The sequence below is a fragment of the Olea europaea genome, chromosome 17 (assembly GCF_002742605.1).
Source record: "Olea europaea var. sylvestris chromosome 17, O_europaea_v1, whole genome shotgun sequence".
In the NCBI taxonomy this organism is placed as follows: domain Eukaryota; kingdom Viridiplantae; phylum Streptophyta; class Magnoliopsida; order Lamiales; family Oleaceae; genus Olea; species Olea europaea.
Genome location: NC_036253.1, coordinates 12,740,501 through 12,812,589, shown reverse-complemented (window position 1 = coordinate 12,812,589; position 72,089 = coordinate 12,740,501). Strand labels below are relative to the sequence as shown.

At 34.4% G+C, this 72,089-nt stretch overlaps 2 protein-coding genes and 1 pseudogene across 7 annotated transcripts in view; 2 read left to right on the top strand and 1 right to left on the bottom strand.

Annotated features, from left to right (window-relative positions):
* Positions 1-2,191, bottom strand: part of LOC111366380 (probable glycosyltransferase At5g03795) — a 4,204-nt gene extending 2,013 nt beyond the window's left edge. Inside the window, exons 1-4 of one of the 3 annotated variants that reach the window (XM_022987159.1) lie at positions 2,083-2,191; positions 1,883-2,000; positions 649-1,682; positions 441-571 (exon numbers count right to left, since the gene is read on the bottom strand). In XM_022987159.1, the coding sequence (XP_022842927.1) occupies positions 441-571; positions 649-1,536 (1,019 nt within the window). In that variant the 5' untranslated portion in view covers positions 1,537-1,682; positions 1,883-2,000; positions 2,083-2,191. Of the gene's footprint in view, positions 1-440; positions 572-648; positions 1,683-1,882 lie in introns of all 3 variants that reach the window. The other 2 variants (XM_022987157.1, XM_022987158.1) reach the window with 2 other exon arrangements.
* Positions 2,192-28,635: 26,444 nt separating this feature from the next.
* LOC111365639 lies at positions 28,636-33,066 on the top strand (annotated as a pseudogene).
* Positions 33,067-44,477: 11,411 nt separating this feature from the next.
* Positions 44,478-46,805, top strand: LOC111365818 (protein SPEAR3-like). 4 transcript variants are annotated; one of them, XM_022986331.1, is made up of 5 exons: positions 44,478-44,705; positions 44,845-44,943; positions 45,562-45,629; positions 45,732-45,816; positions 46,545-46,805. In XM_022986331.1, the coding sequence occupies exons 1-5, from the start codon at positions 44,496-44,498 to the stop codon at positions 46,659-46,661; spliced, it is 579 nt and encodes a 192-aa protein (XP_022842099.1). In that variant the 5' UTR covers positions 44,478-44,495; the 3' UTR covers positions 46,662-46,805. The 4 variants fall into 4 exon arrangements, with proteins under 4 accessions (XP_022842099.1, XP_022842101.1, XP_022842098.1 ...); XM_022986333.1 differs by having other exon boundaries at positions 45,728-45,816; XM_022986330.1 differs by having other exon boundaries at positions 45,544-45,629.
* Positions 46,806-72,089: the final 25,284 nt, after the last annotated feature.

Sequence of the window (72,089 nt, the reverse complement as noted above, 5' to 3'; positions counted from 1 at the left end):
ATTTTCTTTGTTACGGAAAACAGAAGATAAGCCATTTTCCAAATTTTAAAACTTCAATTAGTCTCTCTCTGTTGGGGGTCTAAAAATTATTTGAGAATTATTTCAATTTCCTAGATTCTATAGTGTTGGTTTTGAGGACAAGGCTAGTTTATATTATTCTCTGTTTTAAAAGCTGTTTGTGCATGACTGAAGGTGCCTTGCTCATGGACTGAAAATAACATACTATTGTAAATGCGACAAAGCCCGTTTAAAAAATTAGAAAGACTTCTGATAGATAATATTGTCTTGCTGCATTAATTTCCGTTCCAGGGTAAATTTTTCAGTGAGATACAAGTCAGACACAACTTAGGCAAAGAGCATAAAACCAAGATATCTAAAATCAGAAAACATGGATTCTGAAATTGAACTATTATTCACTCTTTGAATTGAGTTTGGTTAACCTTTTGAACATGGATATATTTCGAAAGACAGGAGCATAAAGATCTCGACCATTCTTCAAAACAGGTGCATTCTCAATCTGTAACTTCGCACGCAGAATTTCCTGGTCACATTCAGAAGACCACCTAGGTCTCTGCAATCCAATTGTAAAAAGCCACATTACACATGAAAACAAAACAAATAGTTATCTTTTTATCAAGAATAACCTACCATTGCACGTGAACGTGCTCGATGCCGAACTAATAGACGTTGCATCTCATCTATCAGCATTACTGTTTTTGGTGGCATCTCACACCTCATCTTCTTCTTAACAGGCTTACTCTCAAGTAAAGATCCATTACTGGGGACAGAAAATTTATTTTGCAGCATCGAATTGTCCTTGCCATCAGATAATTTTTTTGTTTTAGAAGATACAGCAGGGGCAAAATCAGTAGATGTTCTTTCTCGAGATCCTGAGTTTGTCTCAACAACTGATTTAATCAACAAATCCGCAGCTTGTGAAACAACCAAAGGTAACGAAGTAGGAGTACCAACAGTGCTACTTTCATCCTGCATGGTCCTTGTATTGGCATCTGAAAAAATGATTGACATATTTTCCTTAGAACCATGTTCCTGGCTTTCCTCATGTTGCATCTTGAACCCCTCCTCCATATCTCGATTTAGTTGAAATGGATTATCATTATCTAATGTTTCATCCTCAACAAAATCAAAATCAAAATCATTATCCATGGCCTCACTATCTGAGGCAATATTAATTCTTCTTTCTTCATATTTTACCATTGATCCCTCGTTATCCTCTGCCTCTGCAGCCGAGTGGTAACTCTTTGAATATTTCAATCCACCTACTAATAGAGATGCATTATTTGCATTCGAGATACCAATATTGTAAGCATTTTCAGGCATCACAGTCTTGAAAGAAGATTGATTGGATGATTTGCTGGCCTTCTCACCACTGGGCAATAGCGACATAAGGGCACTGCCATAAGGAAGCATCAAAGACTGGCAGAATAAATGGGTTAAAGCCACCAAACCCACCAAGAACAACCATTTCCTTTTCTCAATTTGAAGCAGCGTTTGAATTTTGACCGAATAATCCATGGCAAAAACGAAATCCCAACTTACTGACTCATGGGGAAATTAAATGACCAAGCTCCAATCACACAGCTACATTGAATTATAAACTTTGTTATCAGGATTCAAAGCATGAATCACCTCTACTCAGCTCCCAGTAGCTCCCAACCGAACTCCAGCATAAACAAAATAAATGACAAATATAACTCCAAAAGGTGCAAGTAAAACAATTTTTTAAGCAAAAACTCACAAGCCCTCAACTGAAGATGCAAAAATCGAAGTCATACTCTCTTGAACATGTGAATTGCTGTAATACTGTAATATATGCATATATAGACAAAATTAAGGGGGAAAAATAGAGATAGAAGCTTACTCAGTAAAATCAAGAGAAATAGAGATTTGGTGAAGCAAAAATGCATCAAACCCACAGATAAAATTGTAGCAAATGTCGACGGTGAAAAGCTTGTAGCTAGAGATCAGCTACTAGAACACTACACAGAATTACCCAATAAACATAAATTATCATCAAAAGAGTGTTTTGAGTTTGATTTGCTTGATTCAATAAATGCTTACACAAAAATCAATAATTTATTATAAAGGTCTGTTTTCATAATTTAGGTTTCCGAATCATCTGCCAAGTAGATTTCTTTAAATGATATTAAAATTGAAAAATATGCTTCCTCTTATTTAATCACCGTCTTTGTCTGAGCTCCAAGACACGACTTACGTAATTATTGAATGATCTTTACGTGTATTATAAATAATTCAATATTTTAACAGTTGTGTTTGGTGTACATGATGTCCATTTTTATATAGTTATTTACAAAAATATCCACAATTTTGTCAATATCCCTTTTCCAATTATGTTACTCCTGTTAGCATATTCTATTTCCACACTAGAATTCAAATTTTTCCATATCATTATAAATGCCAATCAACATAATACAAATGTCAATCAACATTAAATGCCTAAGTCGGGTAGATGCGGATCAAGTCACGGGTTGATCAGTAAAAATGACATAGATAGACCCGGCCCGCTTTGTTTAAAGACAAATTAAAAAAAAAAATCAAATTTCTCCTCAAATCGCCGACACGAACCCAAACCTATCTTCCATTTCTCTCTCACGCCTACAGTACTCTAATCTCATCGTCGTCTCTTATTTTCTCCTCAAATCCCCGACATCGACCGACACCCACAGCGTGGGTTCCTTAAGTCTGGTATGTTTTAGTTAATCTCTTAGTTCTTTTGCTTGATGAAATTTGCTCATGTTTTAATTCTAATAATTATGCATATAAAATTTATTATTTGTTGTAATTTGGTTTCTTTGGCTTCAACTAAATGGAGAAAAGTGAGATCTGATAAATTATATAGGTAAAAATCATTATGGGTTTTGTTTTATTTGTCTTTTTCCTGAGGTTTGGATTCTTGAACATTCGAATTGCTTGTGTTTTTTCAAGTCATATTCTATCGTCTTTTAGTATTTTGATTGCGAAGAATCATGAGGGCAGAATCACCCCCTTCGTGATTCTCATTAGTATATCATTTTTTTTTACAGTTTTACAAAGAATTTTTCCTTTGAATATGCTATTAATTGATTTGAAAAGTTGGGTCTATTTTGTTATATAATTAGTTGAAAAATGTTTGCTACTTTTAACCATTGCTTTGTATTAGCTTCTTGTTCCCTGGACTCTTAATGATTTGTTTTTCTAGTACTCAATTACTGAAGCAAGTGAGCTATGAAGGCCTAAATGTTATCGTACTAGTATCTACTTTTTGTTATAAAGATCTTTTTCTTTTTCTTTTTTTCTTTTTTTTTTTTTGTAAACTTGTTATGAAGTTTATGATAAACTACTCAATGTTGTTTGATATGATAATTAATGTTGTTTTACTATACCTTTTCTAACGAGCATGGTAGTGTCAATAACTTTTTTATAACTTTAATTATCACTACATTTGCCCCCAAAATTTAAGAATCTTGGCACTGCCCCTGACTATACTCATGTATCATGTGTTGAAAATGAGGAAATTATTCATGGTTGTTTGTGAGGAAACATTTTTCGGTGTTGGTCTTATGGTTTTGAGTATGTATTGAAGATTGGATATGGTAGTGGTCTGTTTTCCGAATATCTTGTTTTCAATAACCACTAATTTATTTTATTCTGTTTGTATGGGCTGCAAATATCTTGGATTTCTGGATATGGAAATTTTTTCACTGAATGGCTAGTTTTAGAATTGTACATTTGTCCCTGTTTTGATGTTTGTTAGTACGGTCTATCATTATACCATTGCATCTTAGTTTTGTGAAGAGATTGTTTGTTTTCTGGATATGCCTACTTTAATTAACTGCATATGGTCTGTTATTGTCTCTTTTCAGTCAGCCTTCTTTGTAAATTTAATCTTTTTCTTTTGTTAAATCTAGACTATGAATTTGATTTGTGTGTGAACGCACTTGTAACTTTCTTGATTGTTCTTGAGTTCTCTAAGATTCATTAGGCTTTATGGGTAACTTTCTTTATTAAAAGTAAATCTTTTGATTATTGATAGAAATAGTACTATTTTAAGGTATTAGCAATTTCTTTTTGACAAAGTGCATGATGAATAGATTAATATATTAGTAAGGAGGAAATGTAGTATTGTGCATATTATATATACCTTTTGTAAAAACATTTTTCTAATCTCTACATAAAGAGAAGAAATAAGACCAGCAACATCGTAGGTAGCAAATAGTTGTGTTCGAGAAGTCTTAGTTTAACATGCTTTTAATTAAGTTATAAACTGAACCCTACATTATCATCGTTTACAATGCTAACCTTCGAGAAGTCTTAGTTTAACATGCTTTTAATTATTTTGTATGTATAATAGCTAATGTTATTCCAAATTCTTTGTGTTGGCAGATATCTGGTTATCTACCTATAGTTATAAATTTGGGCTGAATGATGTATGTATATGAAGTTCATATATGTATAAGTTGATTGATTTCTTGATGTGGATACATAATGGTTAGTTTTAATCTTTTTTCAAGTGTGTTCATAGGTCTAGGATTGACCATCTTGTTCCAAGACTTAAAAAGCCCCCTTCAGATTGGGAATTTTCATCCTATTGCAACTTGATAACTTTATAATATGAATTTATAAATAATCTAGATTTAGAAATCCTCATCGGCAAGTAGAGAATGTAAAATAGAATACCTAAAATCCTCTTACTGGAGTCCAATTAGGCTTTTTTGTACTGCACTTTTCAAATTTTTAGCATAAATGTTGAAGTTTACCACTTTGTAACTTTTCACTTGTCGCCCTTCTTTACTTTGGATATCACACAATTACTTATTATTTCCTATCTTATGTTGATATGTCTCCTAGATTCTGCAGGATGTGTTCAATCTACTTCCAAATTTGAATGCGTTTGAACTAATTAAAGTTCTTGCAGGTAAATTAGCTAGTAGTCAATTGTTATTTCCATTTTTTTTTCTCTTTTTTGACAACTGCATTATGCATTAGGATTCATGAGGCCTAAATGTTATTATGCCTAGGCACCAACTATCATTAAAATGAAAGTTGAAAGCATTTTCTTCAAATATATAGTGTTCTTTTTTCTTAAATTTGAATTCCAATTGCTTGATTTGAATAAATTGAAGCATCAAGTAGGTAGTAGCATGTACTTATTGAAGCCTCAGAGTGGAAAGTTAAAAGCATTTTGTTCATCTATTTTTTTCATGAAATCACTGATATAAATGTTGTTTTCATTTGTTTTGATTTGTAGATGAGTATGACACACCGATATAAAATTTCGGAGGAGGAACGTGTTTTGGCCCATGTGTCGCAAGTGAGCAACACAAAATACATAGTAGTTGTCCTCAACAAATTGGATTCGCAACAAAAACGTCAGTTGGAGGAGAGTTGTATAGGACATGTTGCAAGGTTATCGGAGCCGAAAATATCCGCACAATTAATTCATGAAATGGTAAACAGATCGGTGGTTTGCCGAAAGCGGTTTGAGGCTTGGTTCAAGGTAAACCAAAGGTTCGCACGATTTAGATTGCCAGAGTTCACATTAATCACCTACTTGAACTGCGGTCCAGAGCCTAAAGGTACCTAAGTTGACAAAATCCTAGAGAAAACTCGTTTACAGGACAGAATGTTTGCTAATATGAATCGGATAACTTGTAGCAACTTGGAGAAAGTTTTCTTGAAATGTGCCAACCGTAATGATCGTTACAAGCTTGGGTTTGCACTAATTATTGAAGGGGTATTTAATTTAAGAGACCGAAATGTAGGAATACATCCGACAACTCTCTCCATCGTTGACAACTTTGATTTCTTCAATGGCTACCCATAGGGGACGGTATGTTTTCAACTTCTTATCAAATCACTGCTACGTAGATGGGGAAGAAAGGCGGACATGACAAAAGTGAACGATTGTGATAGGATGACTTACACATTGTACGAATTTCCTCTTGCCCTCCAGGTATACATCTATTTTGGTTCATTTCAGTTCTTTTCATCACACATTGTTATTTACCTCCGAATATGATTATTATTGTTATAAATGTCATGCAGGTTTGGGCGTACGAGGTAATCCCAGAGTTGGGAGCTCTATTCTCGAGTAAGATTTGTGACGATGTTCCGATGATGTTGCGGTGGTCTGGCACGAAAAATCCTCATTCCCGAACATATTCAAATTTTTTTGAGAAGACAGATGTGAGTGATTTACATACATAATTGCCTTACACTTTCGTAATATATAATATTTAATTTCGCTCATTTTTCCTTTCCCTGTAGGTGCACTTGTGGGTAACACTGCCGGCAACTGCTACAGAAGAATTGTAACCGTACTTCGTTGATCTAGTTCCATTAGAAGATGTAGCTGACCCCGTTCTAAATAGTCTTGTTGCTCAATCAATAGAAATACAAGCTTGTCTAGTTGAAGATGATGTTATACGGAATGATGACAATAACCATTGACCAAATAAATCTCAGAGAGATGACAAAGGTGGACTTCATCATTGAGGTTTGCATCATGTTGAAGGTAGAGAAGAAGAGCATGGGGATCCGATCATCGAAAGGCATGTGTCTTTAGATGAGATAAGAGCTCTCTTGAACGAACAACGGGAGGCATTTGAGAGCAAGATGGGCAATTTGAGGGAGGAGATGAACACAAGATTCGCTAGTCTCCAAAATGATCTGGGAGGTCATGTGTGTGGTTTGAGAAATCATGTCACTGATGAGATAAATATGCTCTGACGAAGGTTTGATGAAGTTACAATAGAAATTGGGCAACACAATGTTGCTGATGAGTATGATGGATTTGGTCATAACGATCGCGATAGAGATGAGCCCTAACCACGTGATATTTTTACTCCCAATATTTTTGCGGATGACAGGATGTCGGAGAGGCTATCGAAGCAGTTGTTTGCAATATTCCTAATGTGTCCATAACGTCGAAAGGTGGGTTTGGAGTTCTTAGGTCAGTTTACGTCGCTTGTGATATTGTGGAGAAGGCACCAACCATTGTACCTACAGCTGATGCGTCCATTGCTAGTCCACCTACACGCAGACCTCGATCGTTCAAGTTTGGGTAAGAGGGATGCGTAGTTTGTGTATTTTGATTGACGATAGATAATGGTGATTGGATATGAACTTTATGTTGATTCAAATTAACTGGTTTGCATATTTTGATTTGATGTTTTGATGCGCAATATGTATTGTGGTTTATATGGTGGTATTTGGTCATGTATTTTGGTACACTTGCAATATGAAATATCAAGCTTTAGGTTGATTCAAATTTAGTGGTTTGTATTCTTTTGATTTATATGGTGGTATGCAATAAGAACATGGGTTGATTCGAATTTAGTGGTTTATGTGAAATTTCAAGCTTCACAGCTATTTAATGTCAAGAACTACATATGAAATGTCAGGAAATCGTTGAAATATAGAGATATCTCTTGTTTTTGTCTAAGTGGCGTTCTAGACAACTGTAATGTTAAGCGTCGAGATTAACAGTAGTTTAATGTCGAGAACGACGTTCCAAATGTTGAGAACGGCATCAAATGTCTAGATAAAGTCAATCCAACCAATTTTAATAAATAGTTAATTGCAACCAATATACGACCAAACAAATTGGACTATTTACTGCAAAAGTTATAATTACTATAGTAGTTCAGATGTTAATTAATATTGGTGTGCCAAGCACAAGTATATTCTCAACCATAATAATGTGAAACAACAATAAATACATAATGACATGGTTGAAAAAAAAAATGGGTTGGTGAGATATCTTCTCATGCATTCAACAGACAAGTCAACCTCCACTACAAAAGACAGAACTTTGCTTCAATATGCACACATGGCTATTTCAACAAATTCATAGCACTACCTAGTTCTTTCCATAGACTCGAACTCGGATGAAGAAAGCAATGCCTTCATTCCATATGTTCGTCAACCTTTGAACTGCCATCGTAGGGTTTGCTTTAAACCCATTCTTTTTTCGAATCTAATAGATGAAATTGAGCCAATTCAAGATCATCATGAAATCCAACCGAAAGCACATCGTGTATTGTTGGATGACAATGTCGGAGTTGTTCCCACTGAAAATGAAGATGTGATCGTCATAAGCTCCGACAAGGAGTATGACAGTGATATGTCCTATTTGTCCGTGGTGGAGGATATGTAGAAGATGCGATCTTCGTAAGTGAAATATTTAAATACATATCTAGCGCTGTAAAATCTATATAGGTGATGGATATTTTTGGGGTGATCACCATTTTGTATAGTAGTTGTCTACGATATGCATTGGAGTTATGACTTTCTTTTGTTGTGATTACCATTTCGTTTGCTCCAGTGACTTAGGAGAACGAGTCATTCATGACTTGCTTTTGTATCCATTACCACATTGTGTTTATAATGATTAAAAAAATTCCAATGATGAATTAGATATAAGGTTGATCACATATATGATGGACAAAATGATATCGTAATGAAATGCTCATAAGAATATATGTGACGCCATTTTCCTTGTTTTTAGCTATTTACAATACCCGGGTTTTCTTGTTTGTACTTAGTGAAATGCCCATACGAATTTTCCTATTTGTGCGCTATAAAATTTTGGATGACAAGGGTGATATAAGAGAAAAATCACCAAAAAGGGAATGAATCTGTATAAAGAATTGAGAATGTATTACGAGCCTAAATTTAGAATAAGCAATTGCAAATAAGTGCTATGAAGAAAGAACGAAGAAAGAAACGGGAAGTAAAAGTCAAAAATATATTCAAAACATGTCTTTATCAACTAAGATAGAAAGCAAGTAATGCACAAAAGTATATTCAAAATATTGGTAATCCATTTTATCAGAGCATTTAACGATCGGAATACACAATGTCATTCAATTATACATGTCACATAAAGGTGTCGGATTCCTACATGTTTGCCTATTATGTCCAGAACCCCCCACATCGGCCACATTTTCGTGTCAAAATCGACCTTTCAGTTCTTGACTGTTGACGTTGGGTAGGAGGTCAACCTGGTGCTTTACGTATATTTGAGGGCAGAACTTCGATGAAATGAATGGACTGAGGAACAACTCAATCTAACTCTCGCCCAACGGGGTGAAGAACTTCGTTGTACACAACTCGCTAACATTCTATGGTGTAGTAAGGAGAGCACAGGTTGTACAATGATTTTCATTTTGCGCAAGCAGCTTGGGATGCATGTGAATATGGGATTTGTCACATCTGAAACTCTCGATATGAACATGTGTTACCTATAAGGATGACAGTCAGAGTTCGGTAGCTACACCTACCTTGAAAATGAGTTCATCCAAATTTCATACTTATAAGGTTGCACTGGCGTCAACGATTTTCTCAATTCATCATTAATTTTTGGTAACACAGTCGTACTACATTTGGTGGATGCGCTTCTTCTCTTGTAAAATCATAGTTGCATCAATGACGTAATATTTTCGACCAACGAGGTTATAGGAAAACTTCGTTGTCACCTTAGAACTGAATTTAGTGACTCCACAATGTTATTTGCCATAACGTTGTACCGATTACCAACAAAATTCGTCAATGACCAGGTGGATATACTGGCACGTTCCAAGTAAGATGTCATTGACGGCCGAATGGTTCTTATCTATGTCATGAACTGATCAAATTTCGATAGGCGGTACGCTAACGCTGCGTGCTTGAACAAGAATATAACATTGCTACTGCTATACTTAGCAATGAGATTTTTCTCGATATGCCAGATGCAAGCACCGTGATAAGAAAGCAGGAACAACCTCGTAATTGCCCGCTTAATACTCTTCTTCCTGTTCGAGACGAACACTAGTTGATTTGAGTCATCAACGACTTCTTTCAACTTTGTGAATAACCAATACCACGATGCATTTGTTTTTCTATCGACGACACCCCAACCAAGAGGATATATTTGCAGGTTAGCATCTTGCGTTGCAGCTACTAGTAATGTTCCCTTACACTGGCCCTTCAAATGACTTCTATCAACACAAATTATTGGTCTCATGTATTCTCGAAAATCACGTACACTTGTCCCGAACATTAAGAAGAAGAACAAGAACCTGTTATTGGAGTCAAGTTCAATGTGTGCAATGGTTCGTGGGTTTTTCTAGGCTAACATGTGACAGTATGATGGCAATTTCTGAAAACTTTCTTTGGGTATACCACAAAGAAATCGAAGTCCCTTCTCTTTACCCCTCTACGCTTTGTTGTAGATAATCCGTACACCAAACTCATGTTCCATAACCCTAATAATACCCGCAGGAATGTATGGTTGGTTTGCGTCGTCCAACCTTCACATTATGTGATATCCAATTAGTGCATTCGTTGCATGAATTTGTGCATTTCGTCGAATGTCTAGAAAACATGTGTGCTTGGGTGTGTACTCTCGAATCTTAAAAATCTCAAAAGTTTTGATCTTCGAAGCTCGCACTAGCTAATGTCATGTAGTATCGACACAACACATAGTAAGAGATCTAGGATTCGACTTTTTAATCTTGAAATGAAACTTCTCTTTCAAGGCCTTAAGTTGAAGCCATGTGTATAACTGCTGTTTGCTAAAGAAAATTTGATTCTCTGCAATGTCCTCTTCATCAATCGGCTGAATTGTATTTCGAATATACAAATTCCCTTAAACTAAACCTTCATCCGTATTATCAATCATTTGTAGCTCTTGTATTTTGCACATACCGACTTTATCGCGTCCACACAATGCATCTTCTACTGGTGAGAAAGGCTTAACTCCGACATGTGTTTCGTGCTCTCCAACATCATATTCATTTGAAATTACACACAACGTTGCTTCTCTGTGAACAGAAATATACCATTGCAAATCCTCATCGTCGGCTACATCAGCAAAGGGTATATTCATGTTTGAAACTGTAAATTTCAATTGAATTCGAAACTTCATTCTGTCAACATTCAGCTTCTCGAAAAATTTATGTACAAGCTCTTCATATGTAATATCATATCGAACAACAATTGATGTTGGTCGATTCCCTAACCACTTCTACCCGTCTTCCATGTTGACGAATCTACCACCATACGAGACAACAAATCTCTTAACATCTCTCATATCTGCACCAACAAAAGCTGAAAACGAAGATGCTACCTGCATATACATGAAATTTCCCCAACTTCGTCAAATTTTTTATGTTATTGTCGACATTTAACAGTATCAAGAATGATAGTATAAATATCATTCTCGATGTTTATGAATGTCGAGAATGAAATGACGGGATTCCATACATTTATCATCTTCTTCAACTTCAACCACCATTTTTGCAAAGAATTTGTTCCACCATTAATGATATTTTAAATACAGAAGTTATTATCTAACTAAGTTATTTAAGATGAATGGTACAACAAATATCTACTCCTTGTTTGGATAATTTAATCCATTGAAGTGAAAAAATACCTTATCAAAAAATGAGATCTGAACATATATAACAAGTATTAAATACAACTTATCAAAAAAAAAAATGAAAGTTCGAAGAAATATACCTTCGACCGAAAAATGAGGAGAGCCTAATTAACTTCAAATTTCGACGGCAGTAAATTTCTCCAAATGAAATAAAATGATTCCTTTGGAGTTCGAATCATATACTGCTTTGTATGTGTTAATGGAATTTCTACTTCTTCTTCATTTGTTCTAAAATAATTGATTAAAATCTAATTAAAAATGTAAGCAAGTGGAGTCACCTAGATAATAGCAACATTAATGTGGCTTCTCGTGAAAGCTATTGGCTTTTCTTGAAAATTGTGGCAAATTGATATAAAATTAATTAATCTTTTCATGAGGGTAAAGTAGACAATTTGATATCAAATTTGGACATTTTTGCAAGAATTATCAAGATATGACACTTTTCAACTCACACAACTAAAATTGGACATTCTTGAAAATTCCTCTCAAAGGAAGTAATTTAGTTGCACATTTCAATATGATTACTTTGTTACGACTTTATTTTAGCAATTACTTGTCTTTAGCATCCATTCTTTATGGTTAATGTAACGATTTCGTGCATGGCCAGCTTCTACAATGCGACAAGTAGTGATGATATCGACGTAGACCTCGTGTTGCATATCAAACATGATTTATGTAATAAGTGTTAGAAGGCACAAACATCAATAAATGAATTGTCGTTTTAAGTTTTATGCAAAGAATTTCAGTGAAACTTCTCCTACACAAATTCTGGACAATAAAGAAAATAATTAATGAATTGTCATTTTAAGTTTTATGCAAAGAATTTCAGTGAAATTTCTCCCACACAAGTTCTTGACATGAAAGAAAATAATTAATTCCTCCTCTCCCCGAGTAAAATTGTGGTTTTCATTTAAGAGGTTCAGTCAAAGCAAAGATTTATTTAAAAAGCCTATAAATTATTTTTTTTTTCTTTTATAGTTAGATAGCCTAAAGATACAAAGAAAAGGAAAATACTATTTGTAAATTACTATGGCCCAGTTTGATTGCTTCCATGGAAAATAACCAAGATTTTCCAACTTTTGTGGTGTTTGGTAGGAAAAATTTTCCATGGAAAACCTTTTCCACTTTCCTTGGCCACGTAGATAATTTCCAACTTTTTGATGAATTTGAATTCCTGTAGCGATTTTTTTCCTTCTTTTTTTTTTTGGAAATGAAAACAAATTTTAAGAATCATTGTAAAAAAATATTTCCCTTTAATTGACTATTTTCATATAAAATAATGTCAAATGAATACCAAAAGATAGATGATTTTCTTGAATTTTTTTGTTGGCAATAGAAACAAATTTCATCCACAATACTAGTAAATTCTATCCCTTTAGTTGACAATTTTCATGTAAAACAAAGTTAAACGAACATCAAAAAATACTTTTATTTCAACATTTTTCGCGTGGAAAATTATACCTATCAAACGTAATAAATTGACAACTTTCAGGAAAACAATTTCTAGACAATTCAATTTCCTGAAATTCATTTTCTTTCCACCAAAATTCCATATTTGCAATCAAACGGACCCAAATATCCTTGTATGTAAAAAGACATAATTCCCTAATTCCCCTGTCAATTTTCATTTAGCCCTAATTCAATTTTGACTTCCTTTCTTCCACGGAAGGGTTGACATCTCTATGCAGTTATTTTTCTTTTTCATCGTCATCTTCTCTCCTTCAAGAAACCCTAAAATCTACTGTAATCATTCTCTTAAATTTTCACTTAGTTGAAATAAGTAATCAAAGCTTACAATATTCTTGATGAGCACTTGAAGAAGAAGAAAAGGTAATGTTAAATTTCAATATTTGGGCTACTTTCTTTTTTAATTTTTCTGAATCACATGTTATTGTGATTTGTGTTTATGGTGTTCATTTGTTAATAATAGCATTGAATTAGAGTTCTAATATGGGTTGCTTTTCAATCATTCTTATTACCCCTTATTATTGAAGTAAACACGTTGATAAACACATATTTGATTATTCTATTTGTTGTTCTACTATGAAACATACATTTCATTTTTTCTCTTCCAGAATGACTTACATATCGTTTTCTGCGAACCACATACATCTCGTTATCACTAATGTACGAAGTTTGATATTTGATGAAATTTGACAACTTTTATGTTGAATTACAGTTATGCACATCATGGATTGAATTTGTTATCTAATTGAATATGAGCAAATAGTTGAAGGTGCTTGAAAATGAAAATATGCAATGAATGGCAAAGGAAAACATCGCTTATTCTTTTTTAGAAAACATTTTTTTGTATGAACTTGTATGTTAAAGTTAGAGAGATGTTGAAGGTCGATACAATACTATACAAAATGGAGATGTCAACTCTTATCCCTATAATGTGTAATGCTCGAGCTGTAAGAAAATTGGTCATGTTTCTTCCACTTGTAAATGCCAAATGTCTAGTAGTGAAATTTAAAGTTGTAATATTGTCGTAACTTGTAACTTTATTATTTTGCATTTATTGAAAGCACAAAATGATTTATTAGGTTTTTGTAGTCATTGTACTATTATCGCTTTTGTGCTATTAGAATAAAATTAAAATCATTTTATATTGCTGTATTTTTTTCACAATACAGATAAACGACTTTTATATCATTATAGTTGACGCACATATCGTTCTAATATGAAAAATGCATAAATTTATAAAACGATAATGAAGTTGTTCCTGAGACACAAAACGATATTGATGTCGCTCTAGTACAAAAATTGCACTAATTTACATAACGACTTTGAAATCGTTCTTAAGACACAAAACGAAATTGATATAGTTCTAGTATGGAAAATACACTGTTTTATTGATTTTCATAATGACATTGAAATCGTTATAGACTAATAATATGACATGGAAGCCGTTATATAAAAAACTTATACAGCAAACGCAACATAGGGAGTCGTCACGCCGGGTGGTAAACAACTCAGAGGCTGCACATGCCAAGCAAATTTTTTTGTGGTTAATATTTTGGACCCCAAACTTTCGTCCTTCGTTCAATGGAGACCTTTTCTCATACAATTTTTAAAAAAATGACAACAAATCATAAGCATTAAAATTACAAAATAACATAACAATATTATTATAATTCAGTACAAATTTAGCGAGATTAAAATCGTCCATGTTCAAATCATAACTAAAACGTCATAAATATCGTTTTCTTCAATATAAATCAATATTGATATCATTATGTATTAAACTCATGAAAAAAATGACGTCATTTATATCGTTGAAATCATAACAATTTTAACCAGAACGATAAAATTATCATTTTATATAAAAAGAAATGATATATATGTTGTCGTAGTTATGATTTCAACAGGAACGATTTCAAACTCGTTAAACTTATACTAAAATGATATGGATGTCATTATTTTATTTCATGAATTTGATGCAGAACGATGTCATTATCGTTTCAGTACAATTTGACAACATTGATATCATTTCAATTTAAATCATAATTAAAATGACATATTTATCATTTTAGTTTATATAAAACAATAATTATATTGTTTCTGCTAAAAACGACAATTCGACCGTCCATGACTGCCTGACATACATTCAACATATATAGGATGATTGAAATAGGTTATTAAGTGGGTTCGATCTCACTCAAAAAAACTAAAGGAATATTTGTGTTTCCATGATTGTATACAACATTCCAACAATTCCAACAAAAAGAAAAATAACTTCATTCGCTATTTTTAAGCCATTCGAGCGGTATCAATCCACTTGATAACCTTTTTGATCGTCCTACACATGTTGAAGGCATGCTGGGTGGTATCATTGTTTTTAGTCAGAATGATATAATTATCATTTTATGTGAAAAAAAGATATATATTTTGTTGTAATTATGATTTGAATTGAAACGATTTAAAACTCGTAAAATTTGTATTAAAACGATATAGATGTCATTATGTTATTTTATAGGATTGATACATAACGATATCGATATTATTTTCAGTACAAGTTTGACAATATTGATATCGTTTCAGTTTAAATCAAAACTAGAATGACATATATATCGTGTTAGATTGTATAAAATGATAATTATATCGTTTTTGTTAAAAATGACAATTCAACCGTCCACGGACATCCAGCATGCCTTTGACATACATAGGATGATCGAGGTTATCACGTAAGTTAATACTTCATGAACAACTTAGAAAGAGATAATGGAGATGCTTTCTTTTTGTCGAAATAGTTCAAAGATGCTAGATAACTATGAAAACACAAATGTTCTCATAGTTTTTTTGAGTGAAATCGTACCCACCTGATAATTTCTTTTGACGTCCAATGTATATTAGAGGCATGATAGGCGGTCTGGACGGTCGAATCGTCGATTTTAGTCAAAATGATATAATTGTCATTTTATATATAAAAAAAAGACTTCATTGTCTTGTAGTTATGATTTGAACTGAAACGATCTCGACCTCGTCAAATTTGTACGAAAACGATATATATGTCGTATATTATTTCATGGATTTGATGCATAATGATGTTACCTAGTAAAAGAAACGACTTAAATGTCATTTTAGCTATGATTTGAACTGTAACGATTTTAATCTCATAAAATTTTGTATTGAAACGACATGGAACGATAACAATATCGTTGTAGTTATGATTTGAACTAAAATGATATCAATGTCATAAATATTATATTGAAATAATATGGATGTTGTTATATTATTTCATGGGTTTGATGCATAACGATATCAATGTCGTTACATATTAAAAGAAATGACTATAATGCCATGTTGGTAGTGATTTGGAGAGCACGCGTGGTTTTTTGCTGGTGTGCTTATGCCTCTCAGTTGTTCACCACCAGAGGACAATGCGTGTTCATAACCCCCTATGTCGCGCACAAGGTGCAAGTTTTTATCAAAATGACTTTACTTTTATGTAGTTTAATTAATCTATAACGACCTCAATGTCTTTATGAAAATCTATAAAGTATTGTGTATTTAGTACAAAAACGACATTAACATCGTTTTGTGTCTCAAGAACAATTTCAATATTTTTATGTTAATAAATGTAATTTTGTACTGGAACGACATCAATATCATTTTTTACTTAAGGAATGATTTCAATGTCGTTATATAAATATATGTATTTTTGTATATCGTTTTATGTCATAGGAACGAAATCTATATCGTTACGAGAAGCAGTACTTATATTTTAATGTAACGATTTAAATGTCATTTTACTATTTATAGTACAATACAATTATCTGGACATGTACGATATTTAAATCTGAAAGTTAAAGGGCCTGAAAATATGTAAAGTTCAATTACATTCAATGTCCTTAATTGTGATGGTTGCAAATGCACTAGCAAGTAGCTACACAACATCCTAAAAATATCAAGAATCTACGCAAAGAAGATGAAGTATATATACAACATTATTAAAATATCGGCTATTTCAAACAAAACAGAACAAAGTAACTACGAAATATATCAAAATATCAATAAAAAAAATCTAATGCTCGAAATCCCATGCCAACAACTCCTGAAACCATGCTTCTTTTTTTTGGTGGTCTTCATCATTTGCAATAGTAATTGATACACAGTCTGTGAAACCAACCTAATATCCCTCAGTCTAAGAAGTGATCCAAGGCAACTCTCATGAAGCTTTATAGCACTGCAAAATACACAAACAATTAAAAATATTAGAACAAACGATGACAGTAAAGCACATAACGACAAGATGCATAAGTTGCATAAAAAAAGTTTAGCATACGGATTTTTGACAAGAATTTTTTTTTTTTTTATAAATTGCAATCACTTTACAAATTACAACAAAAAAGTTCTATTAACATTCTGCTAATACAATTACCAACTTCATAACCAAATGTGAAATCGTTATGAAAGATTCTGCTTCATTTCACACATTACCTGAAAGCTTAATAAGAGGAATTAAGTCCAATTTCGAGCATAAATGACACACCCCGCCCCGTGTAACACTACTGGATCCAGACATGGCATGTGCCGATGATAAATACTAACTAAAAGTTGGATCCACCATCAAGGCTACTGCAAATACAATATATCACTTTCTATACATCATTTTTCTAATAGAATTTCGATATTATCTCCCCTGTAAACAAGACTAACCAACCTGTGATCAATTTCACACAAATTCCAAACTATAACATAACACAATAAAGATAAGTCAAAACATCAACTTTTACCAAGAAATAAAATGAAATGTACATATGGATGCAAAATACATAGTGAACCCCATAACTATCTACAAGTGATGCAAAATCACATCTAGAAATGAACATGTGTCCCAAAACACTGACTACATATTCTATAAAGTGAGTCACACAACAATTTCTATCGTGTGGCTCTGACTCCAAAATCAAGGCTCAACTCCAAAAGATGTCCAGATACTCAACTGCCACTTGATAAGGAAAAATGTGGAAAAATATATGAGTTGATAGCCCAGTGAGTGAAGAAGTTCAACATAAATATACTTTTTCATTTATACATTTTTATTGAAAATCAAATTCATATCATTTGATAATTCATAAGCTACCATTATGGAATTATAGCCAAAAAGTGAAAATTCACATAAGGTCATAAAATATCATCTTAAAATCATGATATGAACATCAGCTGATAACTATGCTATAATCTTATCATATTAAACGTACTGAAAATTTCGCAAAAAATTTACCCTTTGACTGAAATATGTGATTTGTCCCTCGAGCTAAGAACTTTTCGCTACGGGCCTTTGGCCCCCTCCGTGAATGAAAATCGATCTCAAAGATCTCTGGTAATCAATTCTAGAACACAGTCAAGGCCCCTCTGTGAACTATATGTACACGATCAAGACCAATGTCAGGTTAAGACCCCCTCCGTGTAGGATAAAACACGGCCAAGGTCCCTCTATGAACTAGAAGAAGTATATAATCATGGGTAATTTTCTGACCGATCTCAATATTACATGTCTTACATACCAAACAAATCTCAATATCACATGTCTTACATACTAAATCACAAATGTGTCATAAATAATCTTTGAGATTCCACATTATCATAATAAAAGGGATTTCTGTAATAATCATAAAATCGAATACATAATTGCACATACTTTACGAATATATTTAATTTATAAATACTTTAAAAATATTTATATTTTTTCACTCACAGAACTATGTACGCCAAAATCAACTCGGTTGGTAAGTCGTCCCGAAATCCGTATCGCCGCCTAAAATATGATATAATTTTTAAATCAAAAATTAACTATTTTAAGTAATTTCAGTAATTAAACAGGCGATACCCAAATTTAATTATTTCACATTTAAGGGATTTCTAAAGTCTCTTTAATTACTAAAACTAATTTTTCTTTAATTTTACTCAATTTCATAGTTTATTATACTTAACCCCTTCAATAAAATTGAATTTAATCTAACGACTATAAAATTAAACATAACTTGATAATAAGTAACTTTTTATTCACCTTTCAAAATTGAAGAATTCAAACCTAATAGTATAGACCACTTAATTCCTAGCACGTTGGCAAATTTTTTTCTATTTTTTTCCTTCTTCTCTTCCTATTTTCTTCTTTTTCCTTTCTCTTTTCTTTCTTCTTCTTCTCTGAGTCGTTTTCTTGTGTATATAGTGTGTTATTAATTAATGGATTTTGGATAAATTTATAATGGATTGGTTTGAGTTTCCACTGCCTGCCATTTTTTTTAGTTTGACTTTTCTTTCCCATTAATTTAAGATATTACAAACTCACCCCCTTAAAAGAATTTCGTCCTCGAAATTCAATGGACTAAGTGTGAAAAAATCCGAGGATGCTGAGAACACATCTGCTCTTCACTTTCCCATGTCACTTCTTCTACATCATGATTTCTCCACAAGATTTTAACCAAAGGAATAGTCTTACTACGCAAGACCTATTCCTTCCTATCCAATATCTGAACTGGTTCTTCTTCATAAGTAAGATTTTCCTTCAACTCTACTGGTTGTGATTCCAAAACATGAGATGGACCTGGAATATACTTGCAAAGCATGGAATACATCACGAATTCTGGACAATTCTGTTGGCAAAGCCAATTGATACGCAACTGGACCGATGTGTTCAACAATTTTATATGGCCCAATATACCTCGGACTCAATTTACCTTGTTTACCAAATTTGATAACACATTTCCATGACGACAATCGCAGGAAAAATCTATCCCCAACATCAAATTTAAGGTTTCTTCTACGTCTATCTGCATAGTTTTTCTGTCTATCTTGGGCTATCTTTAACTTTTCTTTAATTATCTTTACTTTCTCAGCAGTAATCTGGACATATTTAGGACTCAATAACTTTCTTTCGCCAACTTCATCCCAATATATACATATAGTAAACCAACGAATTACCCTATACCGGAGTTCTGCATTTCCTACCATACAGTGCTTCAAAAAGGAGCCATTTCTATACTCGAATGATAATTGTTATTATAAGCAAACTCCATCAAAAGAATATGAGTATCCCAATTCCCTTTGAACTGTAGTACACAAGCTCGTAACATGTCTTCCAAAGTTTGAATAGTTCTTTCTGACTGACCATCTATTTATGGATGAAAAGTTGTACTGAAATGAAGTTTAGTACCCATATCTTTCTACAAACTGGGCCAAAATTTAGAAGTGAAACGAGAATCTCTATCTGAAACAATAGATACTAGTGTCCCATACAAACTGATTATTTCATCAACATATATTTTTGCCAATTTATCTAACAAGTAAGTGACGTTAATAGGCAAAAATCTAGCAGTCTTCGTTAACTCTTCTACAATGATCTATATGCCATCATGTCCACTCCGAGTCCGTGGAAGTCCAAATAGAAAATTCATAGTAATGTGTTCCCATTTTCACTCAGGAGTAGGCAACGTTTGTAACAATCCTGCTGTTTTCTAATGATTTGATTTCACTTGCTGGCAAATGAGACACTTGGATACAAACTCAGCTATTTCTCTCTTCATTCCATGCCACCAATAATGTTCTTTGAGTACACGATACATTTTTGTACTATTTGGATGCATCGAGTAAGCTGAACTATGTGCCATTTCTAGAATTTCTCCCTTCAATTTTGAATTGTCTGGAACACATAATCTATTTCCCATAACTAAAGCTCCGTCATCTCGAATGGTATAATCTGTATGCTTACCTTTACTAACTTCTTCTTTCAATTTGCTCAACACTGGATCTTAAGTTTGAGTTTCTCTAACTGTGTCAATCAAAGTAGGCCTCACTTGGAAGTTGGCAAACAATGCTCCTACACTGGTAACTGATAATTGGGCATGAGAAGCTCTGAACTCACCAAACAAAGATGAACATACTGCATTAGTCGAGGTCATAGGACCCGATATTTTTCGACTGAGAACACCAGCAACTATCTTAGCCTTCCCTGGATGATAATCAATCTTGCAGTCGTAATCTTTTATCAGCTCTGACCATCTTCTTTGCCTCAAGTTTGACTCTTTCTGATAAAAAATATACTTTAACCTTTTATGATCTGTATATATCTAACATCTCTCGCCATACAAGTAATGTCTCCAAATTTTTAAGGCTAGGACAACTGCAGCCAGCTCTAAGTCATGTGTAGGATAACTTAGTTTATGTTTCTTCAACTTCCTGAAAGCATACGCTATAAGTTTCCCATTCTGCATCAAAACGCAACCAAGACCCTGACGTGAAACATCACTATATATCACAAACTCTTCACCGGGAGATGGAAGGGTAAGAACTGGAGCTAACACTAATCTATTCTTCAATTTGAGGAAACTTCTTTCGCAATTTTCATTCCAAACAAATTTAGCATTCTTTCTAGTCAAACTGGTCGAAGGCAAAGCAATTTTAGAAAACCCCTCTACAAAACGACGATAATAACCTGCTAAGTCAAGAAAACTTCGTATTTTTGTCACATTAGTAGGCCTTTCCCATTTTATCACTGCCTCAATTTTCTGCTGGTCAACATAAATTCCCTTTGCTGATATGACATGTCCCAAAAATATATCTCTATTAAGCCAGAATTCACATTTATTGAATTTAGCATACAATTGCTTATCACGTAGAATCTGCAAGATGATTCTGAGATGCTCTGTGTGCTCATCATGATCTCGATAGTATACTAAAATATCATCAATGAATACAATTACAAATCTATCTAAATACGGGCGAAACACTCTATTTATCATATCCATAAATGCTGCTAGTGCGTTGGTCAACGCAAATGGTATCACAAGAAATTCAAAATGACAATATCTTAGGAAGTTATTAAATGTATGATAGGAAAGATTAAATTTTGGGATTAAAAGTTTGTTGAAGTAATCATTCGATAGATGAGGCGTTATGGCAAACGAGGATCAATTGTGTTCTCTATTTATATTACATGTGCGAATCTTAGTCAATTGAATTTTGAGGACGAAATTCTTTTGAGGGGGTGAGTTTTGTAATACATTAAATTATATATATAGGAATGATCTCTTAAACACCGGTGCTTAACTTATGTTAAGCACTGGTGATATGGTATATCATTTAATTGATGAATCATTAAATACATTGGACCTACCATTAACTTATTCACCAATTAAATGACATGCCATATATATATATATATATATCCACCACCAAAGTCTTGCGAAATCCAAGAATCCATTGCATTTCACATATTCAGAGAGAGAGAGAGAAAATGAGAGCAAGGAGAGAGAAAGGAAGAGAAAAGGAAAGGGAAAAGAAGGGGAAAAAAGGAAAGATGAAGAAGAAGGAAAAAAAAAAAGAAAAATTTCGTCAACGTATTAGGAATTAAGTGGTCTATACTATTAGGCTTGAATTCTTCAATTTTGAAAGGTAAGTAAAAAGTTACTTATTGTCAAGTTATGTTCAATTTTATAGTTGTTAGATTAAATTCAATTTTATTGAAGGGGTTAAGTATAATAAACTATGAAATTGAGTAAAATTAAAGAAAAATTAGTTTTAGAAATTAAAGAGATTTTAGAAATCGCCTAAACGTGAAATAATTAAGTTTGGGTATCGCCTATTTAATTAGTAAAATTTCTTAAAATAGTTAATTATTGATTTAAAAATTATATTATATTTCAGGCGGCGAAAGCTCTTAGCCCGAGTGGCGGATTATAGATTTTAGTCAGAGGATACATTTTTGGTGGATTTTTAAGTACATTTGATGTGATGAGATTATAGCATGATTATCATCTTATATTTATATCATGACTTGGGATGATATTTTACCACGTTATGTGAATGTATCACGTTTTGGCTATAATTATGATGTTATCTTGCGAGTTATTCAATGATATGAACTCGATTTTCAATAAAGATGTAAAATTGAAAATGTATAATTATTTTTGAACTTCTCCACTCACTGAGCTATCAACTCATATATTTTCCCGTAATTTTTCCTACAGGTAGCAATTGATTCTTTTTAGCTAGAAGAGCATAATGATTTCAAATTGAGAGCCACACGACATATTGAATATTATCACTCGTTTTGATTAAGTATGAAGTAAATAATTTGGGCCCATTGAATTATGTTTTACATAAGTATTTGATTTTGTTGTATTTTTTGAAGTAACTCATAGTCAGTCTCGGTGATAGATTTGACATCTAGTCAGCATCTATCATCGGTGCACATCACGTTTCGGATCCACTAAGGTGATTCGGGACGGGTCGTGTCAATGTAGTGATGGAATACACTATTGTGGTAGCCGAAACGACACCCATAATATGTGGAAGTATCGACGTTATTTCATAGAGTCATTCGGTCTTATGCCTCTTCTTTGCATTTATTACGATTCTTTCTTCGTCCACTGAAACATATATGGGTTCGGGGAAGGGATCCCCTGAATATTGGGTAGCTGTTGTTATTATGGATCTACTACTAGAAATTCAATGCGTAATTTCAACATTCAATGTGTATATTGACTATATGAGGTCTTTTCTTGTAGTTGGTGCAATCATAAGTTTTTATCAAGTCATTATAATTGGTGGAATACTGGGCAATCTGAAATTTTTTGTATCATAAAGAGATTCGTCGTTCTTGACCCTGCTTCACCTTAATTGTTATTTGAACAAGTCAAAGTTCTGTCTTGGGCCTACTCGTTAAGAAAAGGAATTTGTCCATTTTTCGAGGTTTCAAAGCGCGTGAGACATTTTGTTCTTGGAGATAATTGCATTTTGCCCAAGCCTGGTTGAGGAAGAGTTACGGGGTGTAAACAAAAAAATACACTGATGGACCGAGGGCATACTATTTGTACCCTAGCCCATTCCCATTTTGGTCGGAACAGATCTACTAATTCTTTGATTCCAGTTAGTATATCAATACCGATTCGATCTAAGCGCTTAGAATTGGGAACCTGCCCTGGATAATCCTCATTTTGGAAATCCTTTGAGAGCACGAATTTCTATTTCTCAATGATATTCCACAATCAAGCAGCAAATGCTATTCATACAGTAGTGGCCCTTGCGAACAGCTTGATGCACTATCTCCCTTCAACCCTTTAAGTGTTTACGGCTAGGACTACTGGGGTATCTAATCCCATTCACTCCCCTAGCTTTCGTCTCACGCAAATGGGACCCTTCAATAAGTCTATTGGACTTGGCTCTGTATCAATGGAATCTCATGGGCCAATCAAATAAAGGATTTTTATCTATTTCACCTCTTAGAAAGAAAAGAACTTAAATCAAAATACTTAATAGCATGACGATAAATTTATACATAACTTCTTTCTTATGTCAGAAGAACAAGTTCTTTCTTTGACCTTCCCAAAAGCTTCTTCCAAGTCCTGGAATTTCTTGGATCTTCAAAAAGATGACTTTGTAAATTTCAATATGAGTAATGATATTGAGACATACAACCTTGGCAAGAACGGCGTTCCGCAGAATATATGACTCATGCTCCTTTAGGTTCTTTAAATTCTGTGGGTGGCGTAGCTACCGAGATTAATGCAGTTAATTATGTCTCTCCTAGAAGTTGGTTAGCTACCTCTCTTTTTGTTCTAGGCTGAGCCTATAAACATATCAAGATAAATAATGTTGAGCCACGCTGGATTAATCGTATTCTGGGCCGCAAATCAGCCCTTCCTGTAGGGATTTTCTCAACGAATAAGTAATTGTAGGAGCCCAAAGAAACGAAAGATTCGGTTACATTTAAGAAGTTTTAAATCTATTGGATTTTTTTTTGGTAATATCTTAAATTAATGGGAAAGAAAAGTCAAACTAAAAAAATGACAAAAGATAATAATAAAAAAAAAAGGCAGGCGGTGGAAACTCAAACCAATACATTATAAATTTATCCAAATCCATTAATTAAAAACACACAACACAGGCTACACACACAATAAAACATTTCAGAGAAGTAGAAGAAAGAAAAGAGAAAGGAAAAAAGAAGGGAAAAAAAAAAGAAGAAGAAGAAAAGAGGAAGAGAAGAAAGAAAAAAACTAGAAATAAATTCGCCAACGTTTTAAGAATTAAGTGCTCTATACTATTAGGCTTGAATTCCTTAATTTTGAAAGGTAAGTAAAAAGTTACTTATTGAAAGGTTATGTTTGATTTTATAGTTGTTAGATTGTTTGATTAAATTCAATTTTATTGAAAGGGTTAAATATAATAAACTATAAAATTGAGGAAAATGAAAGAAAAATTAGTTTTAGTAATTAAAGAGACTTTAGAAATCACCTAAACGTAAAATAATTAAGTTTTGATATCGCCTATTTAATTATTGAAATTACTTAAATTACTTATTTGTTGATTTAAAAATTATATTATATTTCAGGCGGCAATACGGATATCGGGACAGTTTACCGATTGAGTTGATTTTGGTGTATATAGTTCTGTGAGTAGAAAAATATAAATATTTTTCAAGTATTTATAAATTAAGTACATTAGTAAAGTATGTGCAATTATGTGTTAGATTTTATGATTATTATAGACATCTCTTTTATTATGATACATGTGGAATCTTAATGATTATTTATGGCACATTTGTGACTTGATATGTAAGACATGTGATATTGGGATTTGTTTGGTATGTGAGAAATGTAATATTGAGATCGACTAGAAAAGTACCTATAATTATATACTTCTTCTAGTTCACAGAGGGGCATTGACCGTGTTCTATCCTACACGGAAGGGTCTTGACCTGACATTGGTCTTGATCGTGTACATATAGTTCACAGAGAAGCCTTGGCCGTATTCTAGAATTGATTGCCAGAGGTCCTTAAGATCGACTTTCGTTCATGGAGGGGGCCAAAGGCTCGTGGCGAAAAGTTCTGAGCTCGAGGTGTGGATTACATATTTCAGTCAAAGGGTATATTTTTGGTGGAATTTTCAGCACATTTGATGTAATGAAATTATAGCATGGTTATCAGCTATATCCATATCATGATTTTAAGATGATATTTTATGACTTTATGTGAATATTTCACTTTTTGGCTATAATTTCATAATGGTAATTGGTGAATTATCAAATGATATGAATTTGTTTTTTAATAAAAATGTATAAATGAAAAGGTATATTTATTTTGAATTTCTCCACTTACTAAGCTATCAACTCATATATTTTTTTACGTTTTTCCTTATCAAGTAGCAGTTGAGTATTTGGACATCTTTTGGAGTTGAGCCTTGATTTTGGAGTCAGAGCTACACGACAGAGTTTGTCGTATGACTCACTTCATAGAATATGTAGTTAGTGTTTTGGGACGCATGTTCATGTCTAGATGTGATTTTGCATCACTTGTAGATAATTATGGGGCTCACTATGTATTTTGTATTCATATGTACATTTCATTTTATTTCTTGGTAAAAGTTGAGGTTTCGGCTTATCTTTATTGTGTTGTGTTATAATTTGGAATTTGTGTGAAATTGATCACAGGTTGGTTAGTCCTGTTTACAGGGGAAATAATGCCGAAATTCTGTTAGAAAAATGATGTATAAAAAGTGATATATTATACTTGTAGTAGCCTTGATGGTGGATCCAACTTTTAGTTGGTATCTATCATCGGCTCATGCCACGTCCGGATTCAGTAGTGTTACACGGGGCGGGGTGTGTCAATAAACTCCTATTTTTTTCCTCAAAACTTAGAAGACAAAATATCAAATCTGAAGAGTTAAACATAATGAGCCTCGGGTCACTTTCAACTTAAATACATACTTGAGAAAACAGTTAAAGACAATGAGCCTCAAGTCACTCTCAACTCACATGCATATTTGGGCATTACATCTATTATCTCATTTTCAACATCCTCTTTTACTTATCATCTCATCCTATCTAATGCGTATTACATTGCGAGCAAATATGATATAAATTTTGTGTCTCATTTTAAGTATATACTCTAATGTGTAGGTGAGTTCATATGGTGAAGTCGCTATCTTTACCAAAATTGACAATAATATTTTGAATGGTATTTAGCATTGCATTCTTGTGAAGGAAATGCAAGACTTTACACATCAATTGATAGAAAATGAAAATAAATAAATTCTAAAGACCTTTCTTCAACAAAAGTAAGAAAGAAAGGCAAGTTGGAACTAACAAACAACATCTTCAAAAAGCCGCAAACAGAGCCAAATTTTGGAAAAAGCCACAAACGGCTTTCACAAATAAATTACTGTTGCAGAAGGAAAATTAACATCATAAAACAACTATTTCGAAAAATAAATTCTAAAGAGCTGGAAGCTAAGAAGCGTTTAAGATTAAATCATTCACACACAATCAAATCGAGTCGAAAACAAATAGAGTCTAATGGAATTAAAGCATGTTTCTAAATAAAACGTTTGATATTGCCTCCAAAATTTGGTGATGAAGAAAATGACTTATCCTTTTAGAAATTCCTAATAATGGTGCCAATAGGTGATTAACACGTCTCTTGTTTCGATCATAGGCGTAGGTTACAAACCCTTCTTCGACCTATTTATTGTTTCGATCCGCCATTGCTACCCAATAAGTGAATTCACATGCAATTATTTAAAAACCCAACATACAACTAAAAAATCAGATGATGAATGGATTTCTCTGCGACGAAGAGTGGGTAAAGAGTGCACTGTGCTAGAATAGTCCTCCTTATGCCTTTATTTATTAATTTTACAATAATTCAAGTAATTGGCAAAGAAATTCTTCATTGGGACACACTCATTATTTAACGTTGTTTGATTGTTCACTTCTGATTTGAATTTATACGTTCAAACTAAGCAAAATAAATCCTAATTTATACATAAATGCACCCAAGTGTTCCATTTACAAAGGTAAAAAAGATAGAAAATTCGAGACGAGCAAGTTCAATGCTATAAAGAATAATTACTTCCTCCACTTCCTTGGCTAATTTAATAAAACATGAAATCAATTTCTTAACTTCTCTAAGCTCTTCTTCTGAATAGTTTTTTAGCCACAAGCCAATTCCACGATAATTGTCAACCTTTATCTCCTTCTCTTCGTCCTCTTTTTGTCACCTCCCGTGTAATTCCTTCATCTTTTCCCTCTTCTTAGTTTGCCATTTTTACCTTGATATAAAGGAAGAAGATAGTTTCAACTTTGTTGGTGAAACCAAATACTAAGAAGAAGATAGGTTTGCTTTGAGAATGGAGATGTAACAAAAGCCCCTTTCCAATTTAGGATAAATGGTTTTGACGTAAATAAATCTATAATTCTTTCTTCAATTTGGCTTTGTTCAAGGGAGGAGAAAATGGTCTTTTTACACTTTAAGTAAATTTGATTTTCAAACATGCTAGGTGTACACAGAGGTCCATCAAACTAAAGCCTTGTTTGGCCCCATTTTGAGGAAATGAAAATAGATAGAATAGCATTTTTTTTAAAAATGAGTGTTTGAAAAAGGAAATTTTTTTGATTTATATGTAATATTATTTTATGAAAAATTATGTGATTGAAAAGAAAATAAAATATAATGAAATAAAAATTAATGAGAGTCAAACGGGAGCCAACTGAGCACTAGGGCATATTTCTTTGATTTTATTTTTGCGAACTTGGTCAAAGGTCAATTGGAAAAGAGAGATTTGTCATTTGAACTCATTTCCACAAACTTTTCCTCACCAATTTCTCTTCTTGCCAAATGAATGCCATAAAAATCTTGCACTTGATGAATTCGATAGCGTAAAGCTGTTCAACTTGAAATCAAATGTCGCTGAAAACTGTAATTCAGTTCCCAATTTTTTCACCTCCCGACCAACGCCGCTACCTCGCCACGGAGGTCCGATTTTCGAGGTTGAACAATGCCAATGCCGAGAAATTCATCCACCATGAGCGCGAACAGAAAGAAATCGAAGGCGAGCTGCGCGTTGAGAAGCGCTTCGATTCTGCCCTCAACATCGCTCATAATTACAACCCTGCCCCTCCTCACCTCACTTCCTTCAAGTTTCAACTCCACGTGGCCGACGGAAATCTTACGTGTTATTAACACCATTAAATGGATAAAAGTGAAATGAATGATAGATAGGTAATTGTTTTTAAAAGTGGATGCATTTGGTAACCAATTATTTCTGGCTAAACAAGTAGTAACCGACCTGATTGGTGATTTAATTAACTCTTTTCGAATTGGTGAAAATGGGGTTTCGTATGAGTTTCCTGAGGCCTCCTTTGAGTACCAGTATAGTTACACGGAGACACCGAAGTTGAAACCGTTAAAGTTGAGGAAGCCGTTGGTATCCCCGTTTGGGCCGAGTTCTATTCCGAAGCCATGGTTTTGGGGGGGGGGGGGGGGGGGGCGGCGCCCCCCCCCCCCCCCCGCGCGCTGCCCCTTGCAAGAAGCTGCCGGAATTTGACTCTTTCCAGCTCCCCCCACCCCACGAGAAGGGGGTGAAGCCTGTGCAGGCTCCTGGGCAGTTCCTTCCAGTGTCTAGGCCGAAGTACACGAGGCCCCGGAAGGATATATTGGGGGAGCCATCGACGGAGGAGGAAATTAAGGAGCTCATTGAAGGGTGTAAGAAATCGCAGGGCCAATTGAATATGGGTATACAATGATGAATATACTATATTGCATTAGTTATGTTAATGTGCCTGTCTTTGAGTTCCAATATGAATTTGCTAGTGTTTGATGTAATAAGTTTGAATTATATATTTGTTACAGAAGTACATGATTTTGTTAATTGGTTTTCTGTGCATACTCTGAAAAAATGTTATAGCTGTTGGCTGAAGAAGTGGATATGTCTGAAGTGCAGCAACTATTTCAATATGCTTCGTCTCACTCTAATTTCATCTTTTTCGAACATCTTATTTATTTTTCTCTTTCAACTTTGTATGTTAGCTTGTTAAATAGGAAATTGTTTTATCGTAATAATCATTTTTGCACATAATCTGCAGTTTGTTTGCTAGGACCATGTGGCACATGTTATGCAAGTTTGCTGTGTAGGTTCTTGTTCTTTATTTCCCAATACTATTATATTGATATTTTCTGCAAAATTAGAGAGTTCAAATTTGCCATACACATCATCAACCCCGTTAATTATTTGTTCCAAAGTGGCTACCTTAGTTAGTAAGATAGCCAAAACTGCTATTGTGTATTGGCATCAGGAATTTATGTTTCCTTGTTGATTCATGACAATTGATTAGCTCGAGGACAAAGTTTTTTAATATTCACGAATTCACTTGACATTTTTTCTCCCGGAAGAGATGGCCTGACACACAACATGTTGCACAACATTCATGCTCACTGGAAGAGACGGAGGGTGTGAAAAATCAAATGCAAAGGAGTGTGTACTGTGGACATGGATAATGTCTGTCAATAATTGGAGGCCTGTATTTTTAACTTTCTACTCATAGAAAAAGTTCACAATTATTTCTTCTCCGACATTCATGTAATTTAAGAAATTTGGCTGTTTTTTAGTACTAATTTGCCTCTAGTGGTCCGTGCTGACTACGCCCATAATGTATGCAGAATATGATACACTGAATTAATATACAGGATAGGAAGTTACTGCTGTCATATAAAGAAAGCTCACTCACTTGTATGTTTATATTGAAAAGAAAGTAATTATTTTATTCCACATTTCTAATACATTACTTAATTGACAAGGGATGGAAAATCCTGTTGGGAAGATTACCCTTCTGAGAATGAGGTTAGTCTCCATAACTTAGAGCCCCCAGAAGAGGTCTTATTAGGTAATGGAAGATATGCAAAATGGGAGTATAAGCAGATTCTAGAAAAAACTTTGAAACATTGCTAAAACTTTAAACTGGGTCAAATCAAAGAATTGGAAGTATTCTTCTCGAGGTGTCCCAAATAACTCACTGGTGTTTTATACTAGGTGATTCCGAATACTGTTGGCAGTTATGTGATATATTCTCAACTGATTTGAAGCATGAAATAAGTTGGTGGCTGCTAAACAGTAGGATTTATCATGTCAAATTGAGTTTTAAGCACTTAATTCACAATAATTTTCTGCCGTTGGACATGGAAATCTTGTCAAGATGATTCCTTGTTGGCTCTTACCCAATTAACGCTGCGGTTGGCTGTTTCTGTACTCTTGTGGCAAAAGATAGCTTATAGTTGAACCAACTTATGTCAAAATAGCTTGTATTCTTGCTTATGGAGGTCGCTTTTGGTTTGCGAAACATAAGTTTGCTTAGAAGTATTGGAGGGGATGGCCTGAACTCTGTAAGCTGGAGCATTTTGCTTTCTACTGACATACGTAGTTAAAAGCTGCCAGAGAAGAAAAAGTTTCTGCCTTTGGTTATAAGAAAAGAGTGAACATATTAGAAATTTCGCTTTGAATTTCTCTTGCACAAGTAAATTTAGAAAGGGATATTTATCTATAAAAAAGAAAGAACTTAACTTGGAAAAGAGATTAGAGAAACATGTTCAGGTATTGCTCCGAAATTTTCACGGCATAAATTGGTGAATCTACATATTTGTTCTTATTTTAGTTATTTTTTTGAATCTTGTTCTTATAAAAACACAACGTAACAGGTCAAAACTGGAGGGAAGGTTATTTACAACAGAGGTGGTGTGATATACCTTTTTCGTGGAAGAAACTACAATTATAAAACACGGCCCCTCTTTCCTCCTGTTGTGGAAACCTATTACTCCTGTATACCCAAGGCTGATTAAACGAGTACCTAGGGTTTGACTTTGGAAGAAGCAAGTCAAATTTGGAAACTAGGGCACAACCTAACAGCAATGTGCTGTTCTGTATTTCCGTCATTATGTGTTAAAGAAAAAGGTTTATGGTTCAGTTTTGCCCGGCAGTTTGTTGACAACCTATAGATGTCTTTTGCAGCAAAAAAATGTTGTTTATTGTGACCTCGTAAAAATTGTCAGAGGCGCATTTGAAGCATGTGCATTAGTGCGAATCAGTTGTCAAGGACTAAATGGGAGTGACTACCGGAAAATAGGAGCCAAACTTAAGGTAGGGTAACTTGCATGACTATAAGATATATATGTACGAATGTTTTGATTTTTTGGATAACAGGAAGGTATAAAATCTTGCAGTTACTTATGGCAATCCTTAGTATTTCAACTGCAGGATCTTGTACCGTGTGTGTTGATATCTTTTGAATATGAACACATACTTATATGGAGAGGATGAGATTGGAGGTCATCCTTACCAGAACCTGAAGATGGTCCAAAAGAAGTGCAGGAAGTTAAATTTGATGTGGCCTTTGCACAACCTGCAGTATCGGCACTATCCTCAAGTGTTCTAATTGTATCAATTGTTAATCCGAACTCAAATGATCTTAACACAAATGTATCTCCTACATGTGGCAATGGGGAATCAAAGCAAAGCAGTGAATTGACTGAAGCTGGGGTTGAGGTTCTTCTCCCTACAGTCAATACGTCATTGGAATCTTCTCAAGCAGCCTTGACGGTGCAGAGTATTGATGAAAGGACTGAAAGATTTCTTGTCCATGTGAGCTACAGTGGTGATGATATAGGAGCATCCAGTGAAATAAGTGAAAGCAAAATGTTATTGGATGTTTTAGTAGAGTCAAAAGGGAACCTGGGGACCAGAGCCCATAGCGAAAAACTGTTGAAACTCTCATCTTTGGTTCCTAATGACAATAATAAAGCAAAAGACACTAAGAACATTGATGAGCTAGTGAGATTGAACCCACTATGGACTGTGGGAGTTCTACTATTATTGAAGAAGGCCATTGAATGTGAGAGTGCTATGGTGTTAGATGATCATTGTTTGGATGCTGACAATGTGTTAAAATGACAGTTGCTTTTGCCAAGACTGCTCCAACTGGTCCTGTCTTTAGGCATGGACCTAAGAAGTTGGTAGTTCAAAGAGGCGAAAAAAAAGAGACTAGTTATCTGGAGCTTAAGGAAGCTGCTGCGGTTGCAGGGACTGAAATAACATTTTCAAGGAGAGAGTGAAAGAAGGCCTTCTAGAAATGAAAAGATGAAAGATATTAAAGCTGATTTTCTAAATGCAGTTCCTTAGGGAAACCTTAGTAGATGAACTTGCCAAGTTACTTGCTTAATGTGATTTATAATTAATTACTTTTAGATGTAGTAATAGATGCCCTTCTGTAAATCACTGTTATATTTATCTGGCATTCATAGAGTTAAAAAAATCTATATTTCATCTACCATATTTTCTTGCATTCACCGTGGTATCTTTATTTTACTGACCTGGCATCATTAATTCTCTGTTTTACAACAGGATATATTTTTAGCTATATAATCTTCTCTCTTATGGTTGATATGTGAAGGTTATCCGTGCTAGATTTTCATTTTTCACTTCATGCATGCTGCAACCATGTTTTATATGTGGGAATAAGCTGTGTGCTATAATCTTTTTGAAGCAGAGTCTGTTAAACACTGTCAACATAGTAATAATTGGCCAAAATGAAAAAAAGTCATACAAGTGGAATTGAATTCCTTAGAGAAATGAAAAGTGTTTGGACCTTAGTTTGAACACTTGAAAATGTAATATATGCAAGATATAAATAGATTTTTATGCAAAAGATAAATGAAAATAATGGAATGACTCGTAGCTCAAAATTTCTTACAAAGGTTAGATATTGATTATGAGGAAACATATTCTCCTGTAATAGACACCATTACTTCTAGATTCTTAATGAGTTTGATTTTGTCACAAATGCTTGATATGCGCTTTATGGATGTAGTAATCCCTTATTTGTATGGTTCACTTGATAGTTACATAGATATAAAAGTCACCGAAAACTTAAAGAGCCAAGAACAAATGATATATACTCGAGAATCATGTTTTCAATTAAATTACAAAGATTATTATATAGATTGAAATAATTTGGACTATGTAGTATAATCGCCCTAACAACTATTTGATGAAGGAGGATTATAAAAGGAAAAATTGCAGTAGTGGTCCCTAACCTTTTGTTTTTTTGCAAATTTTATATTAACTTTCATTTTGCGCCAGTAAAGGTCCCTAACCTTTAATAAATATATAACTGAGGTCTATTTAAACGAAAAGCGTCCAAAACACCGTCAGTTGATTGAGAAAATTTCTTGTACTATCTGCTACCATGACTATTTTATTGGATGTTGATACCTTTTTGGACGGTGTTTTTGGATGGTGTTTTTGTCGATTTTACTGGATATTGATTCCTTAATTTTCTCAATCAACTAACGGTGTTTTAGATAGTTTTCATCCAAATGGACCTTAGGTGCATATTTATGAAAGGTTAGGAATCTCCGCATGCACAAAATAAATGAGAAGGTTAAGGACCACTGCTGCAATTTTTCCTTATAAAAGTAACGATATCTATTTATGTGTTTTCATAAAGAAAATAAATATTGAATTTGCAATTGTTTAGTTTATGTTGACGATTTAAATTTAATTGGAGCTCTTGAAAAGCTCAACAATAGTGCAGATTATTTAAAAAATGAATTTGACATTAAAGATTTGTAAAAACTCAAATTTTGTATCGGGTTGCAGATTGAACACTTTCTAAAAAGATATTTGTTCATTAATCTACATATATAAAAAAAAGTTTTAAAACGTTTTTACAAAGATAATGTACATTCATTAACACCACTTATGATTGTTCGACCACTTGATGTGAAAAAAATACATTTCATCTACTTAAAGATGAAAAAAAAAAGTTCTTAAAATTCTGGATATTTTTGCCATCTCTAATAGTGGAGACTAAACTTATAATATATTGAATATCACATCAAGTGAGAATTATTTTTTGAATATTTTTTCTTACTATAATTCAATTATTTCAATAATACTTTACTTTTCATTTTTCAACATGTATTTAATTATTTCAATAATTTTTCGTTTTTAAATACATATTTAATTTATTAGTCATTTGAAAAATACTATCATTATTTATCGTCAACTATTTAGTTATGATGAATGTACATTTGACATGGTCATTACCTTACTTTTTGTTTTTCAATGTGTATTTTATTTATCTAATTATATTTGATAAATTCATTATTTAATGAATGTTAAGATATAGAGAAGATAAATGGCAAGGGGATGTAATGAGTATCTATAATAAATAATTTCAATTGATATATTCAGTGCATATTAAATGAAGATGAAAAAAATGATGGTATTCGTAGGACGTCGTTGAGTTCAAATCGAAAAGATGAATGGATGGACTATTTTAATTGATTTTCTCTCATTTGAATCAAAAATTCATTCCACATAAACAATTTATGTCAATTATTTTTTATATTCTCACATCTTACAATATTATTTTTATAGCACATGTAAAGTATTTTAGAGTTGCACGTTCAACTATGACTAGTACCAAGAAAAGATGAGAAAATTAGAATATCAAAAAATAAATTACTATTTGAGAACATATGATTTTTTCTTAATAAATCTTTTTTGATCTATAAGTGAGACATGCTAAAGCCTATATTTTATTTATGGGCAATGCTTAAATCTTCAACTATTAAAAATAACTGACATAAAAAATACTAATTAGATACATCATTATATAACATCAAGAAATTGGAGTCCACATATTGAATTTGCTCTGTCAACAAAATATATATGTTTCAGAAAGAATCACGAACTCGAGATAGCAAAAACTGTACACCACAGCACAAGCTATGAATATATCAAGTTCATTTACCATGTGTTATAAAAAAAGTTAAAAAAATCACTTAAATTTGTAAATAATGCAAGAGAATTAAAAGTCTGAACTGCAAAGAATAAACACTTTGATTTATCAACGTACACTACAACCTTAACTTTTAATTCATAAAAAGCCCAAATTACAAAAATTAAAATATACTAATTAACCTCTGAAATGCAACAATCTAATGTGAGATGAGAGGCCAAAAATGTAGAAGATATTCTAAACTTTTTAGGGCTAGAATCTAGAGTTCTAGACAAATTACTACCCAAATTAAACTTTTTAAATTTTGTATTTTGTTACCCAGCCAATAAACTGTAAAAATTTATATAAAAAATTCAATTTTATTTGAGTATCCACAGTTTTGGTTCAAGAATCAACAACTAACCCAGACCCAGTGATTCACGATTCCTAATTTACCTTTTATTTCTCGGATCGGAACCTCTGATTTCGATTCAAAAGGTTCGATTCCGATTAAAATGCTCAAACCTAATTTTCTCTATTAATCCAACAATTAGAATCTAAATGCAACTATTAACTAGATCACTTGACAATGAAATATCTAAAAGACAAAAACCATAACAAAAACCGAAAATATTTATACAAAAAAAAAATAATAAAAAGAGGAAGGAAAAAGCAGTTTAGAAATGAATGTGGGCTGTAGCCTCCTATTATTTACAGGGATTTAGAACTTGGTTTATGTTTGTCACTGTCCAAGTTAGGAAAATATCTTGGCCAAATAAAATATTTCTTATCATATATAATATTTAATAAAGCTCTTAAAATATAAAAGAACAAATTGTTCAGCCTAGTAAATTTACGTGTATTTTTATTTATATTCACCATTTTACAGTAATGAAAAGTGCTAGATTATCTATGAAACCAGTCAGATAATAGATATATAAACATCTTTCACCCAATAATAAATACTTTATTTAGGTGAAATTTGAATAATATCATCAATGATTTAATTGAGAGTCGCTAAATCAGAGTCACAGAACATCGATAAAAAAGTTTTTGCACCTTTAAATTGTTGGCAAGTTGCAACATCAAGTGTGACTTCAACTTCTACTATGGGGTGTGGGCAATGGATGTGAGAAATATTATTGTAGGCATGTAAGACTTGAAATATAAAAGATAGTTCATATTAACTAGTTCTTCAACATTGGCTGCATAAGGTTCACTAGAGCAAAAGGTGAACATAGTAAACAATGAACTGAACTTGCATATAATTATATGGTTGTTGCTAAAATTAAACCAACAATGTTTACTATCCTGCCTGTCAGTTAATGAAGACTAAAACATTTCTTTCTTGATTGACATAGAGCAAATTGAGCAGAAAAATTGTGTTGAGAGTTGAAGTTTGTTAATGCAAAACAGTACCACAAACTACTTAAAACAAGACTGCTCAACTTGAGAGTGACAAATTGCAAATACTTAAATCTCCAGAAACAAGATTGCCCAACTTGAAAGTGGTAGATAAGTCCAAATTTGAATCATGCATGAAAAAAAAGAATAACAATTGTTAGTAGGACTGGGCCAAAAAATTGAATTGCATGTGAGCTCTAATGTTTATATTGATGAAGTATGTTCAATTGTAACCAAATTGGAAGAATGGAGTAAAAGTGATTATTATCTTTTGAGTGATATGGCTATTAACATGAAGAAACATTTTGACTATAGTATTGGAGAAAAATGGAAAATGTTAACCAATTGTTATTCATTGCTATTGTACTTGACCCAAGACACAAATTGGAGTATGCTGATTATTGTTTTTGGTGATATTTAGAGGATAAGGAAGTTGCTTGTAAGAGTGAAGGCCATCGTTGGAATATTTTCAATCCCAGTACATCATAAAGACTAAAACAAATTTTTAGAATTATCAGTTGCTATCTTAGTACATCACAAAGACTGAAACTAATTTTCAGAATGAGCAGGCTTCTATTAAGAATTTGGAATAGCAGTTAGGACAAATAGTAGCTACAATAACCAACAAACCATAGGGTACACTGCCTAGTGATACAGAGAAAAGTCTACGGAAGCGGATACTAGCAATTGAGGTAGATAGTTTTGAATCTAAAGAGTTATCATCATTCATTCTCGCCACTCAGGTACATGCCATCACCATTAGAAGTGGGGTTCAGCTACCGAAGATTAATGCAAGAAGGAACGAGACTTAAGGTACTCAAGTATCTCCAAAGGGCAAAGAACATGGGGAGTATTATGAAGAATCAAAAGAGAAGGATCAACAAATGCCTTCGAACAGTCCACAAGTTGAGGTAATAGTATCTATCAAAGCATTTGCACACATAGTTTCATTTCCTTGAAGGTTGAAAATACAAAGTTGGAGAAGCAGTTCACAAAGTTCATGGCAGTCCTAAAAATGCATGTCAACGTCCCTTTTATGTACACGATCTTTCAAATTCCAAACTACTCCAAATTCTTAAAGGAGTTATTGACTAAGAAGAGGAAGCTGCTCAAGCATAAAACAATAGCTTTATCTGAAGAGTACTGCACAATCATTAAGTGCAGGATTCCTCCCATGATTAAAGATCCGGGAAGTTTCACTCGCTTCAGAGAAAATTTAAAAAATATAAATTGTTTAATTAATTCAGAAGCGAGTATTAGTTTAATCCACTTGCCTCTTTATAGGACATTAGGATTAGGAGATCCTAAGGTAACATCTATTATCCTTCAACTGGCGGATCGATAACTGAATCGCCCTTACGAAATAGTCCAAGACATGCTTATCAAAGCGGAAGAGTTCATTTTTCCATCTGACTTCATCATCTTTGACATAAAAGAGGCATATCAGATGTCAATAATCCTAGAAAGGTCATTCTTGTCTACAAGTCGAGCCTTGCTAGATTTTGATACTAATGAGATAGTCCTGAGGGTAAAAGATAAGTAGTAGAGCTTCACCATGGAAAATCCAATCAAGCAACCCTTCAAATTTGAGGATTACCATAGAGTAGATTATTGGAAGAGCTACAAAAGCAAGCCATATGCACGAGGAAATATTGATAGGGATAGCTATTGAAGCATGATTGTTTGTAGACTTAAAGATGAGTCAATAAAATGCAACGACTGCATTAAGTGTAGGGCTGAGAACTCTATTTTCAAGCCACTTTATGAAGATCATAGAAACAACAAACTCAAGCTAAGGACTTTAAACAAAGTGTTTATTGGGAGGCAACGCAATCTTTATTCCCTTTTATTTTTATGCTTTCTAGTCATGGTTTTTATTTAATTATTAGGGACTTACCATCCATTTCTCGTTTTCCCTTAGGTCCTTGAGATTTAGTTGATTTATTAGATGTTTAAGCTAAACAATATTTGTTCCAGATATTTGATCTTTAATATTTTATCTAATGGCATTGTGCAGTAATATGACGATGCGGGACAAATAAAGAAATGTCGACTAAGGAGACAACAAGAGTAATAAGAAAAGCTAGTCATTGGATTTCAAGCCACATCAGGAGAGTATTTTCTTCATTTTCTTTCCCACCACTCTCTATGCGGACTTAGGATTTACAACATCCAGGATAATGTCCACTTTAAGTTTGGTGATGAAAAATATTGAGTTTTCTTTTGATGGTTTTTACTGATTTAATTATTGATAAAATAAAAAATTTTAAAATTTTAAAAAATATTTTTTTTTTCAATTAGATTGTCTGCTTTTGTGAGTTAGTTGACTTGACTGGCAATGAAGAATATATTGAATTATGAATTAATCTATTAATGTTAATATGTTGCATGCTTAGGTTATTTTTGCTTTTTCATGTGAAATTTGATATTTATTGAGCACGTGAATTAAGTTAAGTATAATAATGAGTTGATTTCATAATTGAATAGATTGAAATAATGGACCTTAGATGCTAAACCCAAATCACTAAATTCTATATCCTTAGACCAAATATTAGCATTGTTTGGGGGAGATTTCATTTTTGTAGGAAGATTGAAAATAGATGGGGACTCTATTTGTGAAAAAATAGTGTGGATTTTCTAAGATCAATAGGATGAAATTGGGTGAGAGTCTTAAATTAGATGTCTGCTTGCTTGGATATGGGTTTAATGAGAGACATTGCATTATTCAAGATATAAAAAAAAATTATTTAAAAATTTCTCTTTTGGTAGCTTTTCTGACTCGAGATATTAATCCTGTAAGGGTGTTAAAACCCGTTGCCCTAAAATCAACAGACTTGGAAGTTATCGGTCTAAAACTTGTTATATAGGCCATTTAGAAAGCTTAAAAGGTAGAATGCTACAAATAAAACAAAAGTTAAGAAAAAAAAAAGAAAAAAAATCGAGAAAAATATAAAAAATCAGAAAAAGCAAGTGCATGAGCTTTGGTTAAAGTCCAAACACTTATTTAGGAAAATTCAACTTTTGATAATTAGCCTAATTAAGTCTTGGAGATTGAAACAATCAAACTTGATTGAGAATCCTTATCTATTGACATGTTAAACTGCAATTGCTGAAATTTACCTAAATTAGAGAGGTGAAGGTAACATAAAATTTAACCTTAGAGCAACACTTTTAAAGAGTGAAAAGAATGAGTTTGGGGCGTGTGAACATAGTTGACTGTTAAGGATTGGCATAAAACAACTTGAAGTTTCATGGTGCTATGCTTAGTTCTTGATACACACATTGGTTTTGCATTGGAAAAGTAGACTTTGATTTCTGTATTGTAATCTTGAAGCTGTACTTAGATTTAGCCTCTGTTTGATTTCCATTACTTGAAAATGAAAATGAAAATGAGGGAAATAGTATTTTTTAGAAAAATGATTGATTGAAAAAGAAGGAAAAGTTTTCGATTACGTATAATATTATTTTATGGAAGATTGTGTGGTTGAAAATAGGAGAGAGAGGGGATCAAACAGGGGCTTAATGTTATGATTACAATTTTGAGATAAAATGACGAGTTAGCAAGATAAATATTTTCGGATGTTCGTGTGTTTGTTCTATAGTTGAATTTTAGTTTTGTTTGAGAACAAACAATGATTCAAGTTTGAGGTTTGATAAGTATACTTTCTACACTTATTCGGGACATAAATGATAATAGTTTGTTATTTTTTGGATATATTAGTGCCTAATATGTTATTTTTTGTTTTTATTAAGAGCGAAAAGGGGCTAAAATGAAGCAAATTCAAAGTTAGGGTATTAAAGTATAAACACTCAAATGCTACGTCAGATGTCACGATGAAGATTGGAGAGTTCTAAGGGTCAATTAAATGAGGAAAAAAGTCGATGAAATAAATTATAGTTAAAATATTATCACACATCAATTTTCAATCGAAAAAGGTATGTTTTGGATTTTAAGTTTCAGTTTTAGACCCATTTTGGCATAGCAAACATTGGCTTCGGATTTTCAGTTTCAATTTGGGACCCATTTTGGCATAACAAACGTTTGAACTGAAAACAGTGTATTTTAGAAGATTTGTATCGCTTTGAATTAGCTTTCCAACATTTGAATCACTTCAATTGGGTATCGAGAGAAAAAGATATAACCAAAATACTGAATGCTGTCCGACGGAAAGAAAATTATACCTATGCAGTCATATGGGTTTAATAGATGCAGTTGCAAACAGTGTTCTTTTCTTTTCTTTTTTCATTATGTCCATTCTTATGTTTTGAGACTTTTATTTTTAAAGGTAGTTGCTACTCTACAATGTATCCAGTTATCTTCCTTACTTGATCATCTCTCTACATGGTGATGAATAGGGTCTGATTATTCAAAACTAGTTTCACACTAAAATATAGATAACTTTTTCATAAGCACCATGGTTAGTGCAATGCCTTGGGATCAAACCCTTAGTGTAATGTAATTACCTAGATTCCACTTTGTTAGTCTTAGATCTCTATTTAATTGTAAAGTAAAATATCAACCTATGTAATTGTCCTCGAAAAATAGACGAACCGATTCAAAGTATAGACAGAGAATCTCACTACCACCTAAATTGTACCATCACTTTGCCATGTCACATGAGATCTCATTGTGCCACGTCATATCTGATGAAGAAAATCACATGATTATGCTACTAAAAAATGGGATAATGGGATCAATCTTTTTAAGAATCTTGTATGATTCTTTTGTTAAACAATTCATATAGTTGGACGACAACTGTGTGATCCTAAGCACACTAAGACATTGTCCTCAAACTTTTTACACAGTTGGGCACAAATCCTTGTACTCATTCAAATTATTAATAGATCGTAATCTGATATCATATGAGATTATGGGATTGAGGTTTGATTTGTTGTCTAATAGAATCACACTTGGAAGGACAAAACGGCAGCGTTTCTCCTTGGGAATTGTGTACCAATGTAGTTTGGCATGTGCCCGCAATCTACAATGGATATTCTCCCCTTACTTTTAGTTTTTCTTACAATATTTTAATTTAATAAAAAAATATAATATCAAATGTGATCAACATAATCCCCGGTTTCCTTCTGTGCCTGCCTCTTTTTTTTTTTTTTTTTTTTAGATGAAAGGATTGACATTTTTTAATTTTCGATATTTATTTATTTTGCAATTGTATGACACTTTTGCTATATAACAATTGGTGATTTTTTTCATAATTGAGTAAGCTCGTGTTTGTTTATCATTTGACGTATGATTTTTAGAGTTTAAAAATCGAGGTGACTTGTTTCATAAATTGGAATGTATGCCACTGGATAATAATATTGAAGAGTAGAATAGATAAAACTATGTAATTGTACTTTTAATCTTCTTACTATGCCCTAATTAAAGGTTGATCTGTCTAAACAGTATATTTTACTTCTTTATTATTTATACTAAGCAAGTTGAGTTGAAATTTAGGTCCTGAATTTTTAGGGTCTTTTGGATTACTACTTAGATGGTCCAAGTATCCCATTATAAATGTAAAAGGAGGCTCTCTCATGGGTCTTTGAGGTAATGAGCATACTCGATCGAATTGACGAAGCAGCAAAAACAACTGTACTCATGATTCTTATTTTATTTCGCGGGATATTCCATTTACAGTAGCGTTCCCTTTAAAGTATGGTACACTATAGACCGCCTTTAAATGAGGGGAAAAAAAAAACTACTCCTACATCTGTAAATTGTTTCCAAATTAATGTTTCCTTGATGAGATAGTAGACAATTTCCCAAGATATCTTTGAAATAATGGCAATTACATATATACAAGTATAAAAATATATAATTTATTTCATAATTTCATTCACAAGATTCAATGGATTCGGCTTTTTAATGCAGACCAAGCCATGCAGAGGAGAACACGAAAAAACAAGAAAATGTTCACTAAAAAGATCACTGTAAATGGATGCAAAATGAGTCAATTATCAATCACATAACATTATTTTTAAAAAAAATAATAATATATATGTATAAAAATAATTTATCGCGTGTAGTTTTAAGGAAAATTAATTTCTTCTCACGTCGTATTTCGTGAGTTTTCGGAATGAAAAACAAAACATAAGAATATAATGTATGAATGTCACAAGAAAACAAAAATACGATGAAGTGAGGAGTACTTATTAACAAAGAGTTTTAGATAACCATTACCTTAGGAGTGCCTGAAAGAAGAATTCTTCTCTCGAAAGTTATAATTTTAGGGGGAAGCGTTCCTCCTACACATAAATTTGACAAATATTTTTAACAAATAATCGTGACCTTTAGATTAAGCAAATTCAATGGTTAGTATAAAAAAAAAGGTTGAACCCCAACCTTAAGAGCCCCCACCGCCCTACCCCTAGAGTATCGTGAGGGAGGTAAATCATGGGATATCTCCGAATAGACCAATGAATAAGAGCTTGCATGTACATTGGTGCCGACAAAGAGTCCAATTTCATTTATCAGGAATCGAACCCTCACACTGCGACTGCCAGCAAAGTTAAGACTACTTCACTCCTATTCTTTGCATTACTGGGTTATGCCTCGAGAGGCAATCCAATGGTTAGTATCCCATAGATTTCAAGTGATTATAACTAAAATTTTACATCATAGTTTCAAATTTTCATGTTGTAGTGTTACAGTATATTCCAATCACTTGGATCTTTCTAGTTCAGAAAGTTTTTCAGATGAATTCTAATTTAGAGTTTTTCTTTATTGGTAAATTCTAGATTGCGAGTTTTGCTAATTAATATATCTTTACCTCACAATGTTTGTTGAAGAAAATGAACATATAGGTGAAATTAACTTGACAAAAAAATACGGATCTATGTGTAAAATTATTTTATTGGAATAATGAATACCTCATATGTTTGTTGAAGAAAATGAACATATAGATGAAATTAACTTGACAAAAAATAAAAAAAAAAAAATAAATAAATAAAGGTTTACATGTAAAATTATTTTATTAAAAAAATTTCTAGTTGAAAATAAATTTGAAGAATAATAAGTTTTAAAAAATCTTTAGCAAATAAGAATTTAAATACTTCTTTGAAGACAATGAATCAAATAAACTACAAAAGAAATCTGATCCAGCGATGCAATAATTAATTGCTGAGTGAAAAATGTTGACAGCTTAAAAGCATATCAGAAGATCTCTTTGATATCCCATTGCAGTTTTTTCAGCAAAGTCCTCACCAATATTGCAAGAAAGTTAATTTGTTAAGCTATCTTAAACCCTAACTGATCTCCCCTCCATCAGTCAAATTAAGATAGAAAATTAGTCCCCCAGGGCACATCCAAGTTGGCGGAACAATCACATTGGGGGGCTCTGGAACCAAGTGTGGGGAGTTCGATTCCTGGTTGGAGCAGCCAAGTGATGTAATAACCATGGAGGAGGGTCCCTTTGGGAAAGGAGTAAAAGCCATGTGGGAACCTGGGAACCAACAAGGGCACAACCTGCGATTTACCTCCACTAGTCATTGAGGGGCCGGGGGCTAGAGGTCCAGGATTTAGTCCGGCTAAGCTGGGACACCTGGGTTAAAAAAAAAAAAAAAAAAAAAAGATAGAAAATTAAACAGATGGCCAGCAGCAATTCTGATGACCAAAACCTAGGAAACGAAACCCTAGAATCATCATCATCATCATCATTCAGGAGAGGCAAGAAGAGAAATTCAGACAAGAGCAAGAAACCCCTAAGAGGCCTTGGTGTGGCTCAACTAGAGAAGATCAGACTACATGAAATGAGCTCTACTTACCATCATAATCCTTATTTCGAGAATTTCAGCCAGGTGGGCAGTGCTTATTATTATTTTTTTTTTTTCCACAAATTTTTTATGTAAAAGATTTGACCTAATTACTATTCAAATTTTCTTATGAATATGTAAAGTTTTATTGGTATATGGATTTCATCAATTGACAAACCTGCAGGAGGATATGGGACTTCAAGCAACCTACTCATCATCGAGTTTTTCATACTCGTCATTGTCGTCGCCTTCTTATGGTTTTCGAACTCCCCATGGCATCATGGTATGAGAAACTTCAGCAATCCTTATAAACAACATTGCAATATGATCACCGGATTTTTTTAATTAGATCTTATAGTTTTCTAGTCATAATTATAATGAGATTAATATTTGACAAAAAGTGTTAAGATGTATATCAGTGGCTATAGTGAACTTCTGGATTCTGAAGTTTTTCTCTAGTTTTCCAATAAAATCAGCATTTTTTTTCATGGTTTTGTAATGAATATAGCTAATTTAATGCTAAGTAGACCTTAACTGAACTAGATATAATGATCGTTGTAATCTCACGACCATTCTCGACCAAAGATTGGTAATCATCAGTTGGGATTTTCTCTCGTCGTCCATATATAAGCTTGTTCAATGTTGGTACATCACGATGAATTCAGCCAAAAAATTGCACAGAGCACATGTTTTTTGCATGATTTAGTAATATTTATAAATCATTTATATATGATCAAATTTTATTTTCAATTACATGCTCTAGTGAACCTAAAAGTACAATCCAATTATCCACCAATTATTCTATCAGTTTATAATTCTTCCCAAGCAAAATTTTAATTTCTTTGCTGCTTAATGACTCCATTGTACAGTAATTAGCTTTTAGATTTTGGCCACGTTTCAGATAGGTTGCCCAGACTTGGCAGAGGAAAACATCAAATATGAAGAGTCCCAACAAATAAATGCTACAAGGTATGTATGTCACCAATATAATTCATAAAATTTAGTTTTTCTTTCTTAATTCTTTATTTCTCAATCTAACTTACCAAATATATCATTTACGAGTCGAGACAGATGGGATTCGATCCAAGCGGTCTCAGGAACCCAACAGTTTGTGCAGCCAAGCATGAGAAGACACTTCTTGAACCTACAAATACAGGTAAAAATGTTTCGAGATGTCACTGAATTTGGGAATTTCAAGTGGGTTTATCATTGAGTCAGTTTATCTTTTATTTCAACATTAGCATGTTCATTTAGGATCGTTTCACATGGCTTTTGCTTCATATAGAATAGCTTTTGAAAGTAGCTTCCTTAATTTTTATTTGGAAACTAATTTTTAAAAGCATTTTCTATTTTGGAAGTGCTTTTAGAGGAAGTCACATTACACCAACTTCTCCAAAAATCTCTTCGAACTGCCAGAAACATTTTCATAAAATTAGCCAAACGGGCCCTTAAACTCTCGTGCACAAAACCATTTCCTTGTTTTTCTTTGAATACACTGCCGTCCACATTACTACCATAAAGGATCTCGAGGGAACTTTTAGTTTATTAGAAAGAGAGCCTTTTAGGCTAAGCGTCATGAACAAAAGACGATTCAGCGCCTTCTCAAGTTCCATTAACCGGCAATTCCTTTTAAAGATATTTGAATAAAGGGAGATTTCCTTGCTCAAAATAAAAATGATATGAATGTTGAAATGAAACAACTATATTTGATTTTGACACAAATTATCAACTGGCAAGTTAACATTTTCATTTGCCAAGATAATAGAGGTTGAACGACTCACTTGAAATTTAGATACAAGTAAATAGCACCAAATTTTTTTACCCTGTAACGTAGAAATGAATTTGATTACAACAATTTCGTTATCATTGTCATTTATTCTGCAGGATTCACTCCTTGAGAAGAACAAGAAAGGTCCGAATGATTCAGTGGGCTCTAATCATGAGAACTTCGAATCTAGTTCTACTCAAGAATTAGATTTGGAACTCAGACTTTCACTTTAGGATACTACTGTCTGCAACATAGCTTAAGAATTGGATTTGTTTGATAGATATACTGACATTGTGATGAAACATTGGCATTCTGATGCTCAAAAAATCTGAACTTTGCTATGATTTCATTTTATTTCATACTTTTTTATGGTTTTATATTGGCGACGAAATTTTCTTTGCTAATCTTAAGAGTTGCCGAGAGGTGCTTGATGAAGATGAGATTGCGAAAACAAACCTGAAATGTTCGCAGAAGGCAGCCTAAAGTCGAGGTAAGGACTTCACTAACATCAGACTAATCCCAGTTCAGTTCGAGGGCAATGATATGTTGAACTAGAGAAGAATCACTGGAGATTCATCAGAGTTTGGACATTTGAAAGGTTATTGAAAATTACTTGATTGCCTTAATTTTCTGTACATCACCTTGAGGTGTAAACTAGACTGCAGCAGAAGTCAACCAACATATTCCCCAACTAAGTAAAAATTAATGAATCTAACTCTTTTCTAGCCCTTTCAAGATTGAAAAAGAATAACAAATCATTCAGCATGTCACTCTCTCCTATTAGCTTGAAATTAATAATAAAAAAATCCCTGAAAAATGCTACTTGTACATTTTTTTTTTAATAGACGGAGTTACAGGTGTTGAGCTAGCAAGATTTTATTAGCTGGTTTAACTTTGTTTTTGTCCAAAATGATATGAACTCATGCCAACTCAACATTCTATAATTCCATCTGTTAAAACATCTTGTACAAGTAGCATTTCTCAAAATCTCCCTACCCTATCCTACCCTTCCCTTCTACTAAGCGTACAAGGGAGCTAAAGGGGGAGGGAAAGGGAAAAGGGTGATGGGACTTGGGTGAGGGGTAGATAATAGGTTTGTTGACTATATTGTAGGAAAAAATGAGTAAATGGCTCACATTTGGCAAAATTTTCGGTGGGACTCGTTAGTCCAATTTGGAATATCAAAGTTGTTCTGTATTCTCTTCCATGAGAGTATTAAAATCATATATTTATTTGCCAAAAATGAAGTTTAGGTAAATGAGAAATTGGAGTTTAAAGATAATCATTGAAAGATGATTTATGTGGGAAAAATGCGTTTAGTCCCACATAGGAAAAATATAAAAGCAAGAACCACTTTAAATATGGCTAGGGCTGGGCAAATCTCCCGAACCAAATCGAACCCGACAGTTCTTGTCAAATTAAATACCCGAATGGGTATCTGAATTAAGAACCGACAGATATGATTCGGATCTCGGTTCTAGACCAAGAACCGAAGAACCGAATCTTTCAAATTTTTTTTTTATATTGAATAAAGCAAATTATTTTAATTTTAATTTTTTCTAAACAAATTAACAATTTATAAATCCAAATTTTTGGACCAATAATTTGTTTTATTTTTAATTTTTTAATTTTTGGCCAAATTGCCCATTTTATTGTCTCATTTCTTAGCCGAAGAAGATCCAACCCACTAAATAATCCTAAACATCTACACTAAAGTGCATAATGTTGTCTTGACTCTTGCAGCCTCGATGACATTCCAAAACCTATACAATCGTCAACCGAAGCTGTGACCTTCGATCGAAGCTGCGACCTCCGCCAATCGAAATTTTGACCGTAACGATCATTTGAATAAGGTAGTCTACTAGTCTCTGACATTTTAAAACCATTGAATGTGTCATTAGTTGCATTCATATAATGTTGTTATAAATGTTAAAAATTTTAATTATAATATAGAACCGAACGGAACCGAACCTGAACGGTTCCATAATTATATTTGGACCCGATGGTTCCATTTGCTAAATACCCGAAAATTTTGGTTCGGTTCGATTCTCTTTAGAACCGAACCGAACCGACCCCCGCCCACCCCTAAATATCGGTATACATTGGAAATGTGTAATCATGTGTAGCATAGAGGCTCTCTCCACATGCGCGGGCAGGGGGGTGCGAATCTTGGATCGAAATTGCTTTCGAACCTTGAATTTGTGTGCAAGCACGACCTGTGGGCACGAATGTCAGACCGAACGAAGCAAAAATTGACCTCTTTGGAGAGCTCATATTTTGCAATTTTTTTCTTGCTTTCTCCACTGACTTTCGAGTTTCTGAAACTCCAAAAACTGATATAACTCCAATGGTTAATGGATAAATTAAGTCCGTATTATTAAACTCAGTTTCTAGCAATTTTCTCAGACGAAAAAATTGTTCTCTTTCCTCACTGCACTGTTCGGATATCTGCATCTGCATTTGTCCAGTAGGATTGTAGTTTCTTGCATATGCATAACTATCCAGTATGGTCGTGGTGATATTGTTTAGACGCTAAATCACTTCGTCGAAATAGTTTCTGTGGTGCTCACATTCTATGAGTTTTACCGTTGTATCTTGGGAAACAGACGCTTGGTTTAAAGCATAAGCACTCACAGTGAGGAGAGACTTTATTTTAAGGAAACTGTGCTCCCACAGGTCTCGGGTTGAAAAGTTATTTATTTTCTACAATTTACATATTTGCGATTTATTCTTGTAGATTTATTGGAATTTACTTGCAATTTAATCTTTTGCTTCGTAGCTTTTCTAGTTTATTTTGTTATATGTGCTTCATATAATTTTATGGTTTATTATATGTATGTCGAAAAAAAAACTCTGAAGAAAATTAATTAATTTGATAACATTCGATTTAGTAGTTTCCAACCAGTATTTATTTAGATAATATATGCAAATTCAGTATTTCTACATTTTGATGTATGCAAGTGCATATCCGTTATGTTAGTTCCACATACAGTATCTAGCAAATATGTGTAAAGTCAATCACTGTATATGAAATGAAATAAAAACAGTTTGTGAAAACTTTGTGCAAATACGGTAAGCAGCATATACGGTAAATTGCAAATACGGTAAGGTGAAAATACGGTAAGTTGCCTACAAATACGGTAGGTTACAAATATGGTAAGCTACATATACGGTAAGCTATTTACAAATACAGTAAGCGGCATATACGGTATGCTTAAAATTGATATCTAAACTATACATACGGTATGTGATAATCCGGTTTCATTATCACCACAATATTCCAACAAACCTTAAAACAGATTTTTTAAGAAAAAAATTGGTTTCTTATACTGTTAATTTGAGAAACTAATTTTTTTGTTTTGACTTTCAAAAATGGCAACTGAATCAACCAACATGGATGTGACCCAGACTATGCTTACTAGAAATCAGGCTATGGGTTCAGTTGTGGCTCAAGGGCCAAGCTCTGTTGTGGCTCAGATTGTGACTAGATTGCCAAGTCATGTTATGAGTCAAACTGTTGCTCCAACAACTGGCCATACCGTTAATGTTCTGATTAATCATGGGAAAAAATTGGAGAAATTCAATGACTTGAATTTCAAAAAGTGACAGCAGAAAATGCTATTTTATCTTACCACTTTGAATCTTGCGAGATTTTTTACTGAGGCTACTCCAAAACTCAATGACGGTGAGGAAGATGTTCAAGCAATCAGTGCACTTAATACTTGGAACCATTCGAATTTTCTGTGCCGAAACTATATTATGAATAGTTTAGCAGACACGCTGTACAATGTGTATAGCAATATGAAAACTGCTAAGGAGTTGTGGGAGTTGTTGGACCGAAAATATAAAACTGAGGATGCCGGAGCTAAAAAGTTCATTGTTGGTAGATTCTTAGATTATAAAATGGTGGACTCCAAAGCAGTTATCAGTGAAGTGCAAGAATTCCAAGTGATTCTTTACGAAATTCATGCCGAAGGAATGATTTTGAGTGAAACTTTTCAAGTGGCTACAATTATTGAAAAATTGCCCCTCGCATGGAAATATTTCAAGAATTATTTTAAGCACAAGCGAAAGGAAATGAACATCGAAGAACTATTTGTTAGACTTAAAATTGAAGAAGACAACAAGAGTTTTGAAAAGAAATGGTTCAATCCTGGTATGGCTAAATCCAATGTTGTGGAGCTTGGTCAAAATAGTAAGAACTACAAAAATAAGTCTGAGCCATCCGGTGGCAAAAAAAACCAAGCAAGGACTGAAAGATAGAATTTCTAAGAAGAAATTTGAAGGGAAATGCTTTAATTGTGACAAAGTGGGCCACAAGTTTTCGGAGTGCAGATTGCCAAAGAAAAAGAAAGAAGCAAATGTGGTTAACTACATGGCACAAGATGTGTTGGAGTTGAATCTCTCAGCCATCGTTTCTGAAGTGAATATGGTGGATTCAAATCATAAAGAGTGGTGGATTGACACCGGTGCTACTAGGTATATATGCTCCGATAAAGAGTTGTTTCTTGCGTTCGAAGCAATTGAGAATGGGAAAAATTGTTTATGAAAAATTTAGCAACTTCTGAAATCAAGGGTTAAGGAAAGGTGGTTCTGAAGATGACCTCAGGAAAAGAGTCGACTCTTAAAAATGTGCTATACGTGCCGAAAATTCACAAGAACCTAGTGTCTGGGTCGCTTTTGAATAAGCATAATTTTTGCATTGTATTTAAGTCAGACAAAGTTATTTTGTCAAAAAGTGGAATGTTTGTCGAAAAAGTGTATATTTCCGACGGTATGTTTAAACTAAATGTAAGGACTGAAAGGTAGAATTTCTAAGAAGAAATTTCAAGGGAAATGCTTTAATTGTGACAAAGTTGGCCACGAGTTTTTGGAGTGTAGATTGCCAAAGAAAAAGAAATAAGCAAATGTGGTTAACTACATGGCACAAGATGTGTTGGAGTTGAATCTCTCGGCCGTCGTTTCTAAAGTGAATATGGTGGGTTCAAACCATTAAGAGTGGTGGATTGACACCGGTGCTACTAGGTATATATGCTCTGATAAAGAGTTGTTTGTTGCGTTTGAAGCAATTGAGAATGGGAAAAGGTTGTTTATGAAAAATTTAGCAACTTCTGAAATCAAGGGTTAAGGAAAGGTGGTTCTGAAGATGACCTCAGGAAAAGAGTCGACTCTTAAAAATGTGCTATACGTGCCAAAAATTCACAAGAACCTAGTGTCTAGGTCGCTTTTGAATAAGCATAATTTTCGCATTGTATTTAAGTCAGACAAAGTTATTTTGTCAAAAAGTGGAATGTTTGTCGGAAGAGTGTATATTTTCGACGGTATGTTTAAACTAAATGTAATGGTCGTTAAACCAAAAATAAATAAAGCAAACTCTTCTGCTTATTTGCTTATGTCCTCCAATTTGTAGCATGGTAGACTAAGACATGTTAATTATGATACTTTATGTAGATTAGTTAACTTGAATTGCATACCCGAGTTCCATATTGATTCCAAACATGAGTGTGAAACTTGTGTTGAGACAAAATTGACAAGGTCGTCGTTTAAATCAATTGAACAGACCACAAAACCACTTGATGTAATTCACAGCGACGTATGTGATTTAAAACTCATACAAACAAGAGGTGGCAACAAGTATTTCATTACTTTTATCGACAATAGCACCAAATACTGTTATGTGTATTTGCTAAAAAGTAAAGATGAAGCTATAGAGAAATTTGTTCTCTATAAGAATGAAGTTGAAACTCAACTTAATAAGAACATTAAGGTGTTAAGAAGCGATTGAGGTGGTGAGTACGAAGCACCATTTTTGGAATTCTGTACATAACACGAAATCATACATGAAACCATCGCATCTTATTCACCGCAACAAAATGGTGTTGCTGAACGAAAAAATCGCACTTTAAAGGAAATGATGAATGCAATGTTAATAAGTTTTGGGTTACCTCGAAATATGTGGGGGGAGCTGTGTTATAAGTAAATTACCTTTTAAATAAGGTGCCCCAAAAGAAAATGGAAACGACCCCTTATGAGTTATGGAATGGAAGAAAGTCTTCCTATAAATACTTACGAGTGTGGGGATGTCTTGCTAAAGTGGCCGTTCCAACACCAAAGAAGGTAAGGATAGGGCCAAAGACAGTAGATTGCATCTTCATTGGGTATGTACACAATAGTAGTGCTTATCAGTTTCTTGTGTATGATTTTAAAATCCCTGACATACAACAAAAATATGATATTAGAATCAAGAAGTGTTTCATTCTTTGAACATGTATTTTCGTACAAGTCCAAAGAGGAAGCAAGCTCCTCCAAACGAAGATATGAGATTATGACTGAAAATAGTCATGACGAAGAACTAAAAGAGGAGACTGAGGTTAGATGTAGCAAAAGGGAAAGGACCAAAAATCGTATTGTCCTGATTTTCTGACTTATATGCTAAAAAGTGACCCTCAAAGTTATTAAAAAGCTGTGAATTCCTCGGAAGGACCTCAATGGAAGGATGTCATTAAAAGTGAGATAAATTATATACTGCAAAATCATATATGGGAGCTAGTGGATCTTCCTCCAAGAAGTAAACCACTAGGCTATAAATGGATTTTCAAAAGGAAAATGAGAGCAAATGGAACTATCGAAAAGTACAATGCCAGATTAGTCATAAAAGGTTACAAATAAAGGGAAGGCCTTGATTACTTTGATACGTATTTTCCAGTGACGAGAATAACATCTATTAGGTTGATACTTGCGATTACCGCTTTGCGAAATCTTGAAATACATCAAATGGATGTTAAAATTGCCTTTCTAAATGGAGATATAGAGGAAGAAATTTTTATGGAACAACCCGATGGGTTTTCATCACAAGGCAGGAAAAGAAAGTTTGTAAATTGGTGAAGTCACTGTATGACTTGAAACAAACACCCAAACAATGGCATGAAAAATTTGATAATGTCATGATAGAGAGTGGATTTAAAATCAGTGAGTGTGATAAATGTGTTTACGTCAAAAACACTAAAGATGGCTATGTCATTTTGTGTCTTTACGTTGATGACATGCTTATTGTTGGTAGTGACAATAAGATGATTGAATCCACTAAAAATATGTTGAATTCGAGATTTGACATGAAAGATATGGGTTTAGCTGATGTTATACTTGGAGTCAAAATCTCAAGAACATCATATAGGCTTGTTCTACGTCAGTCACATTATGTGGACAAAATTTTGGAAAAATTCAAATAGAATGATACTGGCTTGGCTAGAACACCTATAGATACAAGTCAACGTCTATCTAAAAATAAAGGTGAAAGTGTATCTCAAGTGGAATACTCGAGAGTTGTTGGAAGTCTAATGTACTTGATGAGTAGTACAAGACCAAACATAGCCTACACAGTCAGTAAACTGAGTAGATACATGAGTAATCCAGTAGCTGATCATTGGAAATGAATAGTAAAAGTACTAAGGTACTTAACATATACTCGTGGCTATGAACTACATTATACCAAATATTCAGCGGTCATTGAAGAATACAGTGATGCTAATTGAATATCTGATATAAAATACTCGAAGTCCACCAGTAGATTTGTGTTCACATTGGGAGGTGCTGCCATATCATGAAAATTTTCTAAGCAAACAGTTATAGCCAAATCTAAAATGGAATCTGAGTTTATAGCTCTAGATAAATGTGGTGAAGAGGCGCAACTTCTTAGAGAATATTCCAAGATGGTCAAAACTTGTGCCAACGATTTACGTATATTGTGACAGTTAATCAACAATAGGAAAGGCACAGAGTAACATGTACAATGGTAAGTCTAAACATATACATCGAAGACACAATACCATAAGACAACTACTCTCATCTGGAGTTATCACTATTGACTATGTAAGGTCAAAATATAACATTGCAGATCTGCTAACTAATGGGTTAAATAGAGATTTAGTTGGGAAGTCATCGAAAGGAATAGGACTTAAGCCCTTGAATAAATAAGTCATTACAAAGGAAACCCAAACTAGTTGACTGGAGATCCCAAGATCTAGGTTCAAAGGGACAACCTAATTGTAAAGACTTAATAAAATCATTGTGGGGGTGTTACCTCCTGTCCATTCCTATGAGGTAACAGTGATGCCTGTAAGGATGAAGGATGAGCAATAGGCTTTTAATGATTCTTATACGTTGAAAATCGAGCTAAGTAATGCGGGTTACTTGTAATAAGAAATTACCTATGTAAGAGAGAAGTGGGGCTGCTTCTAAGAGAATTGTGTGGGGTTCAATTCTTAAGAAATCTCACAGAATCAGGCATATGTTCATGGCCAAAATGAACATAATAATGAGAAGTGAATTGTGTTAGGAAGAATCTTGTGTGAAATATATAATCGTTTACATAAACGGCAAAACAGTTCAAGGATAACACATCTACTGGTCAGCTAGTAAAGTAAATATGCCTTCACAAGGGAAGGTTCAAAGGGTAATACCTACCTATCCTATGTAGGCTTCAATTGAACTTTATCACTAAATCTTATGTCTCGCGGTCTCGTGTCTCTCCCAATTTTCATTCATGTGGAGAATTGTTGGAAAAAATGAGTAAATGACTCACTTTTGGCAAAATTTTCCTTGGGACCCGTTAGTCCAATTTGAAAGATCAAAATTGTTCTGTGTTCTCCTCTGTGAGAACATCAAAATTATAGATTTATTTGCCAAAAATAAAGCTTGGGTGAATGAGAAATTGGAGCTCAAAGATGACCATTGAAAGATGGTTTATGTAAAAAAAATGAGTTTAGTCTCACATAGGAAAAATATGAAAGCAAGAACAACTTTCAATATGGCTATACATTGGACAGGTGTAATCATGTGTAGCATAGAGACTCTCTCCACGTGTACTTGTAGGGGGTGCAAATCTCGAATCGAAATTGGTTTCGGACCTTAAAATTGTGTGCGGGTGCGACTTGCGTACATGAATGTCGACCGAACAAAGCAAAAATTGGCCCCTTTGGAGAGCCCACGTTTTACAATTTTTTTCTTGCTTTCTCCACTGATTTTTGAGTTTCTAAAACTCTAGAAAATTATATAACTCCAATGGTTAATGGACAAATTAAGTCTATATAATTAAACTCAGTTTCCAGCAATCTTCTCAGATGAAAAAAATCGTTCGATTCCCTCTCTGCACTGTTCGGATATCTACATCTGCATCTGTCCAGTAGGGTCATAGTTTCTTGCATACGCATATCTGTCCAATAAGGTCGCGGTGATATTGTTCAGACGCTAAATCAATTCATCGAAGTAGTTTCTATGGTACTCAGATTTTACCGACTTTACCTTTGTATCTTGCGAGACGGATGCTTGGAGTATACCATAAACACTTGCGGTGAGGAGGCGAATCTGTTTAAGGAAACTATACTCGCACAGGCCTTGAGTTGAAAAGTTATTTATTTTCTGCAATTCACATATTTGTGATTTATTCTTGCAGATTTATTTGGAATTTACTTACAATTTAATCTTATGCTTCGTAGATTTTTTAGTTTATTTTATTATATGTGCTTCATATAATTTTACTGTTTATTATATGTATGTCAAAATAAATTCTGAAGAAAATTAATTAATTTAATAACATTCGATTTGTTAGTTTCCAACCAGTATTTATTTAGATAATATATTCAAATTCGGTATTTCTACATTTTGGTGTATGCAAGTGCATATCCGGTATGTTAGTTCCATATATGGTATTTAGCAAATATGTGTAAAGTTACTCACTGTATATGAAATGGAATAAAACAGTTTGTGAAAACTTTGTGCAAATACGGTGACCTTTTTTTAAATATGGTAGGCAGCATATATGGTAAGCTGCAAATACGATAAGGCACAAATACTGTAAGTTGCCTGTCAATACGGTAGGCTGCAAATATGGTAAGTTACATAGATGGTAAGCTATTTAAAAATATGGTAAGCGACATATACGGTATATGCATATATGGTATGCTTAATTGATATCTAAACTACACATACGGTATGTGATAATTTGGTTTCATTATCACCACAATATTCCAACATATACTCATGACCGCCACTACATCACCAGTACGTGAGCTCCACATCAAATGTAAAGTCATCGAACCAACTATCTACCACGTCGTCAAGCCACAATTCTATTTTTTAAAACTTTATGACTGTTCAGCTTCTCATGAAAAGGCGCGGGGGATAGCCTTTGCGATGTGCACCTCTAAAGTTCTTAGTGCGCTTTTTGCGAACCTTAGGCTCAAGTGGTTGGACATGATTTAGGTGGACTAGTTGTATTAAATCACAATTTCAAAAGGTGTTCTACTATATAAATAAGCAAGTTGTATTTTAATTCCATGCTAGACATTTAAAATTGAGTAAATTAGGCTCACTACTCTGAAAAAAGAAATGAATAAATAAATTTCAAATTAGATTTATACCCTAAAAAGATTAAAACCTCCCAATATCGTATTTAATATGTTTATAAAACCCCCCAAACTAGTCAAACTATCATATCCAGTTTCTCCACCATCTCTGCCTCTATCATAGATTTTCTCGGGGCTCTGTTTCTCTAGACCACAAGCATTGATATTCAGAAAACCCACAAATTCTCTACCTTTAAACCCCAAAACCACCACACTCTCTGCTATCATTAAAAAGTCCTCAAATCTCTCGTCCAACAGCTTCGATGCTAGTTCGGCATAGTACCTTAGCTTTCCTCGATCGTCTCACTGAACAGTTGATAGAAGTGTAGATGTAGTAGTAAATGGCTTGAGTTTGTGCTCACGCTTGGATCTGCTGGTAGTAATAGTGATGGTAACAGTCAATAGAGAAAGATGAGGGACGACGATTGTGTCGGCTACGTGGAAAAGAAATGACGGCGGGATTCGAGGATGACTGTGAAGAAGGTGAGCATCATTAATGGATCTGTTACTTCCTGGCCAACTGTTTTCATTTGGAAATTGCAAAAGCAATTTTCTAACTGATTAGTGGTTTTTTCTAATATTCTGAGTAAGTGCATTCAAAATTTCTCCAACTCTTTTCTAGAAATAGGAGTATCCATTTTATGATATGTTATGAACATAATATTTATCACTGACTTGCTTCTAAAATAGTTGTTCACTAATGTGAAGTTTGGTGGTTGTAGCTGTTGCATGATAATCCCAAGTAGCAGCAGCAACCTTGGATTTATCGCAGCTCCTCCAAAATGTTGAGTTCATTTTGGCTAATTTATCACTATTTATCCATCATCACATTACTATAGAATCAACCAACGAAGTAATGGGGGACTAAATTTTGCTTAATCTATTGAATTTAATTGTAATCATGCTAAGAATCAAGAATCACAATATAATGAATTGATAAATCGAATTCATACCTACGGAAGCCATCATTAATATGAATAATAGCAGTCAGATCTTCCTCTCCTTACTTCTCAAAAAAGTTTTGGCCATCAATGGGGCAAGCCAATAAAACCATATGGAGAGAAGAGGGGATATAGCCTTTTATAGGAATTTATTTAGTCGTCCCATTATAAACTTAAACCCTAATAAAGGTTTAGGCATAATTCCGGCCCACATGCTCGAAATTACCACATTATATCAAATAAAGCCCATAAGATGTAAAAGGGTCTAAATTGATCACTTAACATAATTGGCCAAATCATAATGTCATTGTGAGTCATACATCTAACCCGTAAAATTTACAATCGAATGTGAAGCCCATATTTGGAATTATTCCAACATTCTCCCACTTGAGCAAACATTTAATTGTTAAAACAAAACTTTTAACACTTGGGTTAAACTACATAGGTAGCCACAAAAGTATAGCTCCAATGACGACACCTTACGTAACATGATCCGATCCAACAAGAATATTAACACCGAACATGAAAGTCATTACACCAATTAAGCGATGTAAGACCATTTCATAGCTACAAATACCAACATCCTCATTGACATGGATCCCCATCCTCCAATCAGTATGGTAGTATGTGGTATGAACTTAACACCAAATGTGATAAAAAAAAATTGTTCTAATTCATATCTGTCTTCATAATGTTTCAACTCAAAATGAAGTCACGTGTCTCTAAAAGAGACTCATCTTATGTCTTTGTCTATCATATCTCGAGATCACAATAATATCATAATAAAAAGATATAAGTCAAATGCATGCTCAAAATAATTTATGGATAGGGGAAGAATATTTTATTATTAGAATAGGTTGTACCCGAAAATATATGGGTTGCCTACATACCTTGCAAAGGGATCAAGCCCAAAATGTAGTTCAAAAATAACTCCCACTAACCAAACATCAAATGTTTCCATAATACCCATATTAACAACATGTGTCTTAAGGACTTTAGAGCGAATCCCTTAGTCAAAGGATCTGCAATAATTGCCTCTGTGTTGATATGCTCTATTTTCGTCCACCTTTCCTTGACTTTGTCTCTAACCATCAAATATTTGATGTCAATATGCTTTGACCTACCAGAACTTTTATCATTCATTGAAAAGAACACTGTTGTACTGTTATTACAGTATATGGTGATTGATCTTGAGATGGAATCAACAACTTTCAAACAAGAGATAAAATTCCTTAACCAAACGACTTGGACTATAGCCCCATAACATTCCACAAATTCAACTCGCATAATAGAAAATGCCACTAGAGTTTGTTTAGCACTTTTACAAGAGATAGCACCACTAGCTAACATGAAATGTAACATGAGGTTGATTTCAAATCATCTTGACATCCAGCAAAATTAAAATCTAAATATCCTACCACCTCAAAATGATTTGAACGTTGGAATGTAAGTGTTCATGAAATATTTTCTTTCAGCTAAGATCACCGCAAGTATACGGGTCGTTAACAAGTAGTAAAGTGGATTTTTAGAGTCCAAATATCATCCCACAAAGTTTAAGTAGTTCAATTTTACCTAGTGTAGCCTTAACCGAAACCAAATAGTACAATATAAATATCTAACTAAATAAATCCTCATTTTAGAAAGAAAACCCTAATGTTCTGAAAACCTAATTATGCAAAATTTAAGATTGGAATAAATTCAAATATGCGAAATGATATTTTAATGAATTAAAATGCAAATTATATGTTAGAGTGCGAATTGGTTATATTCAATGGAAATTAAAAACACTAGGATCACGATTTCCCATGTAATTATCACCTTAACCCTAATTTCACAATTTGACAACACACTTAAATTATTGACGAATCAGTGCTCCTGACGAATCAGTGCTCCTAATATATTCAATACTCTCTCTCAAGATGTATCAAACATATTTTTACATACAACCGGCCTATATTTCTATGACAAGTGCATATATAAAAATGCATGCGGTCTTGTGAACACTTAAAAATTCGCGTAGGGCATAACCGTATATTTCTATCTCTTATCGGACCCTACGATGATTTATATTATGTAGAACCTACTCCAATTCTCTCGAATACAAGAATAAGCTACCTAAACTCACACAATTACGGGCCCTTAATTGTGGGAACAAAAATTGCATATAAATCATTCAAAATAATGAAAACGTGTCTTTAATGTCAAATTGTAAAACTAGAAAATTAAATATCAAATCACATGGTACATAGATCTCCTAGTACATGAAAATCTAGCCTCGCATTGATAAACTATAAGAATACATCAGATTTTGAGCAAAGAACATCACCGGATTATGAATACTTGATAAATCTTTAAAATTCTCGTGCAATTCTTCGTTACTTGCGCTCAATATCCTCTCCAATATGTGGTTTCTTGCCTCCCAATGCGTCCCCTCCCCCCGAAAATATGACGGCTCTAGGTTTTTACACCGCGTCCCAATCGAGTTCCAAAAGAATTATAACGCAAAAAGGAAACTGCAGAATCGGCCCCCAGAATATACCTATGAGACTACATAGGTATAACCTATGTGACCGCATAGGAGTTTTTACCATGTGACCGCATGGTTATGTCATTCTTTCCGTCGGACAGCTTTTAGTATTTTGGTCATAACTTTCTCTCCTAATCTCTTATTGAAGTGATTCAAAGTGCATTGGGAAGAAAACTCAAAGATCTACATTTCGATAGAAGTAGGCTTTCTCAAATTCTGATGTTTACTATGCCAAAAATGGATCTTAAGTAGAGACTAAAATCACTAGCATAGCTTTTTCGCCTGAAAGTTGATACTTGATAGTAGTTCGACCATATTTCACCTCTTTGACTCCTTTCCTCATCCGATTGACCTCTAACACTCTTGAATCTTCATTCCATGTGGTCATCTCATCTATGGATTATTTGTAACTTGGTCCCTAAACTTTTAGTTTGATTCATTTTGGTCATTTTTGCTTCTTTTTCTCGTGAATTCCATCAAGTCCATCATTATACCCTACAACCAAACAATTGAACGAATTTAAGCCACAATTAGATTATTTTACTCGTAACTTAGTGATGTTCGTGCATTATATAAATGCACAAAAATGCACTTATCAAATCCCCCAAACTTGAAGTGTTGTTTGTCCTCAAACAAAATAGTAACTTAAATCTCAACAAACATGTCTTAATAACCTGCCTTATCTTAGGATTGGAATTCAGTAATTAACAAAGAAAACAGTTTCAATAATGCAAGAATAGAATTTACCTTTACTTGTCGGGTGCAAAACTCATCGCGTGTGTGTGTACTCATACCAACATAGACAGCTCATGATTGGTTCAATCCCGATCCCAAGATGGTCAAATATGTCCTTACTTCGCTCGAGAGATGCACAACCCCCAAACTTATCATTTTTACTCAATTATCCCGAGGTTGTGTTTTAAAGTTAAAGGTTTAGGTAATGGTAGTCTTTACTCTCTTTTAGTTTGGATAGATCCTACTATTATAGGTTCGCATGTCAACAAGTGAAGGTTCTCCTAGATTTGATTGCTTTAACATCTTAGATTAAACTAAGTTACTTGTCTCACCTTGAAGGTGGGATTCCTATCGACCGAATGTCCAAGGGCTTTATTCATACCATCATATTTTGTATTTTTTTTATCATCTTCTCATTTGCTTTCCATATGACCCTTGTAGCGAGCTTTAGGGCCGATGTCTCCCAAACCAATTGGCTTTAGGGCACCAGATTTCGAGATATCTTTAAAAGCTTACTTGCTCGAGTCATAAAGACTTGGAAAGGTGTCAAATTTTCTTAACCTAGATTTATGCCCCTTTATTTTTCTAGACATTTGGTTTCTGAAATCAACCCCCAAATTAAGACTTTCTCCCAGTCTTCATCTCATTTGTCTAGGCGATCCACACAGTGTAATTCATGTACGGAGCCCCCACTTATCTCAATGTTTCCCTATAATTGTTAAACCATCTCCAAACTATTCAATACGGTATTTTGGTTTATGGATCTACATTATTGCTGAATCTAGTCGAGGTTTTCTAGTTTGTTCTACTTTATCAAACCCAATCACTTACCTGAAATGTATGGTATAAGTGGCGTGCTTATGGAATGTTAAGTACTACCCCAACAAGTATCAGTTAGTTAAATTTTGCACTATATTCACAGTTCCTAAAACATACCTATTCCAATAATCACATCATTGTCGGCAAGGCTAACAATCCCACACAGGCATGCAATGACCCAAATACAGCATATTAAGGCAATAATCACTCGTCAAACACACAATGTTCAACCAGTGTCACAGAATTGAAAATTTATATTACATGCCGATAATTGTAGTTTCGAAAGGGTCACGTTCAAAATATGCCACCACCCCCAAACTTGTACATTACATTGCCCTCAATGTGAAAAATAAAAGTTTCAAAAGACATAATTTTGAAGGAAAAGTGTAATTTAAAACAGCAAATGTCTTAATATGCTGTTGTACCATCATCTGGAGGTGGAGGTAAGCGCGCTAAAATCTCTCTCATCATCATTGACTGCTGTACCATCTCATCTTGCATTCAGCCAACACGTGTCTCCATGTGGTCCAAACGCTCCCAAATCTCATTCACTCGCATCTGGATGCCATCCACCCGACCCACATACATACTCAGTCGATCGTTCATAGTTTCCATCTCCCTTCTGGCTGACTTTGAATCCAGGTGAGCGACTCGTGCCATATCAGTGTCGATGCGAATGTCACATCTAGCTGTCTGCATGTCAGTCGTCAAAGTCCCCATAGCCTGCTGAAGACCCTGTATGTCGCGGCTGGTTCCCGTGATGGTGGCGAATATCTGACGCCACAACTATGTATCCACTTCAATCTGTGGTGGTGGGGCTTGTGGCATCTCTTGATCTGCAGGCGCCTGACCCTGCTCATCCTGCTGTCTGCAGAGCTCGTTCTCTTGCTTTTTCCTGTGCTTTATTCTGGCTCTGTCTTGAGCTTTCAGTGTACTGCGCTTTATAGGGAGGCTGGGTTTAACAGGTGCCTCCCCTAGTGCAATATTGATGCCAGCAACCATGCATATGCCGGAGATGAGGTTGGAAAAAATCATTGAACTATGCCTCTCCTAGAGTACCCACATGATGGATCTGATTATAGCAGAGAGTGGCGAGATCGACCTTATTTCCTCGCACCAAGTGATAGATGAACCTGGCTGTGGGATCTGTGAATGTGGTCGGTTCAATGTTTTGGCACATAAACAGCCACAAGATGGCAATAGACGGTGTTAGCTCAATCTGCTGCCATACCGTGGTGGGGAGTCGCCATGCATTTTGTCACCCCCAATAGCATCTCTGTCACTCCATTCCAATTGAAATCGTCTGGGATGGGGGTTATGAATAACCTCTGGTGAGAACATAATCCACTGTCCCCTGACCCATGTCTAATGAAAGTGGTCAGACCCTGGTGTGTCGATCTCTGCATTGAAATTTGCATAGAATTTTCCCACCCATTCCTAGATCTGATGTGGCTGCTCTACTACCTTTTCCCACCCACAGTTATCCACCAAGGTGATCAACTCAAAATTTGGAAAATCCTCCAATTTAACCGCCCGCTCTAGTGTTACCATCCACCTACTCACAATGTTTTCATAGCGGGCTACTGTCCCGGAATTTAGAAATCTTTGTATCCCCCTTCAAAAACTCGAGTACGGGATGTTCTAGAAGATGAGCCAACTTTTTCTTTCCCTTTTGAGGTTTGCTTAGGCGGCATCCTACAAAAATCAAATTTTTAATGTCAAAACCATAGAATGGAAAGAAAAAGGTATGTCAAAAAAACAAAAGTCGACTTTAGATGCACGAAATCCCCAAACTTACTCCAAGATGCATGTGTAACACCTTAGTGTGCAATATTCAAAATAGGATGTTCAAGATAGTATAAATATTGCGCTGATATGAAAAACTAAGAAAACTAGGTTGAAAAATGCACATTTTAAAAATTGGATCCATGACCGAGTTCGCACTTTCGGCCCCGGGCATCATCGAGAATTATCGAAATTTTTCCAGGTAATCTCTAGGCATATGAAAGTATTCAATGAGTTCTAGCACATATCCAAATTTCAAATCAATTGGATTTCGTTTGGTGTGTCAAATGATGGTATAAAGTAGGGAACGTAGGGTACTGTGACCTGCCGTGACCTAGCCATGTGCCTATGTGTTGCCAAAATGAATATGGATGTTTTTCAAGGCCTTTCATGAGATTTCACACTGTTCGATTACTATTCATATCAATTGTGATGCATGACATGGATAAAGTTCTCTAAATTGCATGAATCTCGTCACTTTGGCGTTTAATCGAACATATTGCATGCACTATGATATGTTTATTATTTTGTCTTTTGACGTGTTATAATGTATCTCCCACATTCACATGTTAATCCAAACATAACAAAACACTCATTCTTCGCCAATTAATGAAAGTTAAGATAATGAAAATCTCAAAATTCGAAAGTTGTAGAGTAGAGTGTAGGGTACTTACCTTGAAATCTTGTGTAGAATTGTAGGATTGGGAGTCTTTACTCACTTTAATGCGTGATGGAGCAAGATTTGTGTGTGGTTTTTGTGTTGATTTCGTGGGTGGAGGGTTCGGGAGCGATGAACGAAGGGGAAGGAGAGGGGAATGAGAGTTGTGCGTGAGTATGTGTCTTAAAGTATAAAATAAAATAAAATTTCTTCTCGGCATTACTCTATGCAACCGTATAGAGATATGGGTCAAGGCCAAAATTGGCCCTGACCACATCGATGCGGCCGCATAGATGTTTAGCCTATGCGCTCACATAGACTAAACGTTTTTTTAAAGCTAAATGCACGTGAAAATTTTCTTTTTTTAGAACACAATTGATTCCCCAAAATTCAACATTGACCAAAATTTCCCCCAAATTCTTGGTTTTCAACTTGTGACTTCGAATTGGCCTTCATCGTCCCCCAAAATTTATCAAAACACATTAGAACATATGGGACACGTGTAGGTCATTGACTTAGTTCCCAAAATCACTTTTTAAAATTGAAGTTCCCCTTTGATCCCCGAAGTACTTTGAAAAATACACTTTCTACCTCGAAATGCATGATGTTCACATCCAATCACCCAAACACAAAATCAATCATTCCTAACTTGTCCTCGATGAATAAGGATCCGTGTGGGTAGTACTTAGACTCGATTGACATGCATGGATGATCGATGACCTAAACTAAAAAAAAAAAATCAAACGTGAAAATTTAAAATTTTCTAAGCTAATGCAAAAATTAAAAGTAATGAAAAGGATACAATGGGTTGTCTCTCACCCAATGCTAGTTTATAGTCTATAGCTCGACTCCTCCACTTCTTCTTCAATTAGGCTTTCTAGTTGGACAATGGACTTTTGTTTTGAGAAATCCCCGCCCCAGTACTGTTTCAGCCTTTGCCCATTAACTGTGAATGTTCCCTTTGTTTCATGGCTGACCTGTATAGCTTCATATGACAGAACTTTAGTGACAGTGTAGGCGACCGACCAACTTGATCTTAATTTTCCAAGGAAAAGCTTGAGCCTTGAGTTATACAACAGGACTTTCTGCCCTACCTTGAAATCTCGTCTCTGAATGTGTAGATCATGCCACATTTTGGTGCGTTCTTTGATAAGCTTCGAGTTTTCACTGGCGGCTTTCAAATCCATGTTCAATTGTTTCATAGCTCAGTATGCCCGGTGTTCTATTTCCAATGGAAGGTGGTATGCTTTTCCAAAGATTGGGTGGAATGGAGACATGCCTATCAGTGTCTTGAATGCTGTCCTATATGCCCACAATGCATCGTCCAACTTTTTTTATCAGTCTTTTCGGGATAAATTTACTATGACCTCTAATATTCTCTTCAGTTGCTGATTGGACACTTCGACTTCCCCGCAGGTTTGTGGATGATATGGGGTTGCAACTCGGTGTTTAACCTCATATTTACTCAATAACTGCTCAAATTGGCGATTACAAAGATGTTTGTCCCCATCACTGATTATTGCCTGCGGTGTACCATATCTGGTAAAGATGTATTTCTTCAAGAACCCAATTATCATTTTCGCGTCGTTCGTTGGCAATGTAACTACCTCCACCCATTTTGACACATAGTCAACTGCTACCAGGATGTACTGATTTCAAAATGATGGGAGAAACGGTCCCATAAAATCGATTCTCCAAACGTCAAATATCTCTACTTCTGATATGTCGTTCAGTGGCATCTCATTCTTTCTTGAGATGTTCCCAGTGTTTTGACAACTATCACACCTCTTAACATATTCAAAGGTATCTCTGAACAATGCAGGCCAATAAAACCCTGATTGTAAAATCTTAGCTGCAATCTTTGAAGCCCCCATATGTCCCGCATAAGCAGATGAATGACAATGCTCAAGAATTTCAGGTATTTTATCTTCAGGTATACACCTTCTCACAATCGATCAGCAACTTGCCTATAAAGAATAGGATCTTCCCAAATATAATAATTCAGCTCGACAAAGAACTTCTTCTTCTGGTGACTCAAGTAATCTAGTGGTGGGATTGACCTAGCCAAATAATTGACGATGTCTGCGTACCATGGGGCTTCTTCTGCATTGAAAATCTGCTCATCTGGAAAAATTTCATTGCTTTCCACTGACGTTTCTGGCTCTTCTTGTTCTAATCTCGATAGGTGATCTGCTACCACGTTTTCACTGCCCTTCTTGTCCCTAATTTCAATGTCGAATTCTTGTAATAGTAACACCCAATGGATTAACCACAGCTGGGCATCCTTCTTTATCATTAGATACTTCAATGCAGTATGATCTATGTAGACTATGACCTTAGACCCCACAAGATATGATCTGAATTTGTCAAAGGCATAGACCACCGCTAAGAGCTCCTTCTCAATGGTCGCGTAGTTGATCTGGGCATCATTCAATGTTCGGCTTGCGTAATATATTACATAAAAAATCTTGTTCTTTCGCTGTCCCAGTACTGCGCCTACAGCATGATCACTAGCATCGCACATTAACTCGAAAGGCAACTCCCAATCTGGTGATACAATTACTGGCGCTGACGTGAGTTTCTCCTTCAAAGTGTTGAAAGCTTTCAGACATTCCTCATTAAATTCGAAGGGTGCGTATTTCATTAACAGATTGTAAAGGGGCTTGGTGATTTTTGAAAAATCTTTTATGAACTCCTGTAGAATCCAACATGTCCCAAGAAACTACGAACCCCTTTAACTGATGTTGGTGGTGGTAACTTTTGGATAACTTGAATCTTTGCTTTGTCCACCTCAATCCCTTTTGCTGAGACTCGATGCCCAAGTACGATCCCCTCTTGCATCATGAAGTAACATTTTTTCCAGTTTAATACTAAATTTGTTTCCCTACATCTTTGTAATACCAGATTCAAGTGTTCCAAACACTCGTTAAACGAAAACCCGAAGATCGAGAAGTCATCCATAAATATCTCAATAAATTTCTCTACCATATCTGAGAAAATTGCCATCATACAGCATTTAAAAGTGGCAGGGGTATTGCAAAGGCCGAAGGGCATCCTACGGTATGCGAAAGTACCGTAAGGGCACGTGAATATGGTTTTCTCTTGATCATCTGGTGCCACTGGTATCTGATTGTAACCCGAATACCCGTCGAGGAAGCAATAATGTGAATAGCCTACCAATCTCTCCAGCATTTGGTCTATAAATGGAAGGGAAAAATGATCCTTCCTTGTTGCTGCATTGAGTTTGCGGTAATTAATGCAAACCCTCCATCCTGTGACTGTTCTGGTTGGTATCAACTCATTCTTGTCATTGGAGACTACTACCATTATTCCTCCTTTCTTTGGCACCACCTGAACTGGGCTAGTCCATGAACTATCTGACATCGGATATATGATTTCAGTATCAAGAAGTTTGAGTACCTCTGCTCTAACTACTTCTTTCATATTTGGGTTCAAACTTCGCTGACTTTCTATGGTTGGCCAGAAATTTCTTCCATGAGAATCTTATGCATGCATAGTGAGGGGCTGATCCTTTTGATATCTGCTATGGTCCATCCAATTGCTATCTTATTCTCCCTGAGCACCCTAAGTAGTTTCTCTTCTTCCACTTCGCTAACTATGTTTGAAATGATCACAGGGAATGTACAGAATTTCCCCAAGTAAGCATATCTGAGGTGTGGTGGTAACTGCCTGAGTTCTCATTTTGGTGGCTGCTGAATGGATGGTAGTGGTTTCGTGGGTCCTGTTTCAAGCTCCTTAAAATGACTTTTAAGCATATAAGGTGGGTTAGTATCTAGAAACCTTGCACAAGTCTCCATCTCCATTGAATCGGACTATGTTGACTGTGAATGTGAAATGCAAGTTTCATATGCATCTGATGGGTTGTGTAGCAAAAAGGAGTCTTGGATCACCGTATCAATCACGTCGATTTGGAAACAGCTGTCTGTCTCTCCAGGTAGTTTCATTGCCTTAAAGACATTAAACGAGATCTGCTCTTCTCCCAATCTCAATATCAGTTGCGCGTGCTGAACGTCCATCAAGGCTCTTCCTGTTGCCAAAAATGGTCTGCCCAGTATCAATGAAATATCCTTGTCTTTTTCCATGTCTAAGATTAGGAAATTCGTAGGGAATATGAATTTTTCCACCTGAACAAGCACATATTCAATTATTCCCCTAGGATGTGTTAACGATTTGTCAGCCAGCTAGAGCGTTACAGTAGTCGCCTTAGCCTCTCCCAAGCCAACTTTCCTAAAAACAGATAGAGGCATTAAATTAATACTTGCACCAAGATTACACAAAGCTTTATCAAAATGAACTTCACCAATAGTGCAAGGAACCGTAAAACTCCCTGGATCTTTCAATTTTGGTGGGAGCTTTTTCTGAATTCTGGAGCTGCATTCCTCTGTTAGCATTACTATTTCGTAATCCCCTAACTTGTGTTTATTTGATAATATGTCCTTCAGGAATTTTGTATAGCTAGGCATCTATAATAATGCATCGGCGAGTGGGATGTTGATGTGGAGTTTCTTAAAAACTTCAAGAAATTTCTTGCTCTGTGGAAAAGGTATGGGAGATTCGTGAGGGTTAACGGTTGCTTTACTCTGTGTTTTGTCCGATTTTTCAGCTGGGGTGGATTCTTCCTTCTGTTCATCATGCTCTATAGGTTCTTCTATAGTTGGGAATTCTGTTTCTTGATTTGCATCTGGCCTTTTTACATGGATTTCTGGTAGCTGCTTTCCAATTTGAGTTGTAATTGCCTTAGCATGCTCCTTTAGGTTTATTTCTGTGTTACTTGGCAAGTTTCCCGGTACTCTACCAGTCAATGCTATAGCTAATTGTCCCATCCGAGTTTCCAGATAGCTGCATTTTGATTCTGAAGTGTAGCTTCAGCCTTCTCCATGAATTTTCCTATCATTTCTTCCAACTAAGGTTTCTTCTCTTGCTGTTGAAATTGTCCCTGTGGCTTGTTTTGATTATGGTTGCTCTAAGAGAAGTTAGGATGCTTCTTCCAACTCGGACTAAATGTTTCCCCATATGTGTTATTTTGTTGCCGCAGTCCCCATTGAGTATAATCTACCTGCTCTACTCCTTGTACCAAAATTGGACATTCTGCTGTTACATGCTCAGTTCCACATTTTTCACAACTGGCCTTTTTCGACTGTGCTGCGTTAGCTGATTGTGTCATGTTTTCCACCTTGTGAAATAATGAATCAATTTTTGCTGACAAGGTGGAATAGACGTCCACTTCATAAACCCCCAGTGTCTTTTTCTAAACTGCTCATTCCGATGTCCACATAGCTGAAGTGGTGGCCATGGTCTCGAAAAGTTTCAGTGCCTCATCAATTGTCTTTGTGGATAGTGATCCGTTTGATGATGAGTCAATCATGCTTTTAAAGGCTGGAAGTAATCCCGCATAGAAGTATTGGACTTGAAGTCCCATGCTAATCCCATGGTGTGGACACTTTCGCAGCATATTCTTGAACCGATTCCAGGTTTCATCAAATTTTCAGAGTTGCCTTGGCGAAAAACAGAGATGTCGTGCTTGAGCTTCGCGATCTTAGCCGGTGGGAAGAATTTAGTGCAGAATTTTTGTGCTAGATCATTCCATGTGGTGATGGTTGCGGTTGGTTGCGAATCCAGTTGTTCAATTGCCTTGTCGCATAGTGTATGTGGGAACAACCTTAATATTATTGCATCATCTGAAATTCCTTGATATCTGAAGTGTTGGCACATCTCTAGAAAACGAGAAACATGCGTGTGTTGATTCTCTTCAATCCTTCCATAGAATTGATGATTGTTTTGAAATAATTGTATCACATTAGTCTTCAGTTGGAAGTTCGGCTGTCCAAATGGTGGATATATGATGCTTGACTGGCTTTGAATTATCTGAGGGGTCATGAAATCTCCCACGAGCATATTTCCTTCATCTGCTGCCCCTTCTTCATTAGCCAAAAAAATTGGATTATTCTGCACGTTAGCCATTCATTGATGTGCCTCTTTGTTTTCTCACTGCCTTCGATGGAAAGTTCGTTCGATTTCTAGATCGGCTGGTGTCAATTCTCTTTCAACAGATCTTATCACACAAATCTGCAAGAAGAGTTAATAGGAGTGCTTAGATGTTAAAATGAAATAATAACTAGAACAAATCAAAATGGAATTAATTGAAATAAAACACAACAAAATAATAGGAAATGTAAATAAGGATGGCCGAATTAGTGCCAATTTAGATAAAATTAAACGAATACTCAATCCTCGGCGATGGCGCCAAAAACTTGCTCACGAAATATTTTCTTTTAGTTAAGTTCACCGCAAGTGTATGATTCGTTAACAAGTAATAAAGTGGATTTTTAGAGTCAGAATATCATCCCACAGAGATTGAGTAGTTCAATTTTACTTAATGTAGCCTTAACCGAAACCAAATTACTCAATATGAATATCTAACTAAATAAACCCTAATTTTAGAAAGAAAACCCTAATTATGCAAAATTTAAGATTGGAATGAATTCAAATATGCAAAACGATATTTTAATGAATTAAAATGCAAATTATATGTTAGAGTGCGAATTGGTTGTATTCAATGGAAATTAAAAACACTAGGATCACGATTTTCCATGCAATTATCACCTTAACCCTAATTTCATAATGTGACAACATACTTAAATTATTGACGAATCAGTGCTCCTAATCTATCCAATACTCTCTCTCAAGATGTATCGAATCTATTTTTACATACCATCGGCCTATATTTCTATGACAAGTACATATATAAAAATGCATGCAGTCTTTGGATAGAAATAGGCTTTCTCAAATTCTGATGTTTACTATGCCAAAAATGGATCTCGAGTAGAGACTAAAAATCACAAGCATAGTTTTTTGGCCTGAAAGTTGATATTTGATAGTACTTCGACCATATTTCACCTCTTTGACTCCTTTCCTCATCTGATTGACCTCTAACACTCTTGAATCTTCATTCCATGTGGTATTCTCATCTATGGATTATTTACAACTTGGTCCCCGAACTTTCAGTTTGATTCATTTTGTTCCTTTTGCTTCTTTTCCTCGTGAATTCCATCAAGTCCATCATTATACCCTACAATCCAACAATTGAACGAATTTAAGCCACAATTAAATTATTTTGCTCATAATTTAGTCATGTTTATGTATTAAATAAGAGCACAAAAACGCACTTATCAGTAAGCATATAACCTTCAATTTTCTTCAAGTATCTCATAACTTTCTGAGCTGCTTTCCGATGCTCTTGTCTTGAATTTTACTGAAATCTGCTGAGGACACATACTGTGTAGGTTATATCCGATCTAGTGCAAATTTGAGCATACATCAAGCTCCCCACAGCACGAGCATATGGAATCATCTTCATAGATTCCATTTCTAGTTCATTTCTTGGACATTGAGTTTTGCTAAACTTATCTTCTTTTATGATGAATACATCACCAGGTGCACAATTCTGCATATTGAACAGTTCTAGAACACGTCGTATATAAGCTTTTTGAGAAAGTATCAGCAAGCCACGATTTCTATCACGATTTATTTCAATGCCAAGCACATAGGAAGCTTTTCTAAGATCTTTCATCTCAAACATAACAGACAATATTTTCTTTGTCTCATGAAGTAACCCTAAGTTACTACTAACAAGAAAAACATCACCAACTTACAGGACAAGAAAGATAAAATTTCCCCCACTGGTTTTGAGATAAAATGCATTAATCAATTGTAATTAATACCTTCTCTATGAGTGAAACCTTTTGCAACTAATCTTGCTTTCTTTCGTTCAA

Bases quoted from the DNA above. Each gene is read 5' to 3' on its own strand.
- LOC111365818 (XM_022986330.1), top strand. From the start codon at position 44,496: ATGGCCAGCAGCAATTCTGATGACCAAAACCTAGGAAACGAAACCCTA. The intron at 44,706-44,844 runs GTGGGCAGTGCT...ACAAACCTGCAG, and splicing joins ATTTCGAGAATTTCAGCCAG to GAGGATATGGGACTTCAAGC. The intron at 44,944-45,543 runs GTATGAGAAACT...ATTAGCTTTTAG, and splicing joins GAACTCCCCATGGCATCATG to ATTTTGGCCACGTTTCAGAT.